The sequence below is a fragment of the Oncorhynchus clarkii genome, chromosome 1, assembly GCF_045791955.1.
Source record: "Oncorhynchus clarkii lewisi isolate Uvic-CL-2024 chromosome 1, UVic_Ocla_1.0, whole genome shotgun sequence".
Classification (NCBI taxonomy): domain Eukaryota; kingdom Metazoa; phylum Chordata; class Actinopteri; order Salmoniformes; family Salmonidae; genus Oncorhynchus; species Oncorhynchus clarkii.
Genome location: NC_092147.1, coordinates 15,671,404 through 15,743,492, shown reverse-complemented (window position 1 = coordinate 15,743,492; position 72,089 = coordinate 15,671,404). Strand labels below are relative to the sequence as shown.

Below are 72,089 nucleotides of genomic sequence, written 5' to 3'. Positions count from 1 at the left end.
CCCGTGGCTATGTCTCTTCACCTATTGAACATTTAGGAAGTGTGCATCACCCCCCCCCCCCCCCCCCCCCCTCTTTTCAAGGGCCTACTGGCATGTTTTGATTATATGCACTGTGCATGGATAACATTTTAGGGTACATTATGACTAATGTTCAAAGTCAGTTCCTCTAGCTCCAAAAGTAATCATGCTTGACAGCATTTGGACCCGCTAAATGCTCATCTGAACAGAATAGCAAGCTTCTGTTTGGCAGACAAAGAAATTGAGCACTTTTGTCCAAATGTGCAACAAAGGCATGGGTTGGAAGACATATTGTTAAAAGTGAAGAAGAAGAAAGGATGTTCTTTCAACTTCTAGTGGTCAAAATGGTTGACAGATGCAGATAGCGTGAATACAGAAATACTCTAAGGAACACACAATTTTATGACTGTTACATCAGTGTAGAGTCTCAAGATCTCGTATGTTCATCACACAGAATATATGCACGAAATTTAACCCAGATGATATATTTCCCAACACACTGTTTTTTAAGTCTACCCATATGTGATATGTTATGTTGGCCGGCTTTCAGCATGGGAAGAAAGGAAAATTATTCAAGGAAATAGAGGGGTGGGCAGATATTCTTTAGCCCTGAAAGAATAAGTAAACCAGAACAACTGATCGTGGAATGGAAAGATTTTGTTTTCAGCTGAGACAACAGGTTGTTTTTCCAAGCCCTGGACACAATCCTAGCTACAATGATGTATCCAGCATTAAAGCGATTGGTGTTTGCTGATCTCATCGTCTAGGAATGACACAAGTGAGAAGTCAGTCCACAGGCAGAAGTGTGGGAGGAGTCAAACCAAGCTGGCAACAGAATTACAGTTCACTAAGTTCACATACTGTACATCACTGATAAACCAGACTATTAATGTTCCACTTTTATCAGAGATACGTGCATCACTTGGCATCAACTCATCTCTCTATATAGCTTAACACATTTGCAGAACTTGCAACTTATTTCGAGTTGAGATTGACTGAAATTAAAAACATCTACAATTCCGGTTTGTACTGTTGGTTTGTATCTAGTTTAGCCCACAGATGGGTAATCCAAGATTCCAGTTAGTATTAGCGTTGTTCTTAGCATTAGAACTCGTTCGGGCTCCTGGGGGTGAGTGAGTGAATGAGTGGGCAGCTGTGAGTCATGCTTTGGGCCCTTCTGCACACTCTCTCTGCCCAGGGCTCTGCTGTAAACAGCCAGCTCTCCACAGCCCAGCACGTATAAATTAGGCTTTTAAAAGTCCCTCAGGAGCCTCTCACTATTGAGGTCATAGTGGTGTGCTCATCACATGCAACCCGTGAAAACCCAATTCCCCACTCTCCACCACACCGTACTGACTGGGAGAAGACCGGGCCGTGGTGCTCAATTTATAACACAAAACATCAAAGGCAGTTGATCCAAAACAAAGGCTATCAGTGACATCTCTACTCCCTGTCTTCTCCCTAATCAGTCTTAGCAGGGTGTATGTATACTTAATCACCACCAGGATTCACAATGTACTGTTGTATGAGAAGTAATGACCCTCCGGTCACGTTTAATGAATTTTCAGCCTGGTTTGCCAAACGCTCCTACAGGGATAGATACAATGTCAGCTGTTTGTTTCAGGAGCAGGCTGTTTTTTAAGCTATTGGAACATAAAAGGCACATGAGGCTGTGTGTAGCTGCAATTAATGTAGCAGTCAGTGATCTCTGAGCAAAGGGGAAAATAGACCTTAAATGCAAGGCAACATTTTATACGAAAGCAAAACAACTGAGAAAGGGGAAAGGAACATAAATCTTAACTCTGTATTGATTCATACGCATAGGTGGAAAAGAACCCCCCCCCCCCCCCCCCTCGACAAGTATACTTTGTCAATTTTAGAGGGAAGATGTGATTTAGGAGAATCAGTTACCGGGCAGAAGAGGAGGTGAGACAGAGGAGGATTGCCAAATCTCTGTCCTCTGGCTCACAGCAGACTGCTACTTCGGAGGAAGTCTGGCTGGTCTCGTGGCGAGTGGTAACAAAACAGGCACTTCTCTCTCCCCTGCTGACCCTCCAACTTGAGGAGCATTGACCTTTGCATATCTCCATCATGTCGCTTACTCGCTCTACTCTGTTTACCTTTAATTTTAAAAGGAAACTGAAACCTGTCAGGTTTGTTTTCACATTTTCACAGCTACGTGGCTTGTTGTTAAAGCCCAAGTGCTTGTGATAAAGGAGTCATCTGTCAGAAAAACTGAAATACTAGCTTTGTTGAACCCTACTGAGGGTTAGAGCCTACTGTATTTTGACAACCTATATTTCAGGATATGGATGATTAACATGTATTTTTACCCAGACTGGCTCGGCAGTTCATTGAGCCTGGTCCCCATTCAAACAAACCTAACAGACAACAGTCCAGTATGATGGTAGCCTATGGGCTACCATCACCAGCCAGCCAAATCAGGTATGGGTTTTTCCCAGAATCCAGGCTGTGGCTCGCTAGACTGAATGAATAATGAATAAATAGATTACCTTACTACTGCAACATAAGGTGAAATGCACCGGAGTTTCCCTTCTATTCCCGTAGTCCTCTACACACCCAATAAATGACAGGAAATAGCCTATGGCATTTCCAACTAAAACAAAAGTATAGTTGCATTTGCTATCAGCTTTGCTGTGTGGGTTTACGGTTTACTCAAATTCCATGGCAAAACCTTTCACTGCTTCTGTCACGTTCTCATGGAGATAACTGGAACCAAAGCAGTATAAGACAAACGTGTGTGTAAGAGGGAGCATGGCTGTCTGTATAGCTGTCTCTATGGCTGTCTGTTTAGCTGTCTGTATAGCTGTCTGTATGGCTGTATGTTTAGCTGTCTGTATGGCTGTCTGTATGGCTGTCTGTTTAGCTGTCTGTATAGCTGTCTGTATAGCTGTCTCTATGGCTGTCTGTTTAGCTGTCTGTATAGCTGTCTGTATGGCTGTATGTTTAGCTGTCTGTTTGGCTGTCTGTTTGGCTGTCTGTTTGGCTGTCTGTATGGCTGTCTGTATACAACACTGTAATGTATACAAGGTGGTTTTATACAGTATCAGTCAAATGTTTGGACACACCTACTTATTCAAGGGTTTTTCTTTATTTTGACTATTTTCTACATTGTATAATAATAGTGAAGACATCAAAACTATGAAATGACACATGTGTAATCATGATGTAACCAAAAAAGAATTTGAGATTCTTCAAAGCAGCCACCCTTTGCCTTGATGACAGTTTTGCACACTCTGTATATTCAAAGAGAAGATTATACTTTAATTTCAGTTCCAGTTTGTTTCAAATCTGGTTCCGGTCCTATCAGGGATTAGAAACAAAACCAGGGCATCAAAGGCCCGGTCATAGAGTCAGGTCACCCCAGCACTGGCAGCAGGGTAGCCTAGTGGTTAGAGTGTTGGAGTAGTAACCGGAAGGTTGCAAGTTCAAATCCCTGAGTTGACAAGGTACAAATCTGTCGTTCTGCCCCTGAACAGGCAGTTAACGCACTGTTCCTAGGCCGTCATTGAAAATAAGAATTTGTTCTTAACTGACTTGTCTAGTTAAATAAAGGTAAAAAAAATAAAATAAAAAGACAGACGCTGATGTTCGTCATGCTCCCAAGTGTGCTCGTCTGCAGTCCGCCCCCGGGCCACCACGTCCCTCTGAGGACAGCACAGAGGTCGAGACACTACTGCCCCACCCTTCTCTTCCCCATATCACAAACGTGGCTGGAGGGGTTATAGAGGCCTAGATGAAGCTGGAGCGTTGGTTCTGGCTAAATCCTAAACACAAGGATGGGTAAGCTAAGCTTATTTTGTACAGTACAGTCTATAATCTTGTGTTGACTGCATAATGCTTGAATGGTATCATGTGGACTTATTGCTGTGGCAATCATTCATTAAGAGAATGTGGCAAACAAATGATAGGTGGGTTATCCTTAGACATTTGTCAAAGTATTTCTTTATGACATCCTCCATTACCTTTCCAAAATATAATATCAAGAACCCGCTGAAAACAAAGCCCCGCTTTCATGCCATTGCATAACAAACCCGACTCAACAGTCATGCAGCACTTTATCATTATGAGCCGATATCTGACCAAAATAATGGTGCAACGCTGCATACACACTATCTCACCCCACTTGTTATGGTGGTCTCAAGGACAGAGCCACAGAGAGAAAGGAAAAAGAGAGATTTGGTTGTTAATCGCAGCAGCGCCTATCGCTGTCCAGATAACAGAAGCTGGCATGGGGAGATAAGCAATAGAGTCTGGGATCAGATAATCAGGGAAGGTTGGTGAGAGAGGCCAGGTAAAGCCAGGACTGGTGTTATGTAGGGAGAGGGCATGGTGTACCTAGAGCCAGAGGGCTCTGGAATGCCTTACTCACACAGGCCTCATTGTGTGGCTTATCTGCCTGTCATCAGTATCGGTGAAGGCAACATCAGGAGTCGGGCGGCTGACTGACGGATGGACGGCCGGATGGACTGGCGGACAGATGGCCTTGCTGCCCCAGCGCACAACTTGACAAGCTCTGTAGGAACAAAGGATCGCCATTCCAAGGGCAGCTGTTTTGAACATACTCTCACATGCACACTTCCTAAATGTTCAATAGGTGAAGAGACATAGCTATGGGAAGTAGGGGTGCTGAGGGTGATGCAGCACCCCTTGAAAAATATGTAAAGAGAGAGAGAGAGACATTATTAGTCATTGTCTTTTGGTTTTAGGTTTAGAGACAACAACAACAAGGGAATCAAAACCAAAACGTCTGTGAGCATGAGGGCAGACACTGTATGTTCTGAGAACACTCAACGTGACTGGGAACAACAGGCGCGGCTTTGTGGTTTTACAGGAAACAGCTCTCTGTGTCAGAACACCACAGAAGCCCCACCCACGGCCCGCTGCCATTGGCTCAGCTGTTGTCAGGCTCAGCTCAGGAGAGAACAAAGCCTGCACCAGCCAATCAGAGCAGAGTAAGAAGTTTCCTGTTCTACCAACATCTCATCTTAGGCTGAAGTAGAGCGTGTTGGCGTGACATCATGGGGCTTTAAAACTGAAAACCACAATAATTTAAAAGGCCCAGTGAATGATGACATACTACCCCAAACTAACCTGTTGCTGCTACATGGTGTGAAGCAGTTCACTGGTTGAGTGACAACTGACCTAGTTTAGGGCCTTTTAGAAGTAAACAACAACAGGGCAATTATTTCTCAGAACACCTATATTCTGCCAACTGAGAAAATCTACGAGGTATGCTATGTTAGCCTTATCCCTTTAAGTGGATATTTTAAGTATTTGATTACTTTGATGAGTTGAAATGACTGTTCAATTAAGTGGACCCCACTTTTCATTTCCAAAAATCCACCAAAAGGTTTTGGGAGGAGGAAGACTGAGGAAGTGGTTAGCTTTCCCCGGGTGGTCTTTCACCTTGCAGGCATCATCGTCAGGCTCAGGCTGAGGCACAATCAGTGATGCTTTATTGATATAGATCAGGCATGGGCAACTTTGATGGGGGTGGGGACCACAAAAAATGTGAACTTATCATGTGGGGCCGGTCTGTAATCCGACCATGCTTACTACAAGTGTAGATATCTGTCTACTTGACAAAATTTCCAATCAAAATTTGTTTTGCTGACATGAGTTAATTGAGTGACTGCTGATGCACAACCACATTTCGAAAATGCACCTTGTGTATTCTATGATTCTAACTCTCAAGAGTAAGTTCAGACCCGAATGAATTTCCCCCTCCCCCATTTGTATTATTTTGTATTATTTTAATATTTTTTTGTATTGGTCCGCGGGCCTACAAAAGGGCCGCCAGTTGGCCATCCCTGATGGATATTCATGCCTATGTCCAATAATGCATCCCATCCTGAAATTGAAGAAATCATTCTGTCTAAAATGATGTTTCTGAAGCTGAAAAAAAGTGAATTACTTAACATATTGTGAATGTTCAACTAATTAGATTACAAGGACACTGAACATTGAGAATGTTCATCTTATTAAACAGGTGTTTATGAGGACACTGGTGAGTGAACAACATGGCTAAGAAGTGCTTGTCAGGGATGGGTGGGGAACACCATAAACTCACCCCCCTCAGACTGAATACAACTGCTCCTCGATCTATGCCAATACTAATAAAGTCTTAAAATAGTGTCTCTTACACCAGCACACCTCTGTTAAACCCAGTTACCTTAGCAAATTATTAAACCACATCACACTTTGAAAGTGAAGCACAATTCATTCCACAAGTGAGAAGTCAAAACTTGAAAATTATTGGAAGAATTCAAGTTGTGACAAAAGTATATTTACATTGGAGCATTTTTTGTTGTTGTTTATAACAGACATTTTCACTTTCCTCCATAACTCTACCACCATATATATTTGAGTACTCTATTGTAAATGTAATATGAAATGTAGGTGATATTTTGATAGATGAAAATCACCATCATCAAACTAGCACTGGGCAGATAGAAGTATTCAGGTCAAGGGTAGATGGCATGCACTTGAGGCTATGATGAACTTTATGGCCCACTGGAGGACAACTCAGTAACTGGGTGAGAGTTCAGTGTTTGCCCATGTCTAAGGAAAATTAACAGGGTGGAGTTTCTGGAGTTAAGGTAATTTCCCCTGTCACTTAGCCTGCTTGTTCACCCTCAGAAACAATTTTGAGGAGCTAAACAACTGTCCACACTGGCAATCAGTCAGGAAAGGGAGGACTGACAACTTCCCTTTGACCCCATCGTTACGCATGTGCACACACGCGTGAGCACACATGCACACAACTACACACATGTGAGTGCACACACACACACACACACACACACACACACACACGCACACGCACACACACACACACACACACACACACACACACACACAAGAAAATATACTATGAAGCAAAGATAAATTAGATAAAGAATGATAGCAAAAACCTTTGGAGCACCTTAAATGAAATTCTGGGCAAGAAGGCAAACTCAGCTCCATCATTCATTGAGTCAGATGGCTCATTACCCACTGATATTGCCAACTACTTGAATTATTTTTTAGTTGGTAAGATTAGCAAACTTAGGCATGACATGCCATCAACAAACACCGACACTACACATCCAAGTATAACTTACCAAATTATGAAAGAAAAGTATTGTAAATTTGAATTCCGTATATTGAGTATGGAAGAGGTGAAAAAAATATTGTTGTCAATCAACAATGACAAGACACCGGAAAATTACAATGACAGCTTGAATGGAAAATTACTTAGGATGATAGCGGACGATATTTCCCCTCCTATTTGACATATCATCAATCTAAGCCTACTAGAAAGTGCGTGCCCTCAGGCCTGGAATGAAGCAAAAGTAATGGTGCCGGGGATGATGGCTGGCGTTTTACGGGCTCCTAACCAACTGTTCTATTTTGTTTGTTTTTTCGCGTTGTTTGGAAGTAATTTTTTTACTTATTTTGTATATAATGTTGCTGCTACAATCTCCTATGACAGAAAAGAGCTTCTGGACATCAGAACAGCGATTACTCACCTGGATCTGGACAAAGATTTTTTCTTTAACGAGTCCGACGCCAAGGATACACTGCTTTCTCGAGACCAGACCCAAATCCCTGTCATTCACATGAAGAAAAGACGGAAAAAAAGGGGTCAGAGGTCGGGCTGCCTTCTGAGAATTCGTAGGCGAGTGAGTAAACCTCCCCATCCATCTGTACTATTGGCAAACCTGCAGCCATTGGAAAATAAAATGGATGATCTACGATTAAGACTATCCCACCAACGGTACATTAAAAAGTGTAATATCTTATGTTTCACCAAGTTGTGGCTTAACAACGACACGGATACCACAGAGCTGGCTGGGTATTCCGTGCATCGGCAGGACAGAGAAGCTACGTCTGGCAAGACGAGGGGCGGGGGTGTGTGGCTATTTTTAAATTAAAGCTGGTGCGAGATTTCTAATATTAAAGAAGTCTTAAGGTATTGCTCGCCGTAGGTAGAGTACCTCATGATAAGCTGTAGAGCACACTATCTACCAAGAGAGTTCTCAACTATATTATTGGTAGCCGTCTATTTACCACCACAAACCGATGCTGGCACTAAGACCACACTCAACGAGCTGTATAAGGCCGTAAGCAAACAATAAAATCTTCACCCAGAAGCAGCGCTCCTAGTGGCGGGGGACTTTAATGCAGGCAAACTTAAATCTATTTGACCAAATTTATACCAGCATGTCACATGTGCAACTACATGGAAAACAACTCTAGACCATCTAGAGCTGCCGCTTTCAAGGAGCGGGACTCTAACCCGGAAGTTTATAAAAAAATCCTGCTATGCCCTGCGACGAACCATCAAACAGGCAAAGCATCAATACAGGACTAAGATCGAATCATACTACACCGGCTCTGATGCTCGTTGGATGTGGCAGGGCATGCAAACCACTACAGACTACAAAGGGAAGCACAGCCGAGAGCTGCCCAGTGACACGAGCCTACCAGATGAGCTAAACTACTAATATGCTCGCTTCGAGGCAAATGGCACTGAAGCATGCATGAGAGCACCAGCTGTTCCAGAAGACTCTACACAGCTGATGTGAGTAAGACCTTCAAACAGGTCAACATTCACAAGGCCGCAGGGCCAGACGGATTACCAGGATGTGTACTTCGAGCATGCGCTGACTGACTGGCAAGTGTCTTCACTGACATTTTCAACCTCTCCCTGTTCGAGTCTGTAATACCAATATGTTTTAAGCAGACCACCATAGTGCCTGTTCCCAAGAACACTAAGGTAACCTGCCTAAATGACTACCGACCCTTAGCACTCACGTCTGTAGCCATGAAGTGCCTTGAAAGGCTGACATCAACACCATTATCCCAGAAACCCTAGTCCCACACCAATTTGCATCCCGCGTCAACAGATCCACAGAGGATGCAATCTATATTGCACTCCACACTGCTCTTTCCCACCTGGACAAAAGGAACACATATGTGAGAATGCTATTCATTGACTACAGCTCAGCGGTCAACACCACAGTGCCCTCAAAGCTCATCAATAAGCTAAGGACCGTGGGACTAAACACCTCCCTCTGCAATTTGATCCTGGACTTCCTGACGGGCCGCCCCCAGGTGGTAAGGGTAGGAAACAACACATCTGCCATGCTGACCCTCAACAACCCCACAGGGGTGTGTGCTCAGTCCACTCCTGTACTCCCCATTCACCCACGACTGCGTGGCCAAACACGACTCCAACACCATCAATAAGTTTGCTGACAATACAACAGTGGTAGGCCTAATCACTGAAAATGATGAGACAGCCTATAGGGAGGAGGTCAGAGACCTGGCAGTGTGGTGCCAGGAAAACAACCTCTTCCTCAACGTGAGCTAGACAAAGGAGCTGATCGTGGACAACAGGAAAAGGCTGGCCGAACAGGCCCCCATTAACATTGACGGGGCTGTAGTGGAGCGGGTCCTTGGTGTCCACATCAACAACAAACTATCATGGTCCAAACACACCAAGAGGGCTCGACAACACCCTTTTCCCCTCAGGAGATTGAAAATATTTGGCATGGGTCCCCAGATCCATCAAGACCATCCTGACCGTTTGCTTCACCGCCTGGTATGGCAACTGCTCGTCATCTGACCATGAGGCCCTTCAGAGGGTTGTGTGTACAGCCCAGTACATCACTGGGGCCAAGCTTCCTACCATCCAGGACCTATACACTTGGCGGTGTCAAAGGAAGGCCACAAAAATTGGCAAAGACTCCAGTCACAGACGGTTCTCTCTGCTATTGCAAGCAAACCCTCCCTTTGTTTTTACATTGCTGCTTCTCGTTTATTATCTATTTATTTAACCAGGTAAGTTGACTGAGAGCACATTGTCATTTACAGCAACAACTTGGAGAATAGTTACAGGAGAGAGGAGGGATCAATGAGCCAAATTTAAACTGGGGAAGATTAAGTGGCCATGATGCTATGAAGGCCAGATTGGGAATTTAGCCAGGACACCAGGGTTAACACCCCTACTCTTACGATAAGTGCCATGGGATCTTTTGTGACCACAGAGAGTCAGGACACCTGTTAACATCCCATCCAAAAGGCAACGCCCTACACAAGGCAATGTCCCCAATCACTGCCCTGGGGGATTGGGATATATATATATATTTTTTTTAAGACATGAGGAGAGGGTGCCTAATACTTGCCCTCCAACACCACTTCTAGCAGCATTTGGTCTCCCATCCAGGAACTGACCAGGACCAACCCTGCTTAGCTTCAGAAGAGAACCAGCAGTGGGATACAGGGTGGTATGCTGCTGGCTATGCATAGGAAACTACCCCTACCTACATGTAGAAAATAACTTGACTAACCTGTACCCCAGCACACTGACTCGGTACCAGTATCCCCTGTATATAGCCGCATTATTGTTATTTTTATACTGTTACTTTTTATTTTACTATTTTTACTTTAGTTTATTTTGTATTTCTTTCTTGAACTGCATTGTTGGTTAAGGGCTTGAAGGTAAGCATTTCACATAAGGTTGTTAACCTGTTGTATTTGGAGCATGTGACAAATCAAATGTGACTTCATCAGCTTTAATAAACATTTTGAAAAAATGGTGTTTGGCCAGATACAATGCTATTTTACAGTAAACAAATTCACAACAGACTCAGCACAATTATAGAGAAGGGCATTCAACAACCACAGCCCTTTGAGAAATTGATGATAAAATAATTGTTGGGGCTGTTTTGTTAGAATTCAGTGCGGCTTTTGACATTATAGATAATTGTCTGCTGCTGGAAAAACGTATGTGTTATGGCTTTACACCCCCTGCTATATTGTGGACAAAGAGTGACCTATGTAACAGAACACAGAGGGTGTTCTTCAATGGAACTTTCTCCAACATAATCCAGGTAGAATCAGGAATTCCCCTGTTGTCTAGGCCCCTTACTTATTTCAATCTTTACTAATGACATGCCTTTGAGTAAAGCCAGTGTATCTCTGTATGTAGATGACTCAACACTATAAATGTCAGCATCAACAGCAAGTTAAATTACTGCAACACTTAAAGAGCTTTCTGAATGGCTGGCAAGTAATAAGTTAGTCCTATATATTTCAAAAACTTAAAGCATTGTATTTGGGACAAATCATTCACTAAACCCTAAACTGCAACTAAATCTTGTAATGAATAATGTGGAAATTGAGTAAGTTGATGCGACTAAACTGCTTGGAGTAACCCTGGATTGTAAACTGTCATGGTCAAAACATTTTGATACAACAGTAGCTAAGATGGGGAGAAGTCTGCCAATGATAAAGTACTGCTCTGCCTTCTTAACAACACGATCAACAAGGCAGGTCCTACAGGCCCTAGTTTTTTTCGCACCTGTACTACTGTTCAGTTGTTTGGTCTGGTGGCACAAAGAGGGACTTAGGAAAATTACAATTGGCTCAGAACAGGGCAGAACGGCTGGCCCTTAAATGTACATGGAGAGCTAACATTAATAATATGCATGTCAATCTCTCATGGCTTAAAGTGAGGGGGGTGACTTCATCACTACTTATTTTTGTAATAAGTGTTGACAAGCTGAGTGCGTCAAGCTGTCAGTTTAAACTACTAGCACACAGCTCGGACACCCAAGCATACCTCACAAGACCAGTGGTGTGAAATACTTAAGTAAAAATACTTGAAAGTACAACTTAAATAGTTTTTTAGGATATCTGTACTTTACTTTACTATTTATATTTTTGACAACTTTAATTTTACTTTACTACATTCTTAAAGAAAATAATGTACTTTTTACTCCATACATTTTCCCTGACACCCAAAAGTACTCATTACAGTGACTTCTGAAAGTATTTACCCCCCTTGGCATTTTTCCTATTTTGTTGCCTTACAAAAAAAAAGATTTTTGGGGGGTTTGTAACATTTGATTTACACAACATGCCTACCACTTTGAAGATGCAAAATATTTTTTTGCTTGTGAAACAAACAAGAAAAAGGACAAAAAAAAAAAGAAAACTGGAGCGTGCATAACTATTCACCCCCCCAAAGTCAATACTTTTTAAAGCCACCTTTTGCAGCAATTACAGCTGCAAGTCTCTTGGGGTATGTCTCTATAAGCTTGGCACATCTAGCCACTGGGATTTTAGCCCATTCTTCAAGACAAAACTGCTCCAGCTCCATCAAGTTGGATGGGATCCTGCTGGTGTACAGCAATCTTTAAGTCATACCACAGATTCTCAATTGGATTGAGGTCTGGGCTTTGACCAGGCTATTCCAAGACATTTAAATGTTTCCCCTTAAACCACTCGAGTGTTGGTTTAGCAGTATGTTTAGGGTCCTTGCCCTGCTGGAAGGTGAACCTCTGTCCCAGTCTCAAATCTCTGGAAGACTGAACAGGTTTCCCTCAAAAATTTCCCTGTATTTAGCGCCATCCATCATTCCTTAAATTCTGACCAGTTTCCCAGTCCCTGCCGGTGAAAAACACCCCCACAGCATGATGATGTCACCACCATGCTTCACTGTGGAGATGGTGTTATTGGGGTGATGGGTTTGTGCCAGACAAGGCATTTTCCTTGATGGCCAAAAAGCTCAATAGTAGTCTCATCTGACCAGAGTTCCTTTTTCCATATGCTTGCGGCGTCTCCCACATGCCTTTTGGCGAACACCAAACATGTTTGCTTATTTATTTCTTTAAGCAATGGCTTTTTTCTGGACACTCTTCCGTAAAGCCCAGCTCTGTGGAGTGTACGGCTTAAAGTGGTCCTATGCACTGATACTCCAATCTCCTCTGGGGAGCTTTGCAGCTCCTTCAGGGTTATATTTGGTCTCTTTGTTGCCTCTCTGATTGATGCCCTCCTTGCCTGGTCTATGAGTTTTGGTGGGCGGCACTCTCTTGGCAGGTTTGTTGTGGTGCCATATTCTTTCCATTTTTTAATAATGGATTTAAGGGTTGCACCAGATCTTATTTAGGGGCTTCATAGCAAAGGGGGTGAATACATATACACGCACCACTTTTACATTTAGAATTCTTTTGAATTTTTTGAAACAAGTCATCTTTTTCCTTTCACTTCATCCAATTTGGACTATTTTATGTATGTCCATTACATGAAATCCAAATAAAAATCTATTTAAATTACAGGTTGTAATGCAACAAAATTGGAAAAATGCCAAAGGGGGGGGGGGGTGAATTCTTTTGCAAGGCACTGTACATTTTGAATGCTTAGCAGGACAGGAAAATGGTCCAATTCCCAAACTTATCAAGAGAACATCCCTTGTCATCCCCACTGCTTCTGATCTGACGGACTCACTAAACACACATGCTTTGTTTTTAGATGATGTCTGAGTGTTGGAGTGTGCACCTGGTTATCCGTTAATAACAAAAACAAGAAAATGGTGGCGTCTGGTTTGCATAATATAAGGAATTTTGTATTATACTTTTACTTTTGATACTTAAGAATATTTTAGCAATTACATTTACTTTTTATACTTAAGTATATATAAAACCAAATACTTTAATACTTTTACTCAAGTAGTATTTTACTGGGTAACTTTCACTTTTACTTGAGTAATTTTCAATTAAGGTATCTTTATTTTTACTCAAGTATGACAATTGTGTACTTTTCCCACCACTGCACAATATATGCCACCAGAGGTCTCTTCACAATCCCCAAGTCCAGAACAGACTATGGGAGGCGCACAGTACTACATAGAGCCATGACTACATGGAACTATATTCCACATCAGGTAACTGATGCAAGCAGTAGAATCAGATGAAAAAAAAACAGATGAAAATCCACCTTATGGAACAGCGGGTACTGTGAAGAGACACACAAGCACTCTACACACTCGTACATTTTAATATGGTTGTATGGTCCTATTATATATTTTGTTTTGTAGATATGTAGTGGTGTAATAATGTTATATGATGTACTGTTTTATCTTTTGTTTTATGTGTGATGTAAGTGCCTTAATGTGTTTGAACCCCAGGAAGAGTAGCTACTGCCTTGGCATCAGGATCCCTAATAAATACAAAAATGCAGACACACTCTGTGAAAAGGGAAACATTTTTTCCTGTGTCTTTTAGAGTTGGACTTATGTGAAGGACGAACTATGATAAAAAAAATAGACCTTTCCCACTTTGTTTCCCTTTCAGTCATAGGATGGATGGGAACATACCGTATAAATGATATACAGTTCCAGTCAAAAGTTTGGACACACCTACTCAATCAAGGGTTTTTCTTTATTTTTACTCTTTTCTACATTCTAGAATAATAGTGAAGACATCAACACTATGAAATAACTCATATGGAATCATGTAGTAACCAAAAAAGTGTTAAACAAATCAAAATATATGTTATATTTGATATTCTTCAAAGTAGTCACCCTTTGCCTTGATAACAGCTTTGCACACTCTTAGCATTCTCTCAAATAGATGCATGAGGTAGTCACCTGGAATTAACAGGTGTGCCTTGATAAAAGTTAATTTGTGGAATTTCTTTCCTTCTTAATGCGTTTGAGCCAATCAGTTGTGTTGTGACAAGGTAATGGTGGTATATTATGGCAAGAACTGCTCAAATAAGCAAAGAGAAATGACAGTCCATCATTACTTTAAGACATGAACATTTCAAGAACTTTTTAAGTTTCTTCAAGTGCAGTTGCAAAAACCATCAAGTGCTATGATGAAACTGCCACAGGAAAGGAAGACCCAGAGTTACCTCTGCTGCAGAGGATAAGTTCATTAGAGTTACTAGACTCAGAAATTGCAGACCCAAATAAATGCTTCACAGAGTTCAAGTAACAGACACATCTCAACATCAACTGTTCAGAGGAGACTGCGTGAATCGGGCCTTTGTGGTTGAATTGCTGCCAAGAAACCACTACTAAAGGACACCAATAATAAGAAGAGACAAGCTTGGGCCATGAAACACACGCAATGGAAATCTGTCCTTTGGTCTGATGAGTCCAAATTTGCAATTTTTGGTTACAACCGCCATGTCTTTGTGAGACGCAGAGTGGGTGAACGGATGATCTCCACGTGTGGTTCCCAACATGAAGCATGGAGGAGGAGATGTGATGGTGATGAGCTTCAACTTTCTTAACATTTCCACCGGAAATCCCCCTAAACCTCATTAAAACTCAGACCCTGGCTACGGCCCTGGAAGGGGGGACACAGGCAAGAATGACCATTAGAGGCCTTCCTTAGAGTGCGATGTCCACATAGGAAACATGATGGACAAACAGCAGTCAGCACTGATGATGACCAACCAAGAGAAATATGCTGCTAAACAGGAATAGGAAGTTAATAAAATCGTCAACTTCTATAAACCAGTCATCCCCAATCGTAAATCAATGACATGATACAATGACCTCAGAGATCCAGATGACCACAGCATTCCCAAAAACCCCCAGAAGGAAAATTATGACTTTAATTGCAAACTGAGGAAAACTTTCGGAGGAAAACTCTAAAAAGAGTGAATACTCACAAAGCGTCTGGGTGTCTTCTCTGACATTTTCAACTTGTCCCTGAATCAACTTGTTTGATTCATCAAAACACAAAATCCCTTGCAGTGTCGTATCCACCTCTTCAGTAGTCTGTTTGCTGTGGCTTTACAACCGTTGACAGATGAAGTATTTAGGAAGTCAACATAATTTTTTACTGAAAACGTTTCCCATCTTCTTCCACTGATCCGATCAAAAGGCATGCATTTCATTGAATAAAAACATTTATACTAAACTAGAGGAACTTTAACTGACATCCGGTTTTGGTTAGAAGTTGTGTGTTTGACAAGTGCACGTGCACATTTTTACATTTTTAATTTAACCTTTATTTAACTAGGCAAGTCAGTTAAGAACAAATTCTTATTTACAATGACGGCCTACCCCGGCCAACCCTGGATGACACTGGGCCTCCTAATCACGGCCGGATGTGATACAGCATGATTACGAACCAGGGACTGTAGTGACGCCTCTTGCTCTGAGTTGCAGTGCCTTAGACTGTACTTATGGTGTGTGTGTGTGGACAAGACGTACAGGACATGTACTGTACATGCAGGGATGTGTGTTTTGATGTGTTCCGTGTACACTCCTTAGCCTTGCTATCCCAGCACGAAGAACTTTTCTGTGTTCTGGGAAATGATTATGAGGGTCACTTTCCAGTCATTCCAACTGTGGAACTGATTGAAAGCAGGTCCGAGCTCCAATACCACTGAGACCTGCTGGAGCTGCAGTGAAAATCAGAGTGAGGCAATGCCTGAAAATCACTAACAGAAAAACAGCATGAGCAAATGTTTTTCATCAATGTTTATCCAAGCTGGGACATAAACACATAAAAACAAACTTATCCTTTTCAGGAGAGGGTGCATAAGCTAAATATTGTGCAAATGTACCATTGGAGGAAGAATTGCATGTTTACGTGTCTTTGTGTCTGTTTTGGAAAATAATCCTCCAGTCACATATGAAACACAAAACAGAGTTGAGTCCTCAAATGACTGGTGAGTGAATTCAGCCATCTTATGGGAAGTTACCCACACCACGCTAAAAACAAATTTTCAATAACAGGAAAGACCCATGTAAACTTCTGCCTCTAAGGTCAAACATCATGGTTTCTCCCAAGCGATGCAGAAAAACAAGTGTGTGGGGGGGCAGACAATTCCGAGCCATCCAGGAAGATTCTCGTTGCTCTGGATGACCAATTGCTTTTGCTCTCTGAGGAAAACTCTAAAAACTCTAAAAAGAGAGAATACTCACAAATCATCAACCTGTTCCTGTCCCAGTCCCAGGCTGTAGTCCCCACCTACTTTAAAGAGACAGATCACCATCATCCCAGTGCCTAAGAAAAACATGGTGACATGCCCAAATAACTGTCACCCGTCGCACTCACCCCCAGGCATCATGAAGTGTTTCGAGAGGTTGGTAATGACCTACATCAAGGCCAGCATGCCAATCACATTGGACCCACTACATTTTGCCTAATTCTCCAACAGATCCATGGAAGATGCCATTTCCATCGATATTCACGAGGCCGTAACACATCTGGACAAGAGGAACACATGTGTGAGAAAGCTGTTCATTGGCTACAGTTCAGAATTCAATAATATTGTTACCTCCTCAATACCAATCTCAGAGCCCTGGGTCTGGACACCACCCTCTGCAACTGGATCCTGGACTTCCTGATGGTCAGACCACGGCTGTAAGGATGGCCAACAACACCTCCACACTGACTCTTAACACAGGGGCCCAATGTACTCCCTGAGTTGGATGTTAACTTCAGGAAGCAGAGGAGGTAACATGCCCTGATCCACATCAACGGGACTGCAGTAGACAGAGTCAGCAGTTTTAAGTTCCTCTGCATCCACATCACTGAGGACTTGTCATGGACCAACAACACCACCACTCTTGCCAAGAGGGCGCAACAGCATCTCTACTTCCTAAAGCGGCTGAAGAATGTCGGCATGCCACCCCGGGTCCTCTCCAAATACTACCGCTGCACCGATGAGAGCGTTCTGACTGGTTGGACCCGGCTTCTACCCATGGAAGGCCCACATCATCATGAAGGATCCCACACACCCTAGCCGCAAGCTGTTCACTCCCTTACTGTCGGGCAGACGTTATTGGAGCATGAGGTTTGACATCAACAGGCTCAGAGACAGTTTATATCTACAAGCTGCCTTCTTAACACTTCAACTGGACTCTCACTATGATTGCTAAATACTGCACAATTTAAACATTGCCTCCCAATCCCCAAAACACGTGTACTTATCGGAATATAAATGATGCCTTCCTGTATTATACTTATGCTAAAATGTTTATTCTATTCTACTGAGCCATTTACTTTATTCCTATTCTTCTTTTTTGTTATGTCTTATTGTTGTTGCATTGTCGAGAAGAAACCTGCAAGTAAGCATTTCGATGGACGTTGTATACCATGTGTATCCCATAGATACAACTAATGAACCTTGAAAGTCGAATTTGCAAGCCTGTATCCGTCCCTGTGGTAAGAAAGCCAAAAGCACAAACAGAGAAGGAGAGAGAGAAGGAAGTGGAAGCATGTGGGTTTGTGTGCATCATGGTTGTTGAGAGAAGGGGAGGGTGGTGGTGTTGGTGGTGGCAGTGGAGTGGGTGGTGTTACACAGCACTGGCTCACTCCGGTTTGAGCTGCTTTTAGCCGGCCCTGTGCCACGGCGAGGTTGCGAGGTTAGCGCAAGGGTGGCGGCGGGGTTACTTAGCGCCTTGTCTGCGATTTGCGTGTCAGACATGATGCAGGGACTCGGCTCTAGCGTTGACAGATGCACCAGGTTTGTGTGTGTCGGTATGTGTCTTTATGTGTGTGTGTGTGTGTGTGTGTGTGTGTGTGTGTGTGTGTGTGTGTGTGTGTGTGTGTGTGTGTGTCAGAGTACTCTGTGTCCGTACTGTAGGGAGCTATTCTGTGTCACGACATGGAGGAACCCACTGTCCCACAGGCGCACAGACAGACAGACAGACAGACAGACAGACAGACAGACAGACAGACAGACAGAAACTGTCTTATATAAATACACCAAGTGTACAAAATATTAAGAACACTCCCCCTTTTGCCCCTCAGAACAGCCTTATTTTTTGGGGCATGGACTCTACAAGGTGTCAAATGTGTTCCACAGGGATGCTGGTCCATGTTGACTCCAATGCTTCACGAAGTTGTGTCTAGTCAGCTGGATGTCCTTTGGGGGGTGGACCATTATTGATACGCACTGTTGAGTGTGAAAAACCCAGCAGCGTTACAGTTCTGAGCCTGGCACCTACTGCCATACCCTGTTCAAAGACAATTAAATAGTTTGTCTTGCCCATTCACCCTCTGAATGGCACACACAATCCATGTCTTAATTGTCTCTATGCTTTAAAATCCTTCTTTAACTTGTCTCCTCCCCTTCATCTACACAAATTGAAGTGGATTTAAAGAGTGACATCAATAAGGGATCATAGCTTTCAACTGGATTTACCTGGTCAGTATATCTCATGGAAAGAGCAGGTGTTCATATTGTTTTATACACTCAGTGTAGTTTCTCACATATTGGAGTTCCCCCAAATTAATTAGTTTGTCTGGTTTTGCAGAACAACAAGAAATTCTAGGAATTGGACAACCAGAATGTTACTCAATACACCATAATTAAAAGTTGCACACAAACCAATTTTTGTATGACATTTGACATATTCCTGCATTTGTTTTGAGCCCCTTCCAATGTACAACAATGAGATGGTTGAGTGAACAAGAGGCTTTTTATATCAGATCCTTTGTCCAAATCAATGAAGATATATCCCATAAAGAAGATCCAGTCTGCTGTGTCAAATCACAGAATATGTGCCACCTCTCTATGCAAATAGTATTCGGCAAACACATCTCTATACAGTGCCTCACAGAGGCAGCATATACAACAAACCCAGTAATTTGTGTACTTTGAAGACACACCAGTCTGACATCAGCAAACAGTCAAACGCATGCCACTGAACAGGAGCCAGTTCTACCGCTGTGACTGGGTTAACCAGTGTGGAGGACCTTTGGATGGTTTGGTCTGCCAGAGCAGTCACTCCCCTCTCTGTGTTTGCAAGTGGGATTGTCTTGAGGTCTGTGAATGGGGAGCTTGTGAGAGAAGGGTCCCCACCGAGGAGGGGGGTGGGGATGGTCACTGCCACAGCTGTTCAGCTCAAATAGTGCCTGCTGTCGTTTGGGGACTCCTGTTGGAAGTGTGGTTTGCTGGGAGAGCGTTGTAAGGAGCAGCAAGGAGGGATACTCTATTGTTTTTCTGTGTTTTTGCTTTGCTGGGAAAGACTTTAGTGATAAAGAAAGAGTCCAGGCTGTTTTGCTTGAATTTCATTTTATCCACTTCAAACTGGTCAAAATGGATGTTCTTGTTAAATGCTATTCCACTGTATGTATGATAAGTCAAGCTTACGTGATCATGAGAGTTTGTTTTGGGAATCTATGCTACATTTTGAACTTCCTCAGTTACAGTGTGTCCCCTATGTCTTCTGTCTCAAACCAAAAAGGGATCAGAGTTATAGTGGCCAAAAGTGAAACCTGTAGCCGTCCTTCACTGTTCGAACACCAAATCACAACACACCAAATCAGATTTTCGTGTGTTGTGTTCCCTTAAAGGCGGTCCCTGGTGCAACGAGGAACATGCTCTGCAGGGGAATTCGTGACACTGGTAGTTTACGGCTCTTTGGTCACGGGTTATAAAAACTCTGAATCAGCATGGAGTGGAGGCTCTGGACTGGGGTCTATCCCACAGTGCAGTGGGGTAATGAATGCCCCTCACCACGGTGAAGCTCTCGCCTGAGTTATGAGGTGAGAGCAAAGGTCTTAACCTCTCCCTTACCACTGCCTCCTCCAGTGGCCTAATTCTAAATCCAATTACAATGTTTAACCTGGATCCTTCAGCCATATAAACCAGAAACAGAAGTAGCGTTCTACTCTACCACTGTGCAATCATTACCTTGTAAGGCAAACCGGCGACCCGGGGACCCCCTCTCAGGCAAACCGGCGACCCGGGGACCCCCTCTCAGGCAAACCGCCGACCCAGGGACCCCCTCTCAGGCAAACCGGCGACCCAGGGACCCCCTCTCAGGCAAACCGGCGACCCAGGGACCCCCTCTCAGGCAAACCGCCAACCCAGGGACCCCCTCTCAGGCAAACCGCCGACCCAGGGACCTCCTCTCAGGCAAACCGCCGACCAAGGGAACCCATCAAACATTAGCAAAAAATGTGCTGTCTTGTCTTATCGTATGATGGTGAACGATAATGGCGGAAGTAGTCAACAGTAGTCAACATTTTAAAATCAATTGATTTAGTAGATAGTTTTTCATTATAATTGGAAGAGGAAGTGTAAACTCTAACATAACCTATTAGCTAGGTAACTCTGAAAACATTTTCGCTAAGAGCAGCTGTTTAGCTGGTTAAACAAAGGTTAGCCAAGTGTAGGCAAAAATGAATGTCCAAGTCAAGAAAGCTTAGCAGCAGTCAGTGGCACTTGCCACACTGGTAACCTATTCACATGAGCTTTTTCAAAGCCTATGTCACATACTTCAGGTGGTTGTCTGTAGCTTGACTGTCTGTAGTGGTTGTCTGTAGCTTGACTGTCTGTAGTAGGTGTCTATAGCGTGACTGGTTTAGGTGGGTGTCTGTAGCTTGACTGTCTGTAGTGGGTGTCTATAGCGTGACTGGTTTAGGAGGGTGTCTGTAGCTTGACTGTCTGTAGTAGGTGTCTATAGCGTGACTGGTTTAGGTGGGTGTCTGTAGCTTGACTGTCTGTAGTGGTTTTATGTAGCGTGACTGTCTGTAGTGGGTGTCTGTAGCTTGACTGTCTGTAGTGGGTGTCTGTAGCTTGACTGTCTGTAGTGGGTGTCTGTAGCGTGACTGTCTGTAGTGGGTGTCTGTAGCGTGACTGTCTGTAGTGGGTGTCTGTAGCGTGACTGTCTGTAGTGGGTGTCTGTAGCGTGACTGTCTGTAGTGGGTGTCTGTAGCTTGACTGTCTGTAGTGGGTGTCTGTAGCTTGACTGTCTGTAGTAATTGTCTATAGCGTGACTGGTTTAGGTGGGTGTCTGTAGTGTGACTGTCTGTAGTGGGTGTCTGTAGCTTGACTGTCTGTAGTGGGTGTCTGTAGCTTGAATGTCTGTAGTGGGTGTCTGTAGCTTGACTGTCTGTAGTGGGTGTCTGTAACGTGACTGTCTGTAGTGGGTGTCTGTAGTGTGACTCTCTGTAGTGGGTGTCTGTAGCTTGACTGTCTGTAGTGGGTGTCTGTAGCTTGACTGTCTGTAGTGGGTGTCTGTAGCTTGACTGTCTGTAGTGGGTGTCTGTAGCGTGACTGTCTGTAGTGGGTGTCTGTAGCGTGACTGTCTGTAGTGGGTGTCTGTAGCTTGACTGTCTGTAGTGGGTGTCTGTAGTGTGACTGGTTTAGGTGGGTGTCTGTAGCTTGACTGTCTGTAGTAGGTGTCTATAGCGTGACTGGTTTAGGTGGGTGTCTGTAGTGTGACTGTCTGTAGTGGGTGTCTGTAGCCTGACTGTCTGTAGTGGGTGTCTGTAGCTTGACTGTCTGTAGTGGGTGTCTGTAGCGTGACTGTCTGTAGTGGGTGTCTGTAGCGTGACTGTCTGTAGTGGGTGTCTGTAGCTTGACTGTCTGTAGTGGGTGTCTGTAGTGTGACTGGTTTAGGTGGGTGTCTGTAGCTTGACTATCTGTAGTAGGTGTCTATAGCGTGACTGGTTTAGGTGGGTGTCTGTAGTGTGACTGTCTGTAGTGGGTGTCTGTAGCTTGACTGTCTGTAGTGGGTGTCTGTAGCTTGACTGTCTGTAGTGGGTGTCTGTAGCTTGACTGTCTGTAGTGGGTGTCTGTAGCTTGACTGTCTATAGTGGGTGTCTGTAGTGTGACTCTCTGTATTGGGTGTCTGTAGCGTGACTGTCTGTAGTGGGTGTCTGTAGCTTGACTGTCTGTAGTGGGTGTCTGTAGCATGACTGTCTGTAGTGGGTGTCTGTAGTGTGACTGGTTTAGGTGGGTGTCTGTAGCTTGACTATCTGTAGTAGGTGTCTATAGCGTGACTGGTTTAGGTGGGTGTCTGTAGTGTGACTGTCTGTAGTGGGTGTCTGTAGCTTGACTGTCTGTAGTGGGTGTCTGTAGCTTGACTGTCTGTAGTGGGTGTCTGTAGCTTGACTGTCTGTAGTGGGTGTCTGTAGCTTGACTGTCTATAGTGGGTGTCTGTAGTGTGACTGTCTGTAGTGGGTATCTGTAGCATGACTGTCTGTAGTGGGTGTCTGTAGCCTGACTGTCTGTAGTGTGAAGCAGCTTGCACCATAACACCAACCTGGCTGTCATTGCGTGTTAGGCAGTAATGGGCTGTAAACATTTGATTTGAGTGTAATTTATTCTGATGCTATGTCAAATAACTTCTCTATTGATGTTCTAATTCTTATTAAATTTTTCCTTTCCTCCTATTTCCTTCAAAATACAGTATGACAGAAAGAAATAATTTAGTGTCATATCCTAGCTGGCCAAAAGAGAAGTCTCTCCACACATGCATAGATGGTCAGGATGAGAAATCAATTTGCCGGACTGGACAAGTGTGATCTCTGTGCTGATGATCATGATGTCCTGATATAGATCTGAAGCGTAAATGTGCCCTAAATAGCCGGCAGATGACTCCCGAACCAAATGAAGCCACAGCATGGGCAGTCATGGGCGGATGTTTAAACCCCCTGTCACGCCCTGGCCATAGAGAGGCTTTTATTCTCTATTTTGGTTAGGCCAGGGTGTGACAAGGGTGGGCATTCTAGTTTCTTTATTTCTATGTTTTGTACGGGTATGGCTCTCAATCAGGGACAGCTGTCTATCGTTGTCTCTGATTGGGAATCATACTTAGGCAGCCTTTTCCACACCTGTATTTTGTGGGTAGTTGTTTTCCGTATAGTTTATGCACCTTACAGAACTGTTTTGGTTTTCCCTCTTGTTTATTTTGTTAGAGTGTTTTGTGATCAAATAAAATCATGAACACTTACCACGCTGCGCTTTGGTCTGATCCTCATTACGACGAGAGCCATGACACCCCCTCACCCCAGTCGTGTTCCGCAGTTTCACTGCCCCCCCCCCCGCAAGGTCTGAGCAAACCCCTTCTCTCCAAATTGTATATACTGTATATATATATATATATACACTGAACACATAAAGTGCTGAGGAATATTTCTGTCTGTAATAAAGCCCTTTTGTGGTGAAAAACTAATTCCAATTGGCTGGGCCTGGCTCCCCAGTGGATGGCTGCGCCCCTTCCCATTCATGTGAAATCCATAGATTAGGGCCTAATGAATTTAATTAAATTGACTGATTTCCTTCTATGAACTGTAACAGTAAAATCTTTGAAATTGTTACATTTGTATATATATATATATATATATATATATATATATCTATGTATATATTTTGTGTTTTTTTGTTTGTAATTTTACCCCTTTTTCTCCCCAATTTTGTGGTATCCAATTGTTAGTAGCTACTATCTTGTCTCATCGCTCCAACTCCAGTACGGGCTCGGGAGAGACGAAGGTAGAAAGTCATGCGTCCTCCGATACACAACCCAACCAAGCTGCATTGCTTTTTAACACAGTGCGCATCCAACCCGGAAGCCAGCCGCACCAATATGTCGGAGGAAACACCGTGCACCTGGCAACCTTGGTTAGCGTGCACTGCGTTCGGCCCGCCACAGGAGTCGCTGGTGCGCGATGAGACAAGGATATCCCTACCGGCCAAACCCACCCTAACCCGGACGACGCTAGGCCAATTGTGCATTGCCCCACGGACCTCCCGGTCACGGCCGGTTTCGACAGAGCCTGGGCGCGAACCCAGAGTCTCTGGTGGCACAGCCCTTAACCACTGCGCCACCCAGGAGGCCCTACATTTATATTTTTGTTCAGTACATAAACTCAGCAAAAAAAGAAATGTCCCTTTTTCAGGAACCTGTCTTTCAAAGATAATTCATAAAAATCCAAATAACTTCACAGATCTTCATTGTAAAGGGTTTAAACACTGTTTCCCATGCTTGTTCAATGAACCATAAACAATTAATGAACACCTGTGGAAAGGTCGTTAAGACGCTAACAGCTTACAGACGGTAGGCAATTAAGGCCACAGTTATGAAAACTTAGGACACTAAAGAGGCCTTTCTGCTGACTCTGAAAAACACCAAAAGAAAGATGCCCAGGGTCCCTGCTCATCTGCGTGAACGTGCCTTAGGCATGCTGCAGAGAGGCATGAAGGCTACAGATGTGGCCAGGGCAATAAATTGCAATGTCCGTACTGTGAGACGCCTAAGACAGTGCAACAGGAAGACAAGACGGACAGCTGATCGTCCTCGCATTGGCAGACCACGTGTAACATCACACCTGCCGGACAGGTACAGGATGACAACAACAAGCTGCCCAAGTTACACCAGGAACGCGCAATCCCTCCATCAGTGCTCAGACTGTCCGCAATAGGCTGAGAGAGGCTGGACTGAGGGCTTGTAGGCCTCTTGTAAGGCAGGTCCTCACCAGACATCACCGGCAACAAAGTCGCCTACAAACCCACCGTCGCTGGACAAGACAGAACTGGCAAAAAGAGCTCTTCACTGACGAGTCACGGTTTTGTCTCACATGGGGTGATGGTCCGATTCGCGTTTATCGTCGAAGGAATGAGTGTTACACCGAGGCCTGTACTCTGGAGTGGGATCGATTTGGAAGTGGAGGGTCCGTCATGGTCTGGGGCGGTGTGTCACAGCATCATCGGACTGAGCTTGTTCTCATTGCAGGCAATCTCAATGCTGTGCGTTACAGGGAAGACATTCTCCTCCCTCATGTGGTACCCTTCCTGCAGGCTCATCCTGACATGACCCTCCAGCATGACAATGCCACCAGCCATACTGCTCATTCTGTGCGTGAGTTCCTGCAAGACAGGAATGTCAGTGTTCTGTCATAGCCAGCGAAGAGCCCGGATCTCAATCCCATTGAGCACGTCTGGGACCTGTTGGATTGGAGGTTGAGGGCTGGGGCCATTCCCCCCAGAAATGTCTGGGAACTTGCAGGTGCCTTGGTGGAAGAGTGGGGTAACATCTCACAGCAAGAACTGGCAAATCTGGTGCAGTCCATAAGGAGGAGATGCACTGCTGTATGTAATGCAGCTGGTGGCCACACCAGATACTGATTGTTACTTTTGATTTTGACCCCCCCTTTGTTCAGGGACACATTATTCTGTTTATTTTAGTCACATGTCTGTGGAACCTGTTCAGTTTATGTCTCATTTGTTGAATCTTGTCATGTTCATACAAATATTTATACATGTTAAGTTTGCTGAAAATAAACACAGTTGACAGTGAGAGGACATTTCTTAGTTTGCTGAGTTTATATATATATATATATATATATATATATATATATATATATATATATTGGTTTTATTTTTTTATTTTTTCTATGGGGAAACAATTCTACACATTTTGCCATAGACAAAGAGAAAAATGTGCAGTTTTATAGCTAATCTCATGCTTGTCTACACATTTTGAAATGAGGCTGAGAAAATTTTGCTAATATCCTGCAATTCTACACATATTGCCATTGGGCAGAGAAAAATGTGCAGCTTTAATGCTAATATCATGCTATTCTACACATTTTCCAATGAGGCTAAGAGAATTTAGCATGTTAAAGCAAATTTTCTGCTATTCTACACATTCCCCCCCCAGAGACTGTGGGCCCCATCTTGCGGCTGCAGGGAGGGGGAGGGCGGATACGCCAGTGCCCTGACCCATATGAGGTGTATCCACTACACCCCATCCAGTACATATGGTTCTTCTCAGCGTAGGTATGTGTAGATATGTACTCATGTCAAGTATGCATGCCTTATGACAATCAATACATATGACATGCCCATGACACCTCCTGACCGCCTTATGTAACTGTGGTGAAAACACCTGTCATGGACGCCCTGTGGTGCTCCGATCCCCATGCATGCATTTTCATCATCATTGAACTGCCTTGGGAGAAGATGGAGGATGGGTCCTCTTCCACTTCTCAGGAATGTATACCCGGGTCCTTTTACAGGAGACAGAATGTAACGGGGTGCTTGAGGAAAAGTTCAGCCAGTCCTCGTCTGAGTCAGAAAGAGAGATAGGGAGAGAGCGAGCGATAGAGAGAGAGAGAGAGAGAGAGAGAGAGAGAGAGAGAGAGAGAGGAGGGAGTGGGTTGGACTTCCCCTGAGAGTCGGCGCGCGCTGGTTCAGACCGGTTCCTGTTTTCCCCTTTCCCTTCACTGACATGTAAATACCGACCTGGCTTGCCGCCAGCATTAGTCACCATTCTGTCTTGTGAGAGAGTGAGAGAGAGAGAGAGAGAGAGAGAGAGAGAGAGAGAGAGAGAGAGAGAGAGAGAGAGAGAGAGAGAGAAGTAGAGAGACGCAAATTAAGTGAAGAGAGGCTCACATGAAGAGAGAGGGAGACAGAGAGGGATAGAGAAAGAGAGCGAAAGAGAGAGAGAGCAAGAGAGAGAGAGCAAGCCAACACCCACTCTGGCTCACAGCTCTCTAGACTACTCTCTGTCGGTGGTTGGACACCGAAAGCAGCGATAAGGCTTCACACACACAGGGCTTCTGGGGTTGTTTGCAGAGAGGACAGGAGTTCTAGATGAAAACCCTGAAGCTGCACATCCTCCCTAGTCTGGGAGGGATTGAGTGCTTTTCAGACCGACGCCTCGGAAAAACTATTACTTTAGAGCAATTATAGCCAGTTTGATTAGTATCCCTTATTGTCCGAAACAAATAAAGGACTTTGCACTGTTGTGAAATTAATGTGACATGACAAATAAAAGGAATGTGAAAAAAAGGAGGAGTAGAACTCTCCTAGAATGTAAATATTGATATCGCCCCCTCTTCATGTTTCATGCGTCATTTGGGGTCTTATAGATAGGGTCTCGTGGTGATTATACATGTCTTGAGCAACAACAACAACAAAAATCCAAAGTAGCTTCAATGACCTGTGTGATGCACATACAGTGGGGAGAACAAGTATTTGATACACTACCGATTTTGCAGGTTTTCCTACTTACAAAGCATGTAGAGGTCTGTCATTTTTATCATAGGTATACTCCAACTGTGAGAGAATTTAATTTAAAACAAAAATCCCGAAAATCACAGTGTATGATTTTTAAGTAATTAATTTGCATTTTATTGCATGTCATAAGTATTTGATCACCTACCAACCAGTAAGAATTCCGGCTCTCACAGACCTGTTAGATTTTCTTAAAGAAGAAGTTAATACAGGTAATGAGTGGAGAACAGGTTCTCCACTCATTACCTGTATTAACTGCACCTGTCTGAACTCGTTACCTGTATAAAAGACACCTGTCCACACACTCAATCAAACAGACCACAACCTCTCCACAATGGCCAAGACCAGAGAGCTGTGTAAGGACATCAGGGATAAAATTGTAGACCTGCACAAGGCTGGGATGGGCTACTGGACAATAGGCAAGCAGCTTGGTGAGAAGGCAACAACTGTTGGCGCAATTATTAGAAAATGGAAGAAGTTCAAGATGATGGTCAATCACCCTCGGTCTGGGGCTCCATGCAAGATCTCACCTCGTGGGGCATCAATGATCTTGAGGAAGGTGAGGGATCAGCCCATAACTACATGGCAGGACCTGGTCAATGACCTGAAGAGAGCTAGGACCACAGTCTCAAAGAAAACCATTAGTAACACACTACGCCGTCAAGGATTTAAATCCTGCAGCAAACGCAAGGTCCCCCTGCTCAAGCCAGCGCATGTCTAGGCCCGTCTGAAGTTTGCCAATGACCATCTGGGTGATCCAGAGGAGGAATGGGAGAAGGTCATGTGGTCTGATGAGACAAAAATAGAGCTTTTTGGTCTAAACTCCACTCTCTGTGTTTGGAGGAAGAAGAAGGATGAGTACAACCCCAAGAACACAATCCCAACCGTGAAGCATGGAGGTGGATACATCATTCTTTGGGGATGCTTTTCTGCAAAGGGGACAGGACGACTGCACCGTATTGAGGGGAGGATGGATGGGGCCATGTATCGCGAGATCTTGGCCAACTACCTCCTTCCCTCAGTAAGAGCATTGAAGAGGGGTCGTGGCTGGATCTTCCAGCATGACAACGACCCGAAACACACAGCCAGGGCAACTAAGGAGTGGCTCCGTAAGAAGCATCTCAAGGTCCTGGAGTGGCCTAGCCAGTCTCCAGACCTGAACCCAATAGAAAATCTTTGGAGGGAGCTGAAAGTCCATATTGCCCAGTGACAGCCCCGAAACCTGAAGGATCTGGAGAAGGTCTGTATGGAGGAGTGGGCCAAAATCCCTGCTGCAGTGTTTGCAAACCTGGTCAGGAACAACAGGATGCGTATGATCTGTGTAATTGCAAACAAAGGTTTCTGTACCAAATATTAAGTTATACTTTTCTGATGTATCAAATACTTATGTCATGCAATAAAAAGCTAATTAATTACTTAAAAATCATACTCTGTGATTTTCTGGATTTTTGTTTTAAATTCCGATGCAAGAAACCACTTTACAAAATAAAATCTTACCTTAAAGAGAATTAGACAATGTAGGCTACCCCTCTGCCCATTAGCTTATTTGCATATTCAAGCCTGTCTCAAAATACAACACTACCCATTTAGTTTGCCAATGACACAACAGTGGTAAGCCTGGTCACCGACAACCACAAGGCAGCCTATAGGGAGGAGGTCCACAGAGACCTGTGGTGCCAGGACAACAACAACAACTTCTCCCTCAATGCGATCAAGACAAAGGAGATGATTGTGAACTACAGGAAAAGGAGGATCGAGCACGCCCCCATTCTCATCAACAGGGCTGTAGTGGAACAGGTTGAAAGTTTCAAGTTCCTTGTTGTCCACATCACCAACAAACTAACATGGTCCAAACACACCAAGACAGTCGTGAAGAGGGCACGACAAAACCTATTCCCCCTCAAGAGACTGAAAATATTTGGCATGGGTCCTCAGATCCTCAAAAGATTCTACAGCTGCACCATCGAGAGCATCCTGACTGTTTGCATCACTGCCTGGTATGGCAACTGCTCGGCCTCGGACCGCAAGGCACTACAAAGTGTAATGCGTACAGCCCAGTACATCACTGGGGCCAAGCTTCCTGCCATCCATGACCTCTATACCAGGCGGTGTCAGAGGAAGGCCCTACAAATTGTCAAAGACTCCAGCCACCCTAGTCATAGACTGTTCTCTCTGTTACTGCTTGGCAAGCGGTACCGGAGCGCCAAGTCTAGGTCCAAGAAGCTTCTAAACAGCTTCTACCCCCAAATCACAAGATTCCTGTACATCTAATCAAATGGCTACCCAAACTCTTTTACGCTGCTGCTACTCTCTGTTTATTATCTATGCATAGTCACTATAATAACTCAACCTACATGTACATATTACCTCAACTACCTTGACTAACCGGTGCTGCACATTGACTCTATACCAGTAACCCATGTATATTATTGTCATTTTACTGCTGCTCTTTAATAATTTGTTACTAATATTTATTTTTTTTTTGGTATTTTTCTTGAAACTGCATTGTTGGTTAAGGGCTTGTAAGTAAGCATTTCACTGTAAGGTTGTATTCGGCACATGTGTAAAATAACATTTGATTTTAATTAAGACATAAGCTTTTTACCTGAATACATGTTTTGTACTCTTGTAGGAATCAGAAACTCTCCATTGCCGACCTATATTTAGCTATAACTGGGCTAATAGCTCGCTAACGAGCAAAGAATATCAACAAATGTGCACACGCGCGGTACTCTGATATGAACTGATCTGAAAAGCGCATTCGCTCGCGGGTGACTGAAAGACCGCTCATGGGCTACCCCCACCAATATAATTATACTCTTCTGCGCTCTGGCTCTCCCAACAACAAAATCATAGACTAAATCTTGCAAATATAGATTTGTTTTGGTTTGTAGCATTGAAAAGGGGCTGACATAATGTTGATTCGATCACAGAAAAAACATTGATCTATATAGTGCAAATTGGGTGAACTCAGTGAAGTTCAATCACGCCTCTCTGCGTGGCGTGATAGTTCTTCTGCGCGGCAGTTTAGACTAGAGGGACCATTGCCAGTGAAGTGGCCTCAGCTGGGTTACACAATGTTACACAATTCAGCCAAGTTCCTCCGTTTTGCATGGAAAATGTATTTATTGCATGTTTTTGTACAAAGAATCCCTTTCCTGCTTGTCTGCTGTAAAAATACTTGGGGTTGGGTGGTGGAGGTGGGGAGTGGGGAGTGTGGAGTTGGGGGAGATTGAACAGACTGGACAATTGTCAGCTTCTAACCTCCTAAAGGGTAAAAAAAAAAAAAAAAATTGTCCTAAAAAACAAAAGTGTGATTCACTGAATTGAGGCCAAGAAGCATAAACTAGCTTCAAAATGGGGTTTATATAGTCCTAACTAACATCTCCCCTTTCTCCTTTGCTGACAGACTTTGTAGTGCAAACTCATTCCAATTATACAGACTTTAAGGATTAAAACATGACTGGTATCTGTTTACTACATTCCTCTTATCTGGTAGGACTATTTCTGCAGCTGAACAACATGTCTGCAGCTTCAGACAGACAGGGTTCAGCTGTCGAACACTAAGGGCCCAACCGGTAGAGCAGACCTGCAGGCAGCCAGGCCAGTTGCGTCAGACAACTGTTGTCATTGAGGGGTACTGATAATAACCAGTGTCAGCAGTCACATATTGACATGTTTAGTTGCAGCAAATCAAATCAAATGTATTTGTCACGTGTGCCAAATACAACAGGTGTAGACTTTACCGTAAAATGCTTTCTTGTGAGCCTTTTCTTAACATTGCAGAGTTAAAAAAGTATGAAAAATTTGCACAAAAAAAGGAAATAGTAACACAATTAAATAACAACAACGAGGCTATATACAATAAGTACCCGTACCGAGTCAATGTGTAGGGGTACGAGGCAATTGAGGTAATTGAGGTAATATGCATATGTAGGAAGGGGTAAAAGTGACTAGGCAAATCAGGATAGACAATAAACAGAGTAGCATCGGTGTATGTGAAGAGTGTGAAATAGTGTGAAAGTGTGTCTGTGTGAGTGTGTGGCGTCAATATGCATATATGTGTGGGTTTTATGTGTGTGAGCATATGGATTGTGTGTGTGTGTGTGCGTGTGCGTGTGTGTGCGTGTGCGTGTGTGTGTGTGTGTGTGTGTGTGTTTGTGTTGGAGTGTCAGTGTAGTATGTTTGAGTAGTATCCGGTGAGTGTGCATAAAGCCAATGCAAGAGAATCAGTGCAAAAGAACGGGGTCAATGTAAATAGTCAGGTACCCATTTTATTAACTGTTCAGCAGTGTAATGGCTTAGAGGTAGAAGCTGTTCAGGAGCCTTTTGGTCCAAGACTTCACCCTCCGGTGGTGATGGTATTGGAGTCGTGCGTGGCCATCCAGTCGTGGGTGAATAGGGAGTACAGGAGGGGACTAAGAACCCACCCCTGAGCATGTCTCACTACTCATTCATTCTACTCATTATTCATGTACACACGACTGAGTTTGTACCGTATAATCTAAAGCTATGAAAGGGAATATGCCCCTATCGTCAGTGGGGGTTGTAAGGTTGCTCGGGGTTTAGGGGCTATTTAACAAACTACTGTACTTTGTCTGGAACTTTCATCAGAAAAAGCATATTCATCCTCTCAAAGTTTTGCTTGAAATTTCAGGACATTAATGTCACAGCTGACAACAAACATCTGGTCAAACCACCACCCAACTAATTCTTTAACATTTGAAATCCTTTAATGAGGCCTTTGTTTCTATTTTCTCCCCAAGCAACCACCAGCCGGCTTCATCCAGATCATCTCCTGGTTTCCATCCTCTCAGCACTTCAGGTTAACGAGGCCACTGGCCAACCCACTCCATCCGTAGTGAAAATGCCATTGCCTCCAATAGGGCTGGCAAGTCTTGGGATAGGGAGAGAGCCTGTGTGTGTGTGTATTTGTGTGTGTGACTGCTGAGCACGGTGTGAGTACGGTGAGGAGGCAATTGTGAAAGACTGCAATGTCACATGGATAAATAGTCGGCATAGCTCTCTGTTCCCTTCCTCCATCCCTCCCCCTATCCCCCCTCCCCCTCTCTATCTACAACTCCAATAGTAATGCAGTACATGTCTCTCATCACCACAGCCAATCAGTGAGGGCTGAGCACAAAGGTACTTCCTGCTTAGTCAGAGAAACCAAAATGAATGGGTGAGCTTCCTGACCTCTTCCATAGAACAGCCCAAATGCAGTGGCACACACTGTTTATTCGCTGGTGTCCTTATAGAGATGCAGGTTGCAGGTTGTGCAGATCTAGGATCAAATTACCCCACTGTATCCTTACCGTGACCATTAGGAGGTAAAATACAAATCTGAGATCAGTCCATGGGGGCAACAACATGTTTCACAAGTACAGTACCATTCAAAAGATTAGATACACCTACTCATTCTAGTTTTTTATTTTATTTTTACTATTACTGTTAAACAAATCAAAATATATGTTATATTTGAGATTCTTCAAAGTAGCCACCCTTTGCCTTGAAAGCAGCTTTGCATACTCTTGGCATTCTCTCAACCAGCTTCATGAGTTAGTCACCTGGAATGCATTTCAATTAACAAGTGTACCTTGTTAAAAGTTAAATAGTGGAATTTCTTTCCTTTGTTACATCTACTCCTGTCACGCCCTCTACTGCTCATCCTGTGTCTCCTTGACCTGACGCCACTCCCCCAGTACTCTCTCCCTCTCTCTCTCTCTGTGTGTGATTGTGTGGGCGGATGCCCCAACCCCTCTCGCTCCAGCCTCAGCCTCCGCACCTGGTTTCCTGCAGTCCACCCAAGCTTGCCCTGGCCTGCATTCCATCTTCCCCCTGTGTTTCAATTAATACCTTGGTTACTTCATCCTAGTTTCCTCGTCTGAGTCTGCACTTGGGTTCCCCTGTTCCACTCCGCGTAACATCCTCCTTAATGCGTTTGAGCCAATCAGTAGTGTTGTGAGAAGGTAGGGGTTTTATACAGAAGAAAACCCTATTTGGTAAAAGACCAAGTCCATATTATGGCCGTAACAGATCAAATACACAAAGAGAAATGACAGTACATCACTACTTTAAGACACAAAGGACAGTGAATCCGGAAAATGTCAAGAACTTTTAAAGTTTCTTCAATTGCAGTCACAAAAACCATCAAGCGCTATGATGAAACTGTCTCTCATGAGGACCGCCACAGGAAAGGAAGACCCAGAGATAGCTCTTCTGCAGAAGACAAATTAATTAGAGTTACAAGCCTCAGAAATTTCAGCCCAAATAAATGCTTCACAGAGTTCAAGTAACAGACACATCTCAACATCAAATGTTCAGAGGAGACTGAGTGAATCAGGCCTTCATGGTCAAATTGCTACTAAGAAACCACTACTACAGGACACCAATAATAAGAAGAGACTTGCTTGGGCCAAGAAACACAAGCAATGGACATTAGACCGGTGGAAATCTCTCCTTTGGTCTGATGAGTCCAAATTTGAGATTTTTGTTTCCAAGCGCCGTGTTTATGTGAGATGCAGAGTGGAAGAACGGATGATCGCTGATATGTGGTTCCCACCGTGAAGCATGGAGGAGGAGGTGTGATTGCGTGGGGGGGCTTTGCTGGTGACACTGTCTGTGATTTATTTAAAATTCAAGGCACACTTAACCAGCATGGCTACCACAGCATTCTGCAAAGATACGCCATCCCATCTTGTCTGCACTTAGTGGGACTATGATTTGTTTTTCAACAGGACAATGAGCCATCACACCTCCACGCTGTGTAAGGGCTATTTGACCAAAAATGAGAGTGATGGAGTGCTGCATCAGATGACCTGGCCTCAACCCAATTGAGATGGTTTGGGATGAGTTGGACCGCAGAGTGAAGGAAAAGCAGCCAACAAGTGCTCAGCATATGTGGGAACTCCTTCAAGACTGTTGGAAAAGCAGCCGAGGTGTAGCTGGTTGAGAGAATGTCAATAGTGTGCAAAGCTGTCATCAAGGCAAAGGATGGCTACTTTGAAGAATCTCAAATAAATGTTGATGATTCCATATGTGTTATTTCATAGTTTTGATGTCTTTACTATTATTCTACAAGGTAAAAACTAGTAAAACATTAAGAAAAACCCTTGAATGAGTAGGTGTGTCCAAACTTTTGACTGGTACTGGTACTACTCAATGACTTGTCTCTCCATGCTCGTCATGCTATATCTTGAAATGCGTGTCATAGATTTGCAATTTTAATTTACTAACTTGGAGTCAGATACCCACTGGGCACACACTGGTTGCATCAATGTTGTCACCACATAATTTCAATTAAATAAGGTTGAACCAACATGGAATAGATGTTGAGTTGACATCTGTGACCAGTGAGTATGGAGTTCATTTTCCATGATAGTACCCCAAGCAGTGGTCACGTTCAAGTTATTGTGAAGCCAGAAGGCTACACTTGGCAGTGAGATGAATCAGTCGAGGTACATACACTCTTAGAAAAATGGGTTCCAAAAGGGTTCTTCACTATTAGAAAAAAGGGTTCCAAAAGGTTTCTTCATTGTCCCTATAGATGAACCTTTTTTGGATCCAGGTAGAACCATTTTGGGTTCCATGTAGAACCCTCTGTAAAAATGGTTCTTTATGGAACCCAAAAGGGTTCTTCTACCTGGAACCAAAAAGGGTTCTTCAAAGGGTTATCCTATGGGGACAGCCGAAGAACCCGAGGTTCTAGATATAACTTTTTTTCTGGGTTGCCTTTGAAATTGGAAACAGCTCACAGACACACACTCACAACGTAAACGTTTTCCCATCCCATCTCCCATTCAGAAATTCCTCATATCTCCAAGGTTTCTTCAACAAGTGTCCCAAATCTGCTGAATTTACTCACACAGCAAGCAGTTAGCTGAGCTCCAACAGCAATTTCATTGGCTGATAATGGCAATTGGGTTGCTATGGTAAATTCTTCACAGGAATCAGACAGCAACCAGTGGCCCCAAGAACATAAGCATACGCATGCATGACCAGGACAAAATAAAGAAGTGGTTGTGAGTTTGTATGTGAAAGTGCAATGCAGATTAGTTCATTATTTGTAGATTTTATTGATGATATTATGAACTTATAAATTATGCAAAAATATTTTTAGAGGGCTGACAGAAACACAATTGTTGGAACATAAACTAAAGAGTATTCAGCTTTGTGCATATGACCATTTGTATAACAGCTTGTTGTTGAGAGATACATCCAGGAACAAGAGCAGCATTGTCTCAGTTGAAATCAGTGAGTTTGTGAAACAGAGATGCCATGCATATGAATTTACCATCACTCAACACAAACACTACAACTGCAGGCAGTGAGCACCATCTAGTGTCAACATATGGTAATGGCAACCAGAATGATAATCTGTATTTATTTGTATTTTTTTCTTTAACTAGGCAAATCAGTTAAGAACAAATTCTTATTTTCAGTGACAGCCTAGGAACAGTGGGTTAACTGCCTGTTAAGGGGCAGAACAACAGATTTGTACCTTGTCAACTCAGGGATTTGAACTTGCAACCTTTCAGTTACTATTCCAAAGCTCTAACCACTAGGCTACCTGATCTTTCAATAAAATACTCAAGAAACATCATGAATACTTTAATAATAGTAAAGATTGTACATGAAATGCTAAGGATCATTTTTGATATGTTAACAAATATTTGTAATCAAGTAAAATCCATGCAAAGTGAGGGCTGTGTACCATTTCTATAATGCTTTCCTTCATGTCTGGTTCCACACTCATAGTTACTATAGGGATTCCAGTCCTTTCCAGACATAGTCCACAGTCCGGTAGTTGTGTACGTGCCATCACTTCCCCTGGAACTCCAAATGGCATTGTTCTCAGGGGTTACCACTGTGTTGTTGATCCACCAAATGATGTCCAACAAATGGTGTGTTTTTAAACCACTGAGTATACACACCAGTGTAGGTGAGGCACCAGGGTTGTGCCCAAATGAGGAGAGGATTACTACAGAGGGATTAGAAGGGTTCAAACCTGAGGAGAGAAAGAATATCAACATGCATGAAGCTCTCGGGGTGAAAGGTGTTGGAACCAAACATGTTTAGAAACATTTGGAACTCTGTACTACAGTATATCTTGAATAAATGTTATTGAATACAGACAATTGGGTCGTTCCACGAAATGAGAGCCTTTTGTGTCCTTTTGATATTTTAAGTAGAAATTGTGCCCCAATATAGAATTTTAAAGCCTGTTATATTATTATCATGCTTGCTCCCGCTCCCACTCCCCCTCTCTGGCGCTCGAGGGCGCCAGGCTGCCCTTCATTATGCACACCTGTCACCATCATTACACGCATCAGCGCTCATTGGACTCACATCATTTTGTTGATTGCCCCTCTATATCTGTCTGTTCCTAAGTTGTGTTCCCCCTGTCAGCATTATTGTAGTTTACTTTTCCCGTGTCCAGACGCTGTCCGTGCCTGACACCACTATTGGAAGCTTCAGGGAGTCTTTGTTTTTTGTTTTTGTTGGTAACGTTGGGTCCATATGCCGTCGCCGATGGATCCGGGGGTGCCTCAACCGGTTCGTCGGGCTCCCACGCCTCAGCTAGCTCGTCGGGCTCCCACGCCTCAGCTAGCTTGTCGGGCTCCCACGCCTCAGCGAGCTCGTCGGGCTCTCACGCCTCAGCCGTTTCGTCAGGCTTTCACTCCTCATCCGGCCCGTCGGCTTCCATGCCTCAGCTAGCTGGTCGGGCTCCCACGCCTCAGCTAGCTGGTCGGGCTCCCACGCCTCAGCTAGCTTGTTGGGCTCCCACGCCTCAGCGAGCTGGTCAGGCTCCCACGCCTCAGCTAGCTGGTCGGGCTCCCAAGCCTCAGCTAGCTGGTCGGGCTCCCACGCCTCAGCTAGCTGGTCGGGCTCCCACGCCTCAGCTAGCTTGTTGGGCTCTCACGCCTCAGCCGTTTCGTCAGGCTTTCACGCCTCAGCCGTTTCGTCAGGCTTTCACGCCTCACCCGGCCCGTCGGCTTCCACGCTGTACTGTCACACCTGCTCCCTCTCCCCCTCTCTGGCGCTCAAGGGTGCCAGGCTTCCCTTCATTATGCACACCTGTCAACAGCATAAGTGCTCATTGGACTCACCTGGACTCCTTCAAATTTGTGGATTGCCCCTCTATATCTGTCTGTTTCTCAGTTGGTTCCCCGTGTCAGCATTATTGTCGTTTATGTTTCCCCTGTCCAGACGCTGTCTGTGTTCTGTTTCATGTCTGTGTTTTTATTAAATATTGCCTACCTGTTCTTGCTTCTCTTCTCCTCCATCTGTCCTTAAAATGATAGTAAATGAAGTAAATAAATCGGATTTTCAATATAAATAAATATTTGCCAAAGTTTCAAAACTCAGCATCAACCCTGTGTAACCTTGGAATATGTTAACCCACTTCACCCAAACATTCTCCAGGTTTCCTAGTTATTATATTGCTTTGACAAAGCCATATCTGAAGATGATTATTTATTTATTGTTATGATTCATTTATATCCATCCCTCATTTTAAGGTCATCCCTGTTACATGAACTGAGCTTTTGTTTTAATATGGTGAAACTATTCCTTTAACTATTCCTTTTTCACAAGAAACATTGAACATATAATTAATTGTACAATCATAGTGTAAAAGCAGCTGAGCTGGTTCTGCTCTTTTTTGGCAATTGTCTAGTGTTGTGGGGGAAGACTGAGCGGGTCGAGAATAACACATCAACCCTGTTACCCATAGACAGACAGGCTAGACATTTTTTAACAAAAACATTTTTGATGGTAAAGCTTGCATGCAAATGCCACTCCCTGTTTCACACAACAAGCTTTCAATCCCACCTGTCACAAGGGGATTTATTATTATTTTTAGCCATGTTATTTTCTACTCCCTGTATATAGATAACCATGTTATTTTCTACTCCCTGTATATAGATAACCATGTTATTTTCTACTCCCTGTATGTAGCCATGTTATTTTCTACTCCCTGTATATATATAGCCATGTTATTTTCTACTCCCTGTATATATATAGCCATGTTATTTTCTACTCCCTGTATATAGCCATGTTATTTTCTACTCCCTGTATGTAGCCATGTTATTTTCTACTCTCTGTATATAGATAGCCATGTTATTTTCTACTCCCTGTATGTAGCCATGTTATTTTCTACTCCCTGTATATAGCCATGTTATTTTCTACTCCCTGTATATAACCATGTTATTTTCTACTCCCTGTATATATATAGCCATGTTATTTTCTACTCCCTGTATATATATAGCCATGTTATTTTCTACTCCCTGTATATATATAGCCATGTTATTTTCTACTCCCTGTATATAGATAACCATGTTATTTTCTACTCCCTGTATGTAGCCATGTTATTTTCTACTCCCTGTATATATATAGCCATGTTATTTTCTGTTCCCTGTATATAGCCATGTTATTTTCTGTTCCCTGTATATAGCCATGTTATTTTCTGTTCCCTGTATATAGCCATGTTATTTTCTACTCCCTGTATATATATAGCCATGTTATTTTCTACTCCCTGTATAGATAGCCATGTTATTTTCACCTCTCTATATATAGCCATGCTATTTTCTACTCCCTGTATATAGATAACCATGTTATTTTCTACTCCCTGTATATAGATAACCATGTTATTTTCTACTCCCTGTATATAGATAACCATGTTATTTTCTACTCCCTGTATAGATAGCCATGTCATTTTCACCTCTCTATATATAGCCATGTTATTTTCACCTCTCTATATATAGCCATGTTATTTTCTACTCCCTGTATATAGCCATGTTATTTTCTACTCCCTGCATGTAGCCATGTTGTTTGCTACTCCCTGTATAGATAGCCATGTCATTTTCACCTCTCTATATATAGCCATGTTATTTTCTACTCCCTGTATATAGCCATGTTATTTTCTGTTCCCTGTATATAGCCATGTTATTTTCTACTCCCTGTATATAGCCATGTCATTTTCACCTCTCTATATATAGCCATGTTATTTTCTACTCCCTGTATATAGCCATGTTATTTTCTGTTCCCTGTATATAGCCATGTTATTTTCTACTCCCTGTATATAGCCATGTCATTTTCACCTCTCTATATATAGCCATGTTATTTTCTACTCCCTGTATATAGCCATGTTATTTTCTACTCCCTGTATATAGCCATGTTATTTTCTACTCCCTGTATATAGCCATGTCATTTTCACCTCTCTATATATAGCCATGTTATTGTCTACTCCCTGTATGTAGCCATGTTATTTTCTGTTCCCTGTATATAGCCATGTTATTTTCTACTCCCTGTATATAGATAGACATGTTATTTTCTACTCCCTGTATATAGATAGCCATGTTATTTTCTACTCCCTGTATATAGATAACCATGTTATTTTCTACTTCCTGTATACAACCATGTTATTTTCTACTCCCTGTATATAGATAGCCATGTTATCTATATACAGGGAGTAGAAAATAACATGGCTGTATACAGGAAGTAGAAAATAACATGGCTACTATATATATACAGGGAGTAGAAAATAACATGGTTGTATACAGGAAGTAGAAAATAACCACCCACACATGCAATGACATCTCCTGGTTTCAATGATGTTTCCAGAGACAATATCTCTCTCTTCATCACTCAATACCTAGGTTTATCTCCACTGTATTCACATCCTAACATACATTTGTCTGTACATTATACCTTGATGCTATTTTATCGCCCCCAGAAACCTCCTTTTACTCTCTGTTCCAGACGTTCTAGACGACCAATTCTTATTGCTTTTAGCCGCACCCTTATTCTACTCCTCCTCTGTTCCTCTGGCGATGTAGAGGTGAATCCAGGCCCTGCAGTGCCTAGCTCCACTCCTATTCCCCAGGCGCTCTCTTTTGACGACTTCTGTAACCGTAATAGCCTTGGTTTCATGCATGTTAACATTAGAAGCCTCCTCCCTAAGTTTGTTCAATTCACTGCTTTAGCACACTCTGCCAAGCCGGATGTTCTAGCTGTGTCTGAATCCTGGCTTAGGAAGACCACCAAAAATTCTGAAATTTTAATTCCAAACTACAACATTTTCAGACAAGATAGAACTGCCAAAGTGGGCGGTGTTGCAATCTACTGCAAAGATAGCCTGCAGAGTTCTGTCCTACTATCCAGGTCTGTACCAAAACAATTTGAACTTCTACTTTTAAAAATCCACCTCTCTAAAAACAAGTCTCTCACGTTGCCGCCTGCTATAGACCACCCTCTGCCCCCAATGATGCCCTCAATCTCACACAAATTATCAATGAACCTACCAGGTACCTCCCCAAAGCCTTAAACACGGGCACCCTCATATATATCATCCTAACCAACTTGCCCTCTAAATACACCTCTGCTGTCTTCAACCAAGATCTCAGCAATCACTGCCTCATTGCCTGCATCCGTAATGGGTCAGCGGTCAAACGACCTCCACTCATCACTGTAAAACGCTCCCTGAAACACTTCAGCGAGCAGGCCTTTCTAATCGACCTGGCCGGGGTATCCTGGAAGGATATTGGTCTCATCCCGTCAGTAGAGGATGCCTGGATATTTTTTTTAAATGCCTTCCTAACCATCTTAAATAAACATGCCCCATTCAAGAAATTTAGAACCAGGAACAGATATAGCCCTTGGTTCTCCCCAGACCTGACTGCCCTTAACCAACACAAAAACATCCTATGGCGTTCTGCATTAGCATCGAACAGCCCCCGTGATATGCAGCTGTTCAGGGAAGCTAGAAACCATTATACACAGGCAGTTAGAAAAGCCAAGGCTAGCTTTTTCAAGCAGAAATTTGCTTCCTGCAACACTAACTCAAAAAAGTTCTGGGACACTGTAAAGTCCATGGAGAATAAGAACACCTCCTCCCAGCTGCCCACTGCACTGAAGATAGGAAACACTGTCACCACTGATAAATCCACCATAATTGAGAATTTCAATAAAAAATTTCTGCGGCTGGCCAAGCTTTCCACCTGGCTACTCCTACCCCGGTCAACAGCACTGCACCCCCCACAGCAACTCGCCCAAGCCTTCCCCATTTCTCCTTCTCCCAAATCCGTTCAGCTGATGTTCTGAATGAGCTGCAAAATCTGGACCCCTACAAATCAGCCGGGCTAGACAATCTGGACCCTTTCTTTCTAAAATTATCTGCCGAAATTGTTGCCACCCCTATTACTAGCCTGTTCAACCTCTCTTTCGTGTCGTCTGAGATTCCCAAAGATTGGAAAGCAGCTGCGGTCATCCCCCTCTTCAAAGGGGGGGACACTCTTGACCCAAACTGCTACAGACCTATATCTATCCTACCATGCCTTTCTAAGGTATTCGAAAGCCAAGTCAACAAACAGATTACCGACCATTTCGAATCTCACCATACCTTCTCTGCTATGCAATCTGGTTTCAGAGCTGGTCATGGGTGCACCTCAGCCACGCTCAAGGTCCTAAACGATATCTTAACCGCCATCGATAAGAAACATTACTGTGCAGCCGTATTCATTGATCTGGCCAAGGCTTTCGACTCTGTCAATCACCACATCCTCATCGGCAGACTCGACAGCCTTGGTTTCTCAAATGATTGCCTCGCCTGGTTCACCAACTACTTCTCTGATAGAGTTCAGTGTGTCAAATCGGAGGGTCTGCTGTCCGGACCTCTGGCAGTCTCTATGGGGGTGCCACAGGGTTCAATTCTTGGACCGACTCTCTTCTCTGTATACATCAATGAGGTCGCTCTTGCTGCTGGTGAGTCTCTGATCCACCTCTACGCAGACGACACCATTCTGTATACTTCTGGCCCTTCTTTGGACAATGTGTTAACAACCCTCCAGGAAAGCTTCAATGCCATACAACTCTCCTTCCGTGGCCTCCAATTGCTCTTAAATACAAGTAAAACTTGTAACTCTGACTTAGAATACGTGGACAACTACAAATACTTAGGTGTCTGGTTAGACTGTATACTCTCCTTCCAGACCCATATCAAACATCTCCAATCCAAAGTTAAATCTAGAATTGGCTTCCTATTTCGCAACAAAGCATCCTTCACTCATGCTGCCAAACATACCCTTGTAAAACTGACCATCCTACCAATACTTGACTTTGGCGATGTCATTTACAAAATAGCCTCCAATACCCTACTCAACAAATTGGATGCAGTCTATCACAGTGCAATCCGTTTTGTCACCAAAGCCCCATATACTACCAACCATTGCGACCTGTACGCTCTCGTTGGCTGGCCCTCGCTTCATACTCGTCGCCAAACCCACTGGCTCCATGTCATCTACAAGACCCTGCTAGGTAAAGTCCCCCCTTATCTCAGCTCGCTGGTCACCATAGCATCTCCCACCTGTAGCACACGCTCTAGCAGGTATATCTCTCTAGTCACCCCCAAAACCAATTCTTTCTTTGGCCGCCTCTCCTTCCAGTTCTCTGCTGCCAATGACTGGAATGAACTACAAAAATCTCTGAAACTGGAAACACTTATCTCCCTCACTAGCTTTAAGCACCAACTGTCAGAGCAGCTCACAGATTACTGCACCTGTACATAGCCCACCTATAATTTAGCACAAACAACTACCTCTTTCCCTACTGTATTTAATTTATTTATTTTTCTCCTTTGCACCCCATTATTTTTATTTCTACTTTGCACATTCTTCCATTGCAAATCTACCATTCCAGTGTTTTACTTGCTATATTGTATCTACTTTGCCACCATGGCCTTTTTGCCTTTACCTCCCTTATCTCACCTCATTTGCTCAGATCGTATATAGACTTGTTTATACTGTACTATTGACTGTATGTCTCTTTTACTCCATGTGTAACTCTGTGTCGTTGTATGTGTCGAACTGCTTTGCTTTATCTTGGCCAGGTCGCAATTGTAAATGAGAACTTGTTCTCAACTTGCCTACCTGGTTAAATAAAGGTGAAATAAAAAAATATATATATAGATAGCCATGTTATTTTTTACTCCCTGTATATAGATAGCCATGGTATTTTCTACTCCCTGTATACAGCCATGTTATTTTCTACTCCCTGTATATAGATAACCATGTTATTTTCTACTTCCTGTATACAGCCATGTTATTTTCTACTCCCTGTATATAGATAGCCATGTTATTTTCTACTCCCTGTATATAGATAGCCATGTTATTTTCTACTCCCTGTATATAGATAGCCATGTTATTTTCTACTCCCTGTGTACAGCCATGTTATTTTCTACTCCCTGTATATAGATAACCATGTTATTTTCTACTTCCTGTGTACAACCATGTTATTTTCTACTCCCTGTATATAGATAGCCATGGTATTTTCTACTCCCTGTATATAGCCATGTTATTTTCTACTCCCTGTATATATATAGCCATGTTATTTTCTACTTCCTGTATACAGCCATGTTATTTTCTACTCCCTGTATATATATAGCCATGTTATTTTCTGTTCCCTGTATATAGCCATGTTATTTTCTACTCCCTGTATATAGCCATGTTATTTTCTACTCCCTGTATATAGCCATGTTATTTTCTGTTCCCTGTATATAGATAGCCATGTTATTTTCTACTTCCTGCGTACAGCCATGTTATTTTCTACTCCCTGTATATAGATAGCCATGTTATTTTCTACTTCCTGTATACAGCCATGTTATTTTCTACTCCCTGTATATAGCCATGTTATTTTCTACTCCCTGTATATAGATAACCATGTTATTTTCTGTTCCCTGTATATAGCCATGTTATTTTCTGTTCCCTATATATAGCCATATTATTTTCTACTTCCTGTATTTAGCGATGTTATTTTCTGTTCCCTGTATATAGCCATATTATTTTCTACTTCCTGTATTTAGCCATGTTATTTTCTACTTCCTGTATTTAGCCATGTTATTTTTTACTCATTGTTATTTGTTAATCACTGTATATTTATTCCTTGTGTCGGTTTTTCAATTATTTTTAAATGTTTTACCTTAGCTTTAACTCTGCATTGTTGGACATGGACCCATAAGTAAGCATTTCACTGTTAGTCTACACCTGTTGTCTGCAAACCATGTGACAATTGATTTGAATGGCTCTTTATGACAGAACGTTAAAATGACTTGAAATCAAACATTTTTTGGAACACTTCTCAAAAAGCTCCGAATTGGTGGAACGACCCAATTGTGGTCTGCGTTGTGGGAGAATGTGTACAAAAACAATTCACCTATACATTTATATTTTATTAATGCAAAAGAGATTTAATTCTAGCCTACCTTCAACAAAGAGTTGGATCCCTCTACTGAATACCACTTCTCTTTGAGGAGACTTGCTCCCATGTACACACCTAAGGAAAAACATGACCATAATTATCATCAGAACACTGCAAAAGTCCACATAGTGCCTGCAATGCAATCTGGATTGAAAGTTGAGCTGAAAGTTACCCCAGTAGTAGTAAAGTGAAACACAGTCCTCGTGCTCTGTTCATTCTGTCTGTTTCAGTTGGTGCTCTGGAGAGGAGAAAAGCCCACCTGCTGTGAGACCCTTATTGGTGTCTTGTCCTTCTAGTATCATACAGCTCTCTCCTCTCACATGGACTTCTACTGCAGGGAAAGATAGTTCTTCACCTCAGGTTTTTATTTCAGCATTTAGCCCAATCCTGCTAAGAACCGTCAGTTAATCACTAATTAGGAGAATATCAATAAATGATACAGTCATATGGCTACCTCCTCTAAAGATACAGACTTTCTCACAACTAAGTTGGTCTAGAGGCGGGACACCGGTGCAAAGAGGAAATGTTGTGAAAAACTATCTGGGTGGAACATGAGTTTTTTTTCCCAAGCCACGTGTTGTCCCCTTCTATTGCAGGCTCAAAACAAGTAGATCAGTTATTCAGTTTGAAGGAGTATAGAAAAACAAGAAGAACTGGCGAGAGTGGTTGTGTCTGAAACAAATGTAGACTCATGTACGACTTCTCCAGTTCTGCCCACTCTGGAGTATTTGGGGGATTCTGACAATGAGGATTGTCTGTGATAAACCACAAGCGGCTTAACTTTACTTCTCCCTTTGCCATCATACTGTTAGTCAACCCACAAGAAATATTCACTCTCAGAACATGGTAATAACAAAACAACAACATCAACCTGAGAGTTTATTAGGAGTTGCTTTGGAAGGCCATTACAGAGAACCTTATACAGATGCAGAATTTTAATTTGAGCCAGTTTGCTACAACAGGAAAATAATCCTGCAGCAACTGGAAATATGAATTATTATGTGGATTGTAATTAAAGGATATTTTCAGTAGGGGTTGACAATTCTTTGTTTACGGCAAATCAGTCAGAAATGTTAAAGTGGAAATTACAAGCCTTAGAAGCCTTTTTAAACATTGAATAAACAACAAGTTTGCATTTCCTGCTGTGCAGGAAAATACTCAGCAACAAAAGAGTTATCAAATTAAGATCCTACATCTGTAGATACAGTACAATGTTATTACATGGTATACCTTACATTCATCTCTACAAATCAGTTGTTGTTTCTCTCAAGTCCTTCTGTAGGTCCACAGTAATAAACTGCCATGTCATTCTCTTTAGATCCATGGATCACTAACTGCTGTTGGTGAAATGGGCTGCTATCGTTGGCCTGGACAGTGAACATGTTGGGATGGAAGCCTTGACCGTAGAGCAGATGGGAGGTGTTGGTCAGGGGGTAGCTCAGTACTATCTCAATCCTCTCTCCTGTACTCTGCCTGTACCAGCTTACAGTGGCCAACCTACAGTTAGTGGACAGAAGGCAGTCCAGAATGGCATCCTCCCCCAGTTTCAATGATAAGCTCTTCAGTGATACACCCAGGGATTCTCCCAAATGTAGACCTGTAGAAGTCATAACAGAATGTCAAAGAAGGAAAGTCATATAGGCCTAAAGACAGTGGCCCGGTCTAGAAACAACCCATAGTTCTCGAATCAATTATGTTTAAAAAAATGCATTACATTTCATAATGTCTTAATATGCCTACTGAACTTCCACAGAGACATAATGTCACAATTACTGAATGATTGTAGGGTACTGTATCCGACAGTAAAGCGTTTAAACACTCAATCTGGTTATTTCAAAATAATGTTTCCTATGATGTTTTGAGATTGTTATTGTGAAATTGACTTATCATTTTGAATGACTGACAAGTGTAACATGATTCTCGTTATCCCTTTCATGGCCTGGTTCAGTGCTCTATTCTGTGAGATGATGAAAAATAAGCATTCAATCCCAGACTGCCTTACTGTATAGACTCTACTTGAGGTTTCTCTGGAGGTGAAGGGAGGCTATTTTTGTTAGTCCAACTGAGTATCACAGAGGAACTGCCTTCCAACATGTAGTACACATAACTCATTAGACCATTTTAACTTCAGATGTGCGTCTATCACAGTCTGCAAAGGTAGCATTACCTTTAGGCTCTCATCTATTGTACTTTATTGTTAGGATGTGTTAATTTATAGTGCATTCGGAAAGTATTCAGACCTCTTGACTTTTTCCAAATGTTGATACGTTACAGCCTTAATCTAAAATGGATTCAATTGTTTTTTCCCCCTCATCAATCTACACACAATACCCCATAATGACAAAGCAAAAACAGGAAAACTGAAATATCACATTTACATAAGTATTCAGGTCCTTTACTCAGTACTTTGTTGAAGCACCCTTGGCAGCGATTACATCCTTGAGTCTTCTTGAGTATTATGCTAAAAGCTTGGAACACCTGTATTTGGGGAGTTTCTCCCATTCCTCTCTGCAGATCTTCTCAAGCTCTGTCAGGTTGGATGGGGAGTGTCGCTGCACAACTATTTTCAGGTCTCTCCAGAGATGTTCGATCAGGTTCAAGTACGGGCTCTGGCTGAACCACTCAAGGACATTCAGATACTTGTCCCGAAGCCACTCCTGCAATGTCTTGGCTGTGTGCTTAGGGTTGTTGTCCTGTTGGAAGGTGAACCTTCACCCCAGTCTGAGGTCCTGAGCAGGTTTTCATTAAGGATCTCTCCGTTAAGCTTTTCCTCAATCCTAACTAGTCTTCCAGTCCCTGCCTCTGAAAAACATCCCCACAGCATGATGCTGCCACCACCATGCTTCACCAGGTTTCCTCCAGATGTGACGCTTGACATTCAGAACAAAGAGTTCAATCTTGGATTCATCAGACCAGAGAATCTTGTTTTTCATGGTCTGAGTCATTTAGGTGCCTTATGGCAAACTCCAAGCAGGCTGTCATGTGCCTTTTACTGAGGAGTGGCTTCCGTCTGGCCACTCTACCACAAAGGCCTGATTGGTGGAGTGCTGCAGAGATGGTTGTCCTTCTTGACGGTTCTCCCATCGCCACAGAGGAACTCTGAAGCTCTTGGTGGTTACAAACTTCTTCAATTTAAGAATGATGGAAGCCACTGTGTTCTTGGGGACCTTCAATGCTGCCGAAATGTTTTGGTACCCTTCCCCCGATCTGTGCCTCGACACAATTCTGTCTCGGAGCTCTACAGACAATTCCTAGACCTTACGGCTTGGTTTTTGCTCTGAAAGGCACTGTCAACTGTGGGACATTATACAGACAGGTGTGTGTTACAAATAATTTCCAATCAATTGAATTTACCACAGGTGGACTCCAATCAAGTTGTAGAAACATCTCAAGGATGATCAATGCAAACAGGATGCACCTCAGCTCAATTTCCAGTCTCATAGCAAGGGTCTGAATACTTATGGAAATAAGGTAAAATGTCTAAAAACTTGTTTTCACTTTGTCATTATAGGGTATTGTGTATAGATTGATGAGGATTGATCAATTTTACAATAAGGCTGTAATGTAACTAAATGTGGAAAAGTCAAGGGGTCTGAATACTTTCTGAATGCACTGTACATAGAGGACTGTGAATGACATACAGTGTGTGTACAATAGCATGTCCATAGGAAAATATGTGGATTCAGCATAATTGCCCCAAACTTTCTGATTCAGTTTTTCGATGGGCTATTCATTGTCTGTTTTTCTGTCTCATTGAAAATGGTGTCTTGCTGAAAATGTGTTGCATCAGTTCAGTATTTCACGCAAGTGTAGTATGTCAGTGTAGTACTAGAGGACTGGACTTAGTTATATAGCATGGGCGGTAGTTAGATTTCCCTGTCACAACAGGGTCGCAAGTTGGTGCAGTTTGAGCACTTTCCATTTAATTAATACACTGGTGGCAATGGTGGGATAATCCTCGGGCAGTCTCAAGATAATGTCACTGTTCTAATGCCACTGTTCTAAATTGGATCCTCAGCTTCAGTATGTGGGCAACACTCCTGCTGAACCCACAACAGTTATAGATTGTGCTTCCAACAGCCGCACCTCTTTTCCTGCTAGTCCAAGACAGACCTTTATAAAATTATGATAGACTTATTGTAATTATTAAAAGTCTAAGTTCATGTTGAGTTAACTGAGGTTTGTTTTTACTCTAGGCTGAACACAGCTCTACTGGAAAGACAAGTAGAAATGGGATTTCAAAATTTCACTTTCGTTTCCACACAACAGACACGCCCACAAGTCTACTGAGAAACAGATACACAATACTATCAGGACAAACTGATCCATAGGCTCAGCTGGTTGTGGATACAATCTCCAAGCAATCTTGCAAGGTAGGTTTGTTTAGTTTACTTTATGCTACTCTTGGAACCATGTTCATTTTATTACGGTCATTGGCTTTAAGAATTCAATGTTGCATGATGGTATATGAATATGTTATTACATTGACAGCATGTCCTTCAACTTCGGGACGGTACCTGGAAGTTGTCCTAATTTTTCTGCACCAGTTTTGCATGGTGAGAAACCCTCATCAATAACTTTGGCAACAAACCTGTTGGGAGGGGACGGCAGACCCGACTCGAGTAAAGTCAGCAAGGGGAATGTGATAAATGCACCTGGGGTGTTTGCAGGTAAGCAAATAGGTGTTGACTATCATGATGTTGGAGTACATTTCTTAAAGGTCCAATGCAGCCGTTTTTATCTCAATATAAAATAATTTCTGTGTAACAATTAAGTACCTTAGAGTGAGTGTTTCCAATTGAAATGGTCAAAAATAAACAAAAATAGCTTAGCAAAGAGCAATTTCTCAAGCAATAATTTTGCTGGGACTGTCTGGGAGTATGGAAGGGAAAACTGAAAACTAGCTGTTATTGGCAGAGAGGCTTAGAACTATCTTTCTTATTAGTATTTTAACTAATTTACCGCCTGATATCACCAGGCAGGCCAAAACTCCATTCCACTCCACTCAATTTCAGGTGGTCTTTTCAAACAGCTCGTACACTAAAAGGGCATTATAATAATTTTCACAATTTCACAGTACTATTCCAACCTTATAGTGTGGAAATATATATAAAACACAGGGAAATCTGCATTGGGCCTTTAATAGTCTAACAGGGAAATCTGCACTGGGCCTTTAATAGTCTAACAGGGAAATCTACACTAGGCCTTTAATAGCCTAACAGGGAAATCTACACTGGGCCTTTAATAGTCTAACAGGGAAATCTACACTGGGTCTTTAATAGTCTAACAGGGAAATCTACACTGGGCCTTTAATAGTCTAACAGGGAAATCTACACTGGGCCTTTAATAGTCTAACAGGGAAATCTGCACTGGGCCTTTAATAGTCTAACAGGGAAATCTACACTGGGCCGTTAATAGTCTAACAGGGAAATCTGCACTGGGCCTTTAATAGTCTAACAGGAAAATCTACACTGGGCCTTTAATAGTCTAACAGGGAAATCTACACTGGGCCGTTAATAGTCTAACAGGGAAATCTGCACTGGGCCTTTAATAGTCTAACAGGAAAATCTACACTGGGCCTTTAATAGTCTAACAGGGAAATCTGCACTGGGCCTTTAATAGTCTATCAGGGAAATATGCACTGGGCCTTTAATAGTCTAACAGGGAAATCTACACTGGGCCTTTAATAGTCTAACAGGGAAATCTACACTGGGCCTTTAATAGTCTAACAGGGAAATCTGCACTGGGCCTTTAATAGTCTAACATGGAAATCTACACTGGGCCTTTAATAGTCTAACAGGGAAATCTACACTGGGCCTTTAATAGTCTAACAGGGAAATCTACACTGGCTGCACCAGACCTTTAATCACCTATTGTGTGTTGTGAGACTCATTGCCACTTTCCAGTAGACTACACTTACCTGATAATTCATGATTTTCATTAGTTTGCTCTTACACTATACTCTCTCAACTCTAGGCCTGCTAGGGGCAGAACAGTGGAAAAGTAAGATGGAGTCCCCATGGAGGGAGGTGGCATGGACTGAGGAGTGAGTAGGGTATCACAACAATACACTCACACTTACCTATGTACACCAACTAGGCCTACTAAACAATCCACCATGTAATCATATTTAATTGTTAATGACCAATGTTTGCCCAGTCGCAGGGAGACCCTGATGGAGTCTATCAGTTCCTATAAGCCTGGTTTTGAGGCTTTGTCTGAGGCTCGGGTTCTGCTGCTGGGTCCTGTCGGAGCCGGCAAGTCCAGCTTCGTCAGCTCTGTTCAGTCAGTCTTCACAGGAAGATTCACTAACCGGGCCATGGTTGGCTCTTCCTCTGCCAGCTTCACCAAAAAGGTAGAGGTAAAAAAACATAGAAAGTATTTGAGTTTGTTAGAAACTGGGAGTTTTGGGGCTGGATGATATAGATCAATTACATGCGTAAATAAAGATTTAGTTAAGTTACAAAAACTATTATTGTTAATCACTCCATATTGTAAACCACATTGTATATCCTTACACGTATAATTCTGTCTGTGTTCTCTATCTCAGCTCCAGTTGTTCAACATCCGTGGGCGGAGTCCAGAGCAGCCTACTGCGCTGGTCCTGTGTGATGTCATGGGTCTGGGAGATGGGGAGACCACTGGACTAACCCTCCATGACACTCTGGCTATCATCAAAGGCCATGCACCCGAGGGACACAAGGTACGTGAGGGAGAAAGGACACAGGTGCCACCGTTGTGTGTAAGAAAGAATGCAAGTATTGGATGTCGACGTTAAAATTACAGGGGCACAGTGTGTGTAACATTCATATAACTCGGAGTTGAGCAACAGCGGCCACAGTGTGTTCCAGGTCTGCTCTAACACACAGTGTGTGCCGATTTTTGTTCCAGTTTAGTTCTAACACACCTGATTCAACTAATCACAGTCTGCAATTTAGACCACTATTATGATTCAGGTGAGATCGTGCTGGGTTGGAACATACTCATGCAGGCAGCCTCACAGGATAGGAGTTGCTCACACCTGATATAAATTTCTCTGTTCAGTAGAGAATATTATAAATACTCTCTCAGCTGGTTGCTTTGAACAACCAAGCTAATGTTCTCATCCATCCTCTACAGTTCAGTCCTGAGCAGCCTGTGAGATCAGAGACTGTGGGGTATGTAAAGAAGCCGTCCCTTAAAGACAAGGTCCACTGTGTCGTCTTTGTGGTGGATGCTTCTAAAGTGTCCAGCTACACCAAAGGTCTGGGCACCACCTTCCAACAGCTCCGAGAACACATCAGTGACCTGGGTGAGCAATACAATAAGCTTTTTCGCAATGGCAGTAATGGTTGTAGGGACTGTGGTCAATTCTGTCAGTTGACAGTGTGTGAAACAAATGTGTTTTGTAGGTGTGCATCAAGTGGCACTGCTGACACACGTGGACCAGGTGTGTCAGGAAACTGCCCGTGACATCACCCAGGTGTACAACAGTCGGATCGTTCAGCAGACGGTATTCTCAATAATACCCTTTATTGACGTTTTAGTTAGCTATTGGAACATCAGCTATCGGAACATCTGACATTTAACCACCCTGTATGAACATCCTTGACTGACTTGTGTATTTGGTTTTACTGTCATGGTGGGGACAAGAAATCCTCACAAGGATAGTAAAACAAGGAAAAAAATACTATTTTAAGCTTAGGGGTTAGGTGTAGGGTTTCACTTTGGGTTAAGGTTAGAATCAGGGTTAGGGGTAGGTTCAGGGCTAGGGTTACGGGTTAGGATTAGTATCAAGGTTAGGGTTAGGATAAGGGTTAGATGTTAGGGAAAATAGGATTTTGAATGGGAATCAATTGTTTGGTCCCCACAAGGATAGTAAAACAAATGTGTGTGTGTGTGCATGTGAGTAGATGACCAACGCTGGGGCTCTGCTTGGCATGTCCACCTCCTACATCGTCCCGGTGAAGAACTACTCATCTGAGCTGGACGTCGATGAGAACACAGACATCCTTCTGCTCAGTGCTGTGGACCACATCCTGCAATACGTGGATCTGCATTTCCAGGACTGTGCAGCAACATACCCTAAACTGTCTCTTTAAAAAGGCTGTGAAATGCTATTTAAAAATGCATTACATATGTTTATCATGTTTTATGACTTGCTTGCGCTATTGTTAACTTTTTTATTTGATTTTATTTGATTTAATTTGTCCTTTACAGAAGTCTTGCTTTGACTAAGACAAATAAGTAAAAGCCATTTTGAACGGTGTACATGTTGTCTGTCTAGGAATGTTTTAAGCTGTTTTGTACAATAGGGGCACTCTCACAAGGGATTATGGGTCACTGGCCACATGTATATAGGTACAATGTGTTAGCTCAGCATAGGTGAGCAAGTACAGTGGGGCAAAAAAGTATTTAGTCAGACACCAATTGTGCAAGTTCTCCCACTTAAAAAGATGAGAGAGGCCTGTAATTGTCATCATAGGTACACTTCAACTATGACAGACAAAATTAGAAATAAAAATCCAGAAAATCACATTGTAGGATTTGTAATGAATTTATTTGCAAACTATGGTGGAAAATAAGTAGTCGCGACACCCCATAGTGCCGGAAGACGTGTGTTAACAGGGCCTCCGCAGTTTGTAAGGCCGTAGGGAGACCTGGGCAAAGGGAGGAGACGACAAGACTTAGAAAAACGGTCCACAACGACCAGGATCGTGGTGTTACCCTGTGAAGGTGGAAGATCAGTTAAGAAATCCACCGACAGGTGCGACCACGGCCGTTGTGGAACAGGTAAGGGTTGTAACTTACCTCTGGGCAGGTACCTAGGAGCCTTACACTGGGCGCACACTGAGCAGGAGGAAGCATAAACCCTCACGTCCTTAGCTAAAGTGGGCCCAGTACCTCCCAACAAGTTAGCGCACCGTCCGACCTATCCCAGGATGAACAGAGGAGGGTGACATGTGGGCCCAACAGATCAGTCGGTCGCTGGACACTGAGGGGGAGAGGGCTCTGCACGTGACGCCCGCTCAATGTCCGCTTCCAACTCCCACACTACCGGTGCCGCCAAACAAGAGGCTGGGAGCATGGGAGTGGGATCCGTGGACCGCTCCCCTGTGTCATACAGCTGGGACAGTGCGTCTGTCTTCACTTTCTGGGAGCCTGGTCTGTAAGACAGGGTAAACACAAAACGGGTGAAAAACATGGCCCACCTTGCCTGACGAGTATTCAGTCTCCTCGCCTCCCTCCCGCATGTACTGCAGATTGTGATGATCAGTCCAGATGGGAAAAGGGTGTTTAGCACCCTCAAGCCAATGTCTCCACGCCTTCAAGGCCTTGATGACAGCCAACAACTCCCGGTCCCCCACATCATAGTTTTGCTCCGCGGGCTGAGTTTCTTCGAAAAGAAGGCACAGGGGCGGAGCTTCAGGGGCGGAGCTATCCAAGCTTCGGATGCGTCCACCTCCACTATGAACGGCAAAGAGGGATCCGGATGGGCCAACACAGGAACCGAGGTAAACAGAGCCGTAATGGGAGCAGCAACCTGACCAAAACCACAGATAAACCTCCGGTAGTAGTTGGAAAACCCTAAGAATCACTGCACCTCCTTTAGGCACGGCTGCAATGCGGTAACTCTCCATCTCCACTCCTGACGTGGAAATCCGATGCCCTAGGAAGGAGACGGACTGTTGGAAGAACAGGCATTTCTCAGCCTTGACGTACAGGTCATGCTCCAACAGGCGACCAAGCACTTTGCGCACCAGGGACACATGCTCGGCAGGTGTAGCGGAGTATATCAGAATGTCATCGATATTCACCACTACACCCTGCCCGTGCAGGTCTCTGAAAATCTCGTCTACAAATGATTGGATGACTAATAGAGTCTTCTACCCATACAGCATGAAGAGGTACTCATAATGCCATGAGGTGGTACTAAATGCCGTCTTCCACTCGTCTCCCTTCCAAATATGCACCAGATTGTACTCACTCCTGAGATCCAGTTTAGTGAAGAAGCGCACCCCGTGCATTGACTCAATCGCAGCAGCGATAAGAGGTAGCGGGTAACTAACTATACCTCACCGGGATTTTATTGAGACCTCGATATTCAATGCAAGAGCGCAAACCTCCATCCTTCAGGTAAAATGGAGGGCTGAATGTACCCCTGACCTAGGGATTCGGAGACATATGTCTCCATAGTCACCGTCTCCGCTTGTGACAGGGGATACACGTGACTCCTGGGAAGTGCAGCGTCTGCCAGCAGATCTATTTCACAATCCCCCCCGTCGATGGGGTGGTAATTGAGTCGCCTTATTTTTACAGAAGGCGAGAGCCAAAGCGGCATATTCTGGGGGAATGCGCACGGTGGAGACCTGGTCTGGACTTTTCACCATAGTATCACCAACGGAAACACCTAAACACCTACCTGAGCACTCTCACGACCACCCCGTGAGAGACCTCTGTGGCCAAGAAACAGTGGGGTTATGACAAGCTAACCAGGGTAGGCCCAGCACCATGGAATACACAGGATAATCAATAAGAAAAAGACTCATCTTTTCCCTGTAACCCCCCTGCGTTACCATACTCAAAGGAGTGGTGGCCTCCCTGATAAACCCTGACCCTAATGGTGACTATCTAAGGCATGAACGGGGAAAGGCATACCCACAGGAACAATGGGGATCCCTGAACTATGAGCTAATCCTTTATTAATGAAATCTAATGAATCTACTAGAGCCTTATGCTGTGAACGTGGGGAAAATTCAGGAAAAGTAACAGAGACAAACATATGTGCAACAGAGGGCTCTGGATGAGAATGGTGCCTACTCACCTGGGGTGACGCCAGAGTGCCCTGCCTGCTACCTCAATTCTCAGAGGAAACAACCCGGCACCGACCAGCAGTGTGACCTCTGTGGCCACATATGGTGCACAAGCGGGAACCCCCTCCGGTCTCCCTGCGCACCGCACCTCCCAGTTTCATGGGTATCGGAGAGGGTATGCGGGAGGATGAAACAACCAGACCCCGATCTGGACGTCCACGAGTAGCCAGCATGTTGTCCAGCCTGATGGACATGTCCACCAGCTGGTCGAAGGTGAGGGTGGTGTCTCTGCAGGCCAGCTCCCGACGGACGTCCTCACGTAGACTACAGCGGTAATGATCGATCAGGGCCCTGTTGCTCCATCCAGCGCCGGCAGCCAGGGTCCTAAACTCCAGTGCAAACTCCTGGGCACTCCTCATCTCCGGCCTCAGATGGTAGAGGTGCTCACCCGCCGCTCTGCCCTCGGGTGGGTGGTTGAATACTGTCCGGAAACAGCAGGTGAACTCCTCAAAATCGTCCAACTCCGCATCTCCCCCTCCACACACAGAGCTGGCCGGCCACTCCAGGGCTTTCCCGGTGAGGCACGAAACGAGGGCAAAACTCTTCTCACGGTCCGATGGAGCTGGGTGGACCGTGGCCAGGTACAGGCTTAGTTTGAGGAGAAAACCCTGGCAGCCGGCAGCATCTCCGTCGTATCCCTGTGGTATGGATAGATGGATCCTGCTAGGTTCAGGTGGGAAAGTGGCGTTCAGAGGAGACCCCGGTTGTGCTGGTAGAGGCGCTGGAAAAACTCCCTGTGTCTCCCAGCGGTCCATATTCTGGACTACGCGATCCATGGCGGAGCTCAGTTTGGAAATCATCGCCGTATGTTCCATGACGCGCTCCTTCACCTCCATGGCCGGGGTACTTTCTCCTGCTGACTTCATGTTGGTCAGAGATTCTGTCACAGTCGTGTGTATAGGTGGCAGGGAAGTCAGGCACAGGAGAATCAAAACTTGGTGGAATGGAGTAGTTTAATAACTTAAAAAACATAACTCCAAAATCATAATACAAAACACGAATACTGAACATAAAACAATCTCCGACAAAGACAGGTAATGAATGGGATTGAAACCAGGTGTGTAGGAAGACAAGACAAAAACAATGGGAAAAAAATGGATCAATGATGGCTAGAAGACCGGTGATGTCGACCGCTGAGCACCGCCTGAACAAGGAGAGACTGCAACTTTGGCAGAAGTCGTGACATTAGTAATGCCTGGCCTGTGTCTATAAATTCCTGTCTGTCAAGTGAAATGATTGAGATGGTGGTTGCTTGTAGAGAATAAAGAGAATAAAGAGAATAAGTCAACGTTTTGTAAAGCTCCGGTCTAGTCTTACATTTCGTACAGTTGACGTTCCACTCTCCGAACCCTCTAAACGGAGTGTTATATTGACATTATAAAACATTATTTGTTTTAAATTTACATGCCTAAGTAAGCACACTTGATAGCTGGAATATACAGAGTAATATGAACATATTCAATCAAGCAAACACACTATAATAATGTAACAGGCCATCATCTGTCAAATTCCATATCAATAACATAATTTCACTTGTAGTACGTCTTTCACAATACATGAAAATCATTGAACATCCTGTTGTGTTCTAATCAATGCACTATGTTTTCAGATAGTCCCGATATCATCTCTGTTCCCATCAGATTATTTTGCTGATGGTGAGGCCCAGCAATTGGTGTCTTGCTGAAAATGTGTTGCATCAGTTTAGTATTTCATGCAATAGGCGTAAGTGTATCCTCAGTATGTCAGTGTACAACCTCTTCCAAGAGGTCTGGACTTATGAAGCATGGGCAGTAGTGAGCTTTCCCTGTAACAGAATACATATGTATTTTTTTAACCTTTATTTATCTAGGCAAGTCAGTTAAGAACAAATTCTTATTTACAATGACGGCCTACCCCGGTCACACCCGGACGACACTGGGCCAATTGTGCACCACCATACGGGACTCCTAATCACGGTAGGATTTGATACAGCCTGGATTCAAACCAGGGACTGTAGTAACAACTCTTACACTGAGATGCAGTGCCTTAGACCGCTGCACAACTCGGGAGCCCAACAGAACTGTCGCAAGTTGGTGCAGTTTGCCCACTTTCCCTTCAATTAATACACTGGTAGCAATGGTGGGATAATCCTCCTCTAGTCTCATATTCTAATGCTTTTGATGGACGTGTGAGGTGTGGAACTGAATGGCACAGATTGCCCCGAAAAGAGAAAGATTGCCAGTTCAAACACTGTTCTAATTACTACACAAATATCCTACACTGAAACTCGGATATACACTTATTATAATTATTCTATAGCCTAAGCCTATGTTGAGTAGGCTATGCTTCTGCTGAACACAGCTCTACTGGTATGAAACACTGTCCCTGTAGCCATACTGGGCTCAAACTTGTGATCCTCTACTTCACAACACAAGTGACCACCCTCCTTGACAACGCATCAACAGATTGCCCTGATTTAGTAATATTTTATTTGTGGTTTGTATGATTTTTTGTCTTCTTCCCCATATCAAAACTCTTTTGGTTTCCTCACAACAGACACATCTACTGAGAAACAGATACAGGTTCAACTGAACTCTCAATCTTCTCTCTACTGTTTTGCATTATATAGGCTACTTTAAGTAAGTAAGTAGCGAAGTAAATTATGTTCTTCTTTGAACACTATCTGATTTTATGATGACAGCCATTGGCACTAAATACTTGAAAGTTGTGATAAATGATTGAACATGTTATTACATTGACAGCATGTCTTTCAGCAGCTTCAGGCAACCTGTTAAGGTAGGCCTAACTGAGATTCCTGCACCAGTTTTTGGTTGGGGGACACCTTTCTCAATATTACTGTTAGTAATAACAATGTGATGTGGAGGTACGGCTACGCGAGACTACGTCTGGTGTGATCAAAATGAATTTAAAATGACCCATGTGTATCCAGTCACAGGGAGACCCTGATGGAGTCTATCAGTTCCTATAAGCCTGATTGTGAGGCTTTGTCTGAGGCTCGGGTTCTGCTGCTGGGGACTGTTGGAGTCGGCAAGTCCAGCTTCATCAGCTCTGTTCAGTCAGTCTTCACAGGAAGATTCACTAACCGGGCCATGGTTGGCTCTTCCTCTGCCAGCTTCACCAAAAAGGTAGAGGTAAAAAAACATAGAAAGTATTTGAGTTTGTGAGAAACTGGGAATTTTGGGGCTTACATGCAAAATAAAGATGCTTGACCGGTTGAAAATATTTTGTTAAGTTGCAAAAACTATTATTGGTAATCACTCCATATTTTAAACCGCATAGTCTATCCTCACACATTATTTAACAAAAAAACCTGAAATATCACATTTAGCTAAGTATTCAGACCATCTACTCTGTACTTTGTTGAAGCACCTTTGGCAGCAATTACAGGCTCGAGTCTTCTTGGGTATAATGCTACAAACTTGGCACGTCTGTATTTGGGGAGTTTCTCCCAATCTTCTCTGCAGATCCTCATAAGCTCTATTAGGTTGAATGGGGAACGTTGCTGCACAGCTTTTCAGACCACTCTAGAGATTTTCGATCAGGTTGAAGTCGGGGCTCTGGCTAGGCCACTCAAGGACATTCAGAGACTTGTCCTGAAGCCACTCCTGCATTGTCTTGGCTGTTTGCCTAGGGTCGTTGTCCTGTTGGAAGGTGAACCTTTGCCTCAGTCTGAGGTCCTTAGCAGGTTTTCATCAAGGATCTCTCTGTACTTTTCTCTATTCAGTTTTGCCTCTGATCCTGTCTCGTCTCCCAGTCCCTGCCACTGAAAAACATCCCCACAGCATGATGCTGCCAGCCCCATGCTTCACGATAGTGATGGTGCAAGGTTTCATCCAGACGTGACGCTTGGCATTCAAGCCAAAGAGTTCAATCATGGTTTCATCAGACCAGAGAATATTGCTTCTCATTGCCTGAAAGTCTTTTGGTGACTTTTGGCAAACTCCAAGCTGGCTGTTATGTGCCTTTTACTGAGGAGCTGCTTCCTTCTGGCCCCTCTACCATAAAGGCCTGATTGGTGGAGTGATACAGAGATGGTTGTACTTCTGAAAGGTTCACCCATCTCCACAGAGGAATTCTGGAGTTCTCAGTTTGGCCAGGCAGCCAGCTCTATGAAGAGTCCTGGGTGTTCCAAACTTATTCCATTTAAGAGTGATGGAGGCCACTGTGTTCTTGGGGACCTTCAATGCTGCAGAAATGTTTTGGTACACTTCCCCAGATCTGTGCCTCGACACAATCCTGTCTCGGAGCTCTAAGGACAATTCCTTGGTTTTGGCTCTGACATGGAGTGTCAAATGTGGGACCTTATATAGACAGGTGTGTCTTTCCAAATCATGTCCAATCAATTTAATTTACCACAGGTGGACTCCAATCAAGTTGTAGAAACATCTCAAGGATGAGTAATGGAAACAGGATGCACCTGAGCTTTATTTTTTATAGATTTGCAAATATTTCTAAAAACTTGGTTTCACTTTGTCATTATGGGGTATCGTGTATAAATTGCTTTTTTATTTAATACATTTTAGAATAAGGCGGTAACATAACAAAATGTTGAAAAGGTCAAGGGGTCTGAATACTTTCCGAAGGCACTGTATAATTCTTTCTATGTCCTCCATCTCAGCTCCAGTTGTTCAACATCCGTGGGCAGAGTCCAGAGCAGCCTACTGCGCTGGTCCTGTGTGATGTCATGGGTCTGGGAGAAGGGGAGACCGCTGGACTAACCCTCCATGACACTCTGGCTATCATCAAAGGCCATGCACCCGAGGGACACAAGGTACATGAGGGAGAATGGACACAGGTGCCACCGGTGTGTGTAAGACAGAGAGCAAGTATTGGGAGTCGAGTTTCGTATATCTCAGAGTTGAGCAACAGGGGCCGCAGTGTTTGCCGGTTTTTGTTCCAGTTTAGCTTTAACACACCTGATTGAACTAATCACAGTCTTCAATTTATAAAAAATGTATGAATCAGGTGAGATAGTGCTCACCCCTGAAATAAATGTCTCTGTTTTTAGTGAATATTCCAATACTCTCTCAGCTGGTTGGTTTGAATATGCAATCTAATGTTCCCATTAATCTTTTACAGTTCAGTCCTGAGCAGCCTGTGAGATCGGAGACATCAGTGACATGGGTGAGCATAGGAGGAAGTGTTTTAGCAACGGCAGTAATGGTTGTAGGAACTGTGGTCAATTCTGTCAGTCGACAGTGTGTGAAACAAATGTGTTTTGTAGGTGTGCATCAAGTGGCATTGCTGACCCAACTGGACAAGGTGTGTCAGGAAACCGACTGTGACATCACCCAGGTGTAGAAAAGCCGGGTTGTTCAGCAGACATTACTCTCAATAATTTCCCTTATTGATGTGTTAGTCAGCAATTGGAACATCTGAAATGTAAGCACCCTGTATGTAGGTCTCCTGTGAGCATCATTGTCTGACTTGAGTGTGTGTGTGTTTGGTTTTACTATCTTGGTGGGGAAAAAATAATACATCTGCACACTGCTCTTTATTCAGCTTCACGTATCGGCCTCAAGACCTTCGTCAGAGCTTTTGTGAGTTTTTGTCATTTGCACCCTATTGTAGACATTGCTCCACCCACATCCGTTCAATGCATCGAATGAGGTTGGAGTCGAGGGAAAATAAGCAAGTGTTACGAAATATATGTATTCTAATAAAGTATGTACATAAAACGTATTAAACACGTCTGTAAAACCATAATGAGGACATCGACCTATCAAGTAAGCTTTCATAAATCATTGGGTACAGAGCAAGAACAAATGTAGAGAAATCTGAAGTGGAGGCATTAATTGATGTTCACACTTACAACATAACAATAATGGGCATTTCATCATTAAGACATTTTGGGAATAATGTCTGGAGGGACCAGAAGTCCTCACAAGGATAGTAAACTAATGAACATTCAGACAAGTGGGGACATTTTGCTGGTCCCCACAATGAAAAAGTATATTTTAGGCTTAGGGGTTAGGTTTGGGTTAGGGTTAGAATTAAGGTTATAATTAGGGTTATGAGTTTGGGGTTAAGGTTAGGGTAAGGTTAGTTTAGGGTTTGGAAAAATAGGACTTAGAAATGGGGATCAATTGGTTGGTCCCCACAAGGATAGTAAAACAAATGTTTGTGTGTGTGTGTGAGTAGATGACCAAGGCTAGGGCTCTGCTTGGCATGTCCACCTGCTACATCGTGCCAGTGAAGAACTACTCATCTGAGCTGGATGTTGATGAGAACACAGACATATATATTTATTTACAAAACAATATTTGGGAGATTGGAAATGATGCAGACAATACATTGATGGAAGCTTCAATCTATCTACAATATTAAAGCTGATCTACCCCCCCCAAAAAAATAAACATAAAAAAGAGAAAACATCCTTCTGCTCAGTGCTGTGTACCACATCCTGCAATATGTGGATCTCCACTCCCAGAACAATGCAGCAACAGAGCCTAAACCAGTGCTCACCAACCTTTTGAGTCAAGATCACTTTCTGAGTCAAAATGCAAACCAAGATAAAAGGTCTTTAACAAGGCTGTGAAATGCAGTGTAATAGAAATATGTATTACATGTGCTTACCATGTTTAAAAAAAACTTGTTTTCACTATTGTTAACATGTTAATTAACTTCTTGAGTCTCAGTGCAACTGTTTATGTTATATGTTTTGTGTTCTACTTGTGGCCCTGGTTGTCCTGAAAAGAAAACAAGGGCAGAGCAAGCAGATGAATGAAAGTAGTGAATTTCAGCTTGTTTTGCTGCGGTAAGATTGGTTACAATGAATCGTCATTCACAGAAGTCTTGCTTTGAGTAAAATTAATGTGTAAGAGCCATTTTGACCTGTGTACATGTTGCCTGTCTAGGGATGTTTTAACCTGTTTTGTATAATAGGGGCACTTTCACATGGGGTTATGGGCCACTGGCTACATGTGGACATAGGTACAAAGTGGCCAAGGAAGTGTTAGCTTAGCACAGGTGAGGGGCATTTTCAACAGAGGCAGGGCCAACTTGTCTTGGATGAACAGGAGGAGGTGGGCTCTTCCTGTCTACAGTGGCCCATAATGCCACAGATTCCCCCAGTACTGCTGCTTATTCCGTGCACCAGTTCTGGAGTTCTATGTCACCAGCCTCTAGGCGTCACTGAACTGTCTCATTACGCACACCTGATTCCAATTCCCCTGATTAGTAATTTTCAAACGTGCCCTCTGTTCACCATTGTCTTGTCACTTATTGTTCACATGTCCGTTGGTCTTGTGAGTACCTGTGCTTTGTTGTTTCGGCTTTCGTGCTGCGTGTATTGTGTACACGTTATTACGGGTCTCATCCCGTGTAGTACTGTGCAATTGTTATTACGGGTCTCATCCCCTGTAGTACTGTGCAATTGTTATTACGGGTCTCATCCCGTGTAGTACTGTGCAATTGTTTTTACGGGTCTCATCCCGTGAAGTACTGTGCAATTGTTATTACGGGTCTCATCCTGTGTAGTACTGTGCAATTGTTATTACGGGTCTCGTCCCGTGCATTGTTTACGGGTCTCGTGCCGTGCATTGTTTACAGGTCTCGTGCCGTGCATTGTTTACGGGTCTCATCCCGTGCATTGTTTACAGGTCTCGTGCCGTGTATTGTTTACAGGTCTCGTGCCGTGTATTGTTTACAGGTCTCGTGCCGTGTATTGTTTACAGGCCTCGTGCTGTGCATTGTTTACGGGTCTCGTGCCGTGCATTGTTTACAGGCCTTGTGCCGTGCATTGTTTACGGGCCTCGTGCCGTGCATTGTTTACGGGCCCCGTGCCGTGCATTGTTTACAGGCCTCGTGCCGTGCATTGTTTACGGGTCTCGTGCCGTGCATTGTTTACAGGCCTCGTGCCGTGCATTGTTTACGGGCCTCGTGCTGTGCATTGTTTACAGGCCTCGTGCCGTGCATTGTTTACAGGTCTCGATTCGTGCATTGTTTACGGGCCTTGTGCCGTGCATTGTTTACGGGCCTCGTGCCGTGCATTGTTTACGGGTCTCGTGCCGTGCATTGTTTACAGGTCTCGTGCCGTGCATTGTTTACAGGTCTCGTGCCGTGCATTGTTTACATGTCTCGTCCCGTGCATTGTTTACAGGTCTCGTCCCGTGCATTTTTTATGGGTCTCGTGCCGTGCATTGTTTACGGGTCTCGTGCCGTGCATTGTTTACAGGTCTCGTGCCGTGCATTGTTTACTTGTCTCGTCCCGTGCATTGTTTACGGGTCTCGTGCTGTGCATTGTTTACAGGTCTCGTGCTGTGTATTGTTTACGGGTCTCGTGCTGTGTATTGTTTACGGGCCTCGTGCCGTGCATTGTTTACGGGTCTCGTGCCGTGCATTGTTTACAGGTCTCGTGCCGTGCATTGTTTCCAGGTCTTGTGCTGTGCATTGTTTACATGTCTCGTCCCGTGCATTGTTTACAGGTCTCGTCCCGTGTATTTTTTATGGGTCTCGTGCCGTGCATTGTTTACGGGTCTCGTGCCGTGCATTGTTTACAGGTCTCGTGCCGTGCATTGTTTACATGTCTCGTCCCGTGCATTGTTTACAGGTCTCGTCCCGTGCATTTTTTATGGGTCTCGTGCCGTGCATTGTTTACGGGTCTCGTGCCGTGCATTGTTTACAGGTCTCGTGCTGTGCATTGTTTACTTGTCTCGTCCCGTGCATTGTTTACGGGTCTCGTGCTGTGCATTGTTTACAGGTCTCGTGCTGTGTATTGTTTACGGGTCTCGTGCTGTGTATTGTTTACGGGCCTCGTGCCGTGCATTGTTTACGGGTCTCGTGCCGTGCATTGTTTACAGGTCTCGTGCCGTGCATTGTTTCCAGGTCTCGTGCTGTGCATTGTTTACATGTCTCGTCCCGTGCATTGTTTACAGGTCTCGTCCCGTGTATTTTTTACGGGTCTCGTGCTGTGCATTGTTTACAGGTCTCGTGCTGTGTATTGTTTACGGGTCTCGTGCCGTGCATTGTTTACGGGCCTCGTGCCGTGCATTGTTTACAGGCCTCGTGCCGTGCATTGTTTACGGGTCTCGTGCCGTGCATTGTTTACAGGCCTCGTGCCGTGCATTGTTTACAGGCCTCGTGCTGTGCATTGTTTACAGGCCTCGTGCCGTGCATTGTTTACAGGTCTCGATTCGTGCATTGTTTACGGGCCTTGTGCCGTGCATTGTTTACGGGCCTCGTGCCGTGCATTGTTTACGGGTCTCGTGCCGTGCATTGTTTACAGGTCTCGTGCCGTGCATTGTTTACAGGTCTCGTGCCGTGCATTGTTTACATGTCTCGTCCCGTGCATTGTTTACAGGTCTCGTGCTGTGCATTGTTTACAGGCCTCGTGCCGTGCATTGTTTACGGGTCTCGTGCCGTGCATTGTTTACAGGCCTCGTGCCGTGCATTGTTTACGGGCCTCGTGCTGTGCATTGTTTACAGGCCTCGTGCCGTGCATTGTTTACAGGTCTCGATTCGTGCATTGTTTACGGGCCTTGTGCCGTGCATTGTTTACGGGCCTCGTGCCGTGCATTGTTTACGGGTCTCGTGCCGTGCATTGTTTACAGGTCTCGTGCCGTGCATTGTTTACAGGTCTCGTGCCGTGCATTGTTTACATGTCTCGTCCCGTGCATTGTTTACAGGTCTCGTCCCGTGCATTTTTTATGGGTCTCGTGCCGTGCATTGTTTACGGGTCTCGTGCCGTGCATTGTTTACAGGTCTCGTGCCGTGCATTGTTTACTTGTCTCGTCCCGTGCATTGTTTACGGGTCTCGTGCTGTGCATTGTTTACAGGTCTCGTGCTGTGTATTGTTTACGGGTCTCGTGCTGTGTATTGTTTACGGGCCTCGTGCCGTGCATTGTTTACGGGTCTCGTGCCGTGCATTGTTTACAGGTCTCGTGCCGTGCATTGTTTCCAGGTCTCGTGCTGTGCATTGTTTACATGTCTCGTCCCGTGCATTGTTTACAGGTCTCGTCCCGTGTATTTTTTATGGGTCTCGTGCCGTGCATTGTTTACGGGTCTCGTGCCGTGCATTGTTTACAGGTCTCGTGCCGTGCATTGTTTACATGTCTCGTCCCGTGCATTGTTTACAGGTCTCGTCCCGTGCATTTTTTATGGGTCTCGTGCCGTGCATTGTTTACGGGTCTCGTGCCGTGCATTGTTTACAGGTCTCGTGCCGTGCATTGTTTACTTGTCTCGTCCCGTGCATTGTTTACGGGTCTCGTGCTGTGCATTGTTTACAGGTCTCGTGCTGTGTATTGTTTACGGGTCTCGTGCTGTGTATTGTTTACGGGCCTCGTGCCGTGCATTGTTTACGGGTCTCGTGCCGTGCATTGTTTACAGGTCTCGTGCCGTGCATTGTTTCCAGGTCTCGTGCTGTGCATTGTTTACATGTCTCGTCCCGTGCATTGTTTACAGGTCTCGTCCCGTGTATTTTTTATGGGTCTCGTGCTGTGTATTGTTTACGGGTCTCGTGCCGTGCATTGTTTACGGGCCTCGTGCCGTGCATTGTTTACAGGCCTCGTGCCGTGCATTGTTTACGGGTCTCGTGCCGTGCATTGTTTACAGGCCTCGTGCCGTGCATTGTTTACGGGCCTCGTGCTGTGCATTGTTTACAGGCCTCGTGCCGTGCATTGTTTACAGGTCTCGATTCGTGCATTGTTTACGGGCCTTGTGCCGTGCATTGTTTACGGGCCTCGTGCCGTGCATTGTTTACGGGTCTCGTGCCGTGCATTGTTTACAGGTCTCGTGCCGTGCATTGTTTACAGGTCTCGTGCCGTGCATTGTTTACATGTCTCGTCCCGTGCATTGTTTACAGGTCTCGTCCCGTGCATTTTTTATGGGTCTCGTGCCGTGCGTTGTTTACGGGTCTCGTGCCGTGCATTGTTTACAGGTCTCGTGCGTGCATTGTTTACTTGTCTCGTCCCGTGCATTGTTTACGGGTCTCGTGCTGTGCATTGTTTACAGGTCTCGTGCTGTGCATTGTTTACAGGCCTCGTGCCGTGCATTGTTTACGGGTCTCGTGCCGTGCATTGTTTACAGGCCTCGTGCCGTGCATTGTTTACGGGCCTCGTGCTGTGCATTGTTTACAGGCCTCGTGCCGTGCATTGTTTACAGGTCTCGATTCGTGCATTGTTTACGGGCCTTGTGCCGTGCATTGTTTACGGGCCTCGTGCCGTGCATTGTTTACGGGTCTCGTGCCGTGCATTGTTTACAGATCTCGTGCCGTGCATTGTTTACAGGTCTCGTGCCGTGCATTGTTTACATGTCTCGTCCCGTGCATTGTTTACAGGTCTCGTCCCGTGCATTTTTTATGGGTCTCGTGCCGTGCATTGTTTACGGGTCTCGTGCCGTGCATTGTTTACAGGTCTCGTGCCGTGCATTGTTTACTTGTCTCGTCCCGTGCATTGTTTACGGGTCTCGTGCTGTGCATTGTTTACAGGTCTCGTGCTGTGTGTGGTTTACGGGTCTCGTGCTGTGTATTGTTTACGGGCCTCGTGCCGTGCATTGTTTACGGGTCTCGTGCCGTGCATTGTTTACAGGTCTCGTGCCGTGCATTGTTTCCAGGTCTCGTGCTGTGCATTGTTTACATGTCTCGTCCCGTGCATTGTTTACAGGTCTCGTCCCGTGTATTTTTTATGGGTCTCGTGCCGTGCATTGTTTACGGGTCTCGTGCCGTGCATTGTTTACAGGTCTCGTGCCGTGCATTGTTTACATGTCTCGTCCCGTGCATTGTTTACAGGTCTCGTCCCGTGCATTTTTTATGGGTCTCGTGCCGTGCATTGTTTACGGGTCTCGTGCCGTGCATTGTTTACAGGTCTCGTGCCGTGCATTGTTTACTTGTCTCGTCCCGTGCATTGTTTACGGGTCTCGTGCTGTGCATTGTTTACAGGTCTCGTGCTGTGTATTGTTTACGGGTCTCGTGCTGTGTATTGTTTACGGGCCTCGTGCCGTGCATTGTTTACGGGTCTCGTGCCGTGCATTGTTTACAGGTCTCGTGCCGTGCATTGTTTCCAGGTCTCGTGCTGTGCATTGTTTACATGTCTCGTCCCGTGCATTGTTTACAGGTCTCGTCCCGTGTATTTTTTATGGGTCTCGTGCCGTGCATTGTTTACGGGTCTCGTGCCGTGCATTGTTTACAGGTCTCGTGCCGTGCATTGTTTACTTGTCTCGTCCCGTGCATTGTTTACGGGTCTCGTGCTGTGCATTGTTTACAGGTCTCGTGCTGTGTATTGTTTACGGGTCTCGTGCTGTGTATTGTTTACGGGTCTCGTGCTGTGTATTGTTTACGGGTCTCGTGCTGTGTATTGTTTACGGGTCTTGTGCTGTGTAATGTTTACGGCTCTCGTGCTGTGTATTGTTTGTTGGCACTCCTATATGTCCCATAAACATCTCAATTGGGTCTTTTTCCCGATTAAATCCGTCAAAGTATACCCAAAATGTTGATTTATGAAGCCCGTCTGATCCAGGAAAAAGCGCCTTTCCAAAACGCAACGTCATTGTATAAAATTACTAAAAGTTGCCTATAAACTTTTACAAATCACTTCAAACTACTTTTGTAAACCAACTTTAGGTATTAATAAACGTTAATAATCGATAAAATTGATCACGGGGCGATCTGTATTCGATAGCAGCAAGTCTTGAAATCATCGTCCATATTTTCCCTTTCATAACTTCCTTCGGTGGACCCCAAGACAGGAAGTGCCTATTCGTCATCACACCAAGGATAAACTGCTAATAAAATGCCAGTACTGGCGACATTGTGTGGAAGCTGTAGGCATTGTAAACGGGTCTCTATCTATTTTCGCCGTAGACAATACATAGACTGGCGGATTTTTTTTTGTGGTTTTCCTCTGGATTTTTACTCCTAAACACGTTCTGTTAAAGCCACAGACATGATTTAACCAGTTTTAGAGACTTCAGAGTGTTTTCTATCCACACATACTAATAATATGCATATACTATATTCCTGCCATGAGTAGCAGGACGTTGAAATGTTGCACGATTTTAAACCCCCTATTACGTATTCCTGCGCCTGTCTCCAATCAATCAATTATACACGTGACACATAAGGCCTTTGTGGAGGTAAACATGGAGGGGAATAAGGCAGCGGCTGCCACTGCTGGCATGGTGCCATTCTGTATGATCCAAGTGGAACGCTTCACGGCAGACCACACCTTCCTCTCCTTTATAGACACATCCTGTTCCCCGGCAGGTTTTCCTCTCCTCTGTAGAAGAAGTGTAGAGAGAAACTGAATCCACTAAGTCAAATAAAAAAGACTGTCTAAGTTTATTTTCTGTTTGGACGGTAGCATTCTGTATGATTAGGTTCTCCCATACACTCTGTTATTATTTGGATTTAAGAGTGTTAATTAGCTATTATCCCTATCTGTTAAAAAATCAAATAAGCATTAATTCCTAATAAAATAAAAAATATTGTGTGATTGGTTTACGTTCACAATAAGATAACACTTTATTTCCATTTTGGTAAAGTGATAGAAACTTTATTGGCATTGACAGATTATTTGTTTTAAACTTACAAGCAATCCCACTTTATCAAATATACAGAATAATATATAAGAAAGTATTTCCTCAAGCAAGCATATATAATGTCACAGGGCATCATCTGGCAAATTCCATATAAACAACAGATTTTCAATTATAGTACGTATTTCACAATACATAAAAATCATTGTACATTCTGTTGTGTTCTAATCAATGCATTATGTTGTCAGATGAGTCCCGATATGTTCATCTCTGTTTATATCAGATGAGTTTGCTGATAGTGAGGCCCAGCAGCAGAGGGACTAGGCTCAGTCTAATGGACCAGGCTGTGTTATGGGCTTTGGTTACAGTTACAGGTAAAGGGGCTGTGTTACAGGTGAATTGCACAAAGTTGATGTAACTTGAGGGCAGCAGTTGATCAATATAGTTGCACACGTTGGTAGATGTACAGCCCTGGATGTTCACCATATAATTGATTGAGCCAAGTACTGTCAAAGAGAACAACATATTTAATTTTCCGAACATCTTTCTCTCATAGAACAACTAAAATCTAATTATTTTGAATCAACAATAATACCATGAGCTCCAACAGTATTGGGACAGTGACACATTTGCTGTTTTGGCTCTGTACTCCAGTACTTTGAAATTATACAATGACTTGAGGTTAAAGCGCAAACTGTTGGCTTTAATTTGATGATATTTTCATCCATATCGGGTGAACTGTTTTAGAAAATATGTGTATTACAGTTGTCAAAAGTTTAGTATTTGGCCCCATATTCCTAGCACACAATGATTACATCAAGCTTGTTACTCTACAAACTTGTTGGATGCATTTACTGTTTGTTTTGATTGTGTTTCAAATGATTTTGTGCCTAATAGAAATGAATGGTAAATAATGTATTGTGTCATTTTGGAGTAACTTAAAAAAAAAGAAGTAATAATAGAATATGTTTCTAAACACTTCTACATTAATGTGGAGGCTACCATGAATATGGTTAATACATGAATGAATCATGAATAATTATGAGTGAAGACACGACTCTGATGCATATGGGAATATCTTTGGTTTGTCGCCATGACATTCAGAAGCTGAGCTTCGACCTTCTAAATTTGAGGAGTCAAAGAAATTGGATTTGGGTTAGGAAGTAAATCTTATACAATGTTTGACTCTGTTCCTATCAATTGATCTAATCACTTTTTGTCAAATAGAATATGTACAATATAAATTGAGGGTTCATAATAAAACATAATAATACAATTTGGGGAAATCGGGTCTAGACTTAATTTGTATTATTATTCATAATATTATCATTAAAAAGCCTAACTCAAAGATGAATGAGCTTCAAAACAACAAACAACATTTTCCTAATTCCCTCAGATTAAACTAAATTAATCGGGTGGAGTCTGCCACTAGCACAGTCAGTTTAGTCATTTCAGCTATCCCCATTGAGACTGTGTCTGTGCCTCGATCTAGGTTGGGCAAAACTAAACATGGTGGTGTTCGCCTTAGCAATCTCAATGGAATAAAGACCTCCTCCATTCCTGTCATTATAGAAAGAGATTGTGATATCTCACATCTCAAAATAGGGATACTTAATGTTAGATCCTTCACTTCCAAGGAAGTTATAGTCAATGAACTAATCACTGATCATATTTTTGATGTGACTGGCCTGACTGAAACATGGCTTAAGCCTGATGAATTGATTGTGATAAATGAGGCCTCTCCTCCTGGTTACACTAGTGACCATATCCCCCACGCATCCTGCAAAGGTGGAGGTGTTGCTAACATTTACGATACCAAATTTCAATTAAAAAAATAAAAAAATGACTGCGTTTTCATCTTTTGAGCTTCTAGCCATGAAATCTATGCAGCCAATTCAATCACTTTTTATAGCTATTGTTTACAGGCCTCCTGGGCCGTATACAGTGTTCCTCACTGAGTTTGCTGAATTCCTATTGGACCTTGTAGTCATGGCAGATAATATCCACATCTTTGGTGACTTTAATATTCACATGGAAAAGTCCACAGACCCACTCCAAAAGGCATTTGGAGCCATCGTCGACTCAGTGGGTTTTGTCCAACATGTCTCCGGACCTATTCACTGCCACAGTCATACTCTGGACCTAGTTTTGTCCCGTGGAATAAATATTGTGGATCTAAATGTTTTTCCTCATAATCCTGGACAATCGGACCACCATTTTATTATGTTTGCAATCGCAATTTATGATCTGCTCAGACCCCAACCAAGGGTCATCAAAAGCCGTGCTATAACTTCTCGGACAATTAAAAGATTCTTAGATGCCCTTCCAGACTCCCTCCATCTACCCAAGGACATAGGAGTACAACAATCGATTAACCACCTACTGTAACTGAGGAAGTTCATTTAACCTTGTGTAATACTCTAGATGCAGTCGCACCCCTACAAACATTTATCATAAGAAACTAGCTCTGTGGTATATAGAAAATACCCGAGCCTTGAAGCAAGCTTCCAGAAAATTGGAACGGAAATACACCAAACTGGAAGTCTTCCGATTAGCTTGAAAAGACAGTACCGTGCAGAATTGAAGAGCCCTCACTGCTGATCGATCATCCTATTTTTCCAATTTATTTGAGGAGAATAAGAACAATCCTACAATTATTTTTTATACTGTCGCAAAGCTAGCTAAAAAGCGGCATTCCCCAAGAGAGGATGGCTTTCACTTCAGCGGTGATAAATTCTTTGACGAAAAGATCATGATCATTAGAAAGCAAATTACGGACTCCACTTGAAATCTATTTATTTCTCCAAAGCACAGTTGTCCTGAGTCTGCACAACACTGCCAGGACCTAGGATCAAGGGAGACACTCAAGCTTTTCAAATCGTATTTCTCTTGACACATTCATGAAAATAGTCAAAACCT

General features: G+C 43.6%; 2 protein-coding genes and 1 pseudogene across 5 annotated transcripts in view; 2 read left to right on the top strand and 1 right to left on the bottom strand.

Annotated features, from left to right (window-relative positions):
- The first annotated feature begins 49,114 nt into the window (after positions 1 to 49,114).
- LOC139415282 (interferon-induced protein 44-like) lies at positions 49,115 to 53,362 on the top strand. Its single transcript, XM_071163291.1, has 8 exons — positions 49,115 to 49,220; positions 49,339 to 49,517; positions 50,824 to 50,893; positions 51,007 to 51,202; positions 51,398 to 51,550; positions 51,967 to 52,138; positions 52,239 to 52,339; positions 52,740 to 53,362. Exons 2-8 carry the CDS (start codon positions 49,340 to 49,342, stop codon positions 52,926 to 52,928), a joined length of 1,059 nt encoding a protein of 352 aa, XP_071019392.1. The 5' UTR covers positions 49,115 to 49,220; position 49,339; the 3' UTR covers positions 52,929 to 53,362.
- A 5,080-nt stretch (positions 53,363 to 58,442) lies between these two features.
- LOC139409976 (interferon-induced protein 44-like) lies at positions 58,443 to 61,079 on the top strand (annotated as a pseudogene).
- Positions 61,080 to 69,155: 8,076 nt separating this feature from the next.
- The window catches only part of LOC139368964 (phospholipase A2 inhibitor gamma subunit B-like), a 13,876-nt gene continuing 10,942 nt past the window's right edge, over positions 69,156 to 72,089 (bottom strand). For all 4 annotated transcript variants that reach the window (XM_071108610.1, XM_071108533.1, XM_071108628.1 and 1 more), the window contains one exon: positions 69,156 to 69,676. In XM_071108610.1, the coding sequence (XP_070964711.1) occupies positions 69,450 to 69,676 (227 nt within the window). In that variant the 3' untranslated portion in view covers positions 69,156 to 69,449. The remainder of the gene's footprint in view (positions 69,677 to 72,089) is intronic.

What these genes read in the sequence shown, in the direction of transcription:
- LOC139415282 (XM_071163291.1), top strand. Translation starts at nt 49,340, where the DNA reads ATGTCCTTCAACTTCGGGACGGTACCTGGAAGTTGTCCTAATTTTTCT. An exon ending in TGCACCTGGGGTGTTTGCAG is followed by an intron (nt 49,518 to 50,823) that starts GTAAGCAAATAG and finishes TCTCAACTCTAG; the next exon opens with GCCTGCTAGGGGCAGAACAG. An exon ending in ATGCACCCGAGGGACACAAG is followed by an intron (nt 51,551 to 51,966) that starts GTACGTGAGGGA and finishes CATCCTCTACAG; the next exon opens with TTCAGTCCTGAGCAGCCTGT.